Below are 60,948 nucleotides of genomic sequence, written 5' to 3'. Positions count from 1 at the left end.
CTGCCATTCAGCGAGACCTGGACAGGCTGGAGAGCTGGGCAGTAAGAAACCGGATGAGGTTTAACAAAGGCAAGTGTAGAGTCTTGCACCTAGGTAGAAATAATTGCATGCACCAGTACAGGCTGGGGGAAGACCTGCTGGAGAGGAGCTCTGCAGAGAGGGACCTGGGCGTCCTGGTGGACGACAGATTGACCATGAGCCAGCAGTGTGCCCTTGTAGCCAAAAAAGCCAATGGCATACTGGGGTGTATTAAAAAGAGCGTGTCCAGCAGGTCGAAGGAGGTGATCCTCCCCCTCTGCTCTGCCCTGGTGAGGCCTCATCTGGAATGCTGCATCCAGTTCTGGGCTCCCCAGAACAAAAAAGACAGGGATCTCTTGGAAAGAGTCCAGCGGAGGGCGACTAAGATGGTGAAGGGCCTGGAGCATCTCCCCTATGAGGAGAGACTTAGGGAACTGGGTCTGTTTAGCCTTGAGAAAAGGAGTCTGAGAGGGGACCTGATCCAGGTCTATAAATACCTGAGGTGTGGGGGACAAAGTGGCGAGGCCAGACTCTTCTCAGTAGTGCATGGAGACAGGAGAAGGGGAAACGGCCAGAAACTGGAGCATATGAAATTCCGCACAAATATGCCCAAGACCTTCTTTACGGTGAACGTGACGGAGCACTGGAACAGGCTGCCCAGGGGGGTTGTGGAGTCTCCTCTGGAGATATTCATGACCCACCTGGATGCCTACATGTGTGACCTGGTGTAGGGAACCTGCTTTTCAGTTGGACTCGATGATCTCTAGAGGTCCCTTCCAACCCCTACAATTCTGTGATTCTGTGATGTATATTGCTGACAAGAATTGTATGGTGGTCTTACATAAAATCTGAAAACCAAAATTTCTTCCCTCCTAATGGCTGTTAAATGATTCTTGGAATCAAGAAATGGCATGGTTAACAGGAACCTATGTCACTTTCTGGATTACTTCCTTCATGATGCTACAACAGAATGGTGGCACATGTGAAGGACTGTATAGAGAAGGAAGAAAGGAGTGTTACTTTGGCTTACAGATCAACACTTTTTACTTCTCTCTCCAGCTAAAAGCATGGGAACATTTACTGTCTTTGGCCTAGCTGGCGGTTTTTAGTTGCTTTGTATTTGCTTAGTTGCTACAGAATTTTTGATGAATGGGAGGAAAGTCAGCTGCAATGACATGGGTTTACCCTGCCTTAAGTCAGATTAATGTATTTGTGTTACTTTATTTCCTTGCCGATGTCAGTGCCAGCTCTGCAGAAAAGGGGGTCCTGGCCATGCCTTCACCATGAACCCAAGTTACAAAGCCCCAAAATAATGTCTAACGAACACAGTCAAGCTTAAAGCTAGCTTCTGCAATTGTTAGTCTCAGCTTGCCATCCACCGGTGTTCCAAAGCTGATGCATTAGTTTCACCAAAAGAAGGGCACATACACCACTAGTTTTGTTTGTTTTTTAATTTTTTTTAATTTTTATAAATTTTTATAAATTTTTATAATTTTTTTAAAATTTTTAAAAATTTTTATAATTTTTTTAAAAATTTTAAAAAATTTTTATAAATTTTTTATTAAATTTTAATTAAAACATATACATCGATGAAGCATCGATGTATATGTTTTAATAATATGCGTTTTCTGATCTACATTAACTATATTTAACTATATTTTCAGTGTGGACAAAGATGATTCTTCTTCACTCCGTGTGGTCCCATATGTAGAAATGCCGGTGGCTACCAGGATATGGGTCTAGCTGTCTCTGTCTCCTGGCTGCTCGGATAGATGTCTTCATGGTCTTGCTGCACTCCAAACGCTGCCTTAAGTAAGCAGCTTCTTTTGAAATCCATCAGATGTAGCCTGCGGTAGCGGCTGTTTCCCAAAGAAGTCTCTGCTGCATCGCATCTCTGCGGCCTCCTCGTGCTTCTGCTGTCAACAGCCCCTGCCTACTCAAAGGACAGAAATGTGTCCAAGTCCTCTTGCTGTACCCTGAGCCTGAGCTCAATCCAGAGGACTCTGCAAGAGGTGGTTGTCAGCCGGAGCTTGCAGAAGCAGACGGAGGGCCTCAACTCGCGCTGCACTGTTGACAGTTGAGGCATAGCTACCCAGGCTTCTCTCACCAGTTCCTGGAACCAGGTTGCAGTTTTCTCCATATCCTGGAGAGTTTGTACAGGAGGCTGAGCATCTTCTCTCTCCCCAGGTGGTCCTCAGGCTGGTGAGGGAAGGACAGTGTAGTCTCACACCAGCTGCTCCCTTGTGCATATTCAGTTCGGCACTCTGGCTACTGCACTGTTGGTTTGTTGTGGAGAAAACATTTGGGAGCAATTCCGACTGCCTGCTGAGTGGTGTCTTCTCCATGTCCAGAGTGCTCGTCTGTAGGACAAGTGGGCGTCTCTCATTTCCAATAGAACAGCAGGCCTGTGAGCTGATCTTGCAGCTCCCACAACTCCTGCAGTGCCTGCTCATAACTGTCTGGATCTTGCACCAGGTGCTGGAGGAGGTTGAGCGGTCGGGACGCTCGGAATTCCTGCGGCAAGATAATCTCCGCAGGCACATCCTCATTTCCTATGAGGAAATGGTTCAGGCGTTTTTCCTCCACACAGCAGCACAGGTAGCGCAAGATGTCATCCATCCGCTGCAGGAAATAGCTCCCATGCCAGCTTTTCAAAGGGATGTCAGTCAGGAGGTGCATGAGCACTGTCCTCAGTTGGTAGGGAGAAAAAGTCTGTCCCGCCAGGATGTGGGCACCCACTTGCACATATGTGAGGTTGAAAGTGTTCCACTGGTCACGGGTGGCTATGTGCTGGAAAAACTTTGCCTCAGCCACCGCACAACTCTGTGGCCAGGTTGTGCTGGGGGTAAAAGCAGCCTCTGTCTCCTGGCTGCTCAGAAAGATGTCCGTATTTTCTTGCTGGACGCCAAACACAATCTCAACAACGCAGGCTGTTTTGTGGATGTCTGTCAGATGAATCCTGCAGGAGCGCCCGGACGGCATCACATTCATGCTGCACGTCTCTGCCTCAGGCATGTATTTCCAGGCATGTGTGATCAGCACCTGGAACCTTCGGACAGTCTTCTCCACATCTAGGTAGGCGTCCTCGCAGAAGTCACGTAGTAGGCTGGGGTGCTGATTTCCCAGCTCTTCCTTGGAGGTGTGGAGGAAGCACCGCATACCCATCTCCGGCTCCCTCCCGCACGTGCATTCCAGATCTACATGGATGCGGGAGTTCCTTGCTGGCAGCTCCCCTGCGGCACCCAGATCAAGGTGGAAAACGTGCCCACGGGGGGCCGACAGGGGCACAAGCAGGCAGAAGATGGGTTCCTTCTCAGGGGGACACCAGCCTTCATAGGCACTGCCCACCCCGATGGGGCGCTCTGGCACCGGAAAGAAAGTATCTGACACGAGATACTGGCATAAGTTGATGAGGCGACCAAATAGGAGGAGTATCTGCTCACAGTTGTCTCGATGAATTTGGTCTGGCCAGAGCGCATCAACCTGTTGCTCCTCCTGCTGCTCCTGCTTACTGATGGAGCTCTCCTCATCACTGATGTCTTCACTTCTCTGGAACCTTTTATAGATCTTCCACATGAACCAGAGAAAAAGGAAGAGAATGCAAAGAACACTGCAAACCTTCCAGTAAGGCAACACAGAGAAGAGCAAGGCTTGAATATCCACCCTGCTCTTCTTCAGGTTGCTCTCTTCCAATTGCGGAAGCGGAAGCGGAAGCTTTTCCATCCGCTTTCGCAGAAACACCTCACGCATGCGTTCAAGAAGGCTGCAAACCTTCCGGTAAGGCAACACAGAGGACAAGGCTCGAATGCCTATCCAGCTCTGCCCCAGGTTCTCTACGTGCTGCCACTGAAGTGTCATCTGCTCTTGCAGAAACACCTCACGCTCACGCATGCGTTCCAGCGTTTCCACGTCCAACTCATCACCAACGAAAGCCACTCTCTGCGCCAACAAGGCGAAGAAAAACGCCAAAGCCATGATCTGGAAGAGATGAGAGAGGGGAGGTCAGTGGGGCTGGGTGGGAGCTCGAGCACGGCTGGGGGAGCGGGTCCAGGAGCCACAGCCCCTGGGCTCAGGTAGGAGCGGGGCCGAGGGAGCTGGGAGGCAGCGGGGGCTGAGGCCAGCGCCGCTGCTGGCTGCCCAGAGAGCCGCTCACAGGCTCCCCTGAGCGCTCGCTGCCGGCACTGCAGGCTCCCAAACCCCTCGCGGGCCGCAGGTCGCGCCCGGCCCAGCGCAGCCTTCCCCCGGCTGCTGCACTCACCGCTGGCCCAGGCCAAAGTGCAGCAGCGCTGCCCGCTGCTGGCCTCGATGCCAGCCCCGCATTGTGACGCGCTGTGCCGTCACAGACGCCCCATCCCCACCCTTCGGCCCCACCCTTCGGCCCCCCCTCAGCTGCCCTGGGCCTCCATGGCCGCGGCATCGGCCCTGTTCTGAGGCGCGTGGCCGGACTGGATTTCCTTTGTTTCCCTCGGGTTTTACTGCAGAGAAAGCAGTTGGCTTCATATACTGTACTACCCTAAGGGGCGATTACAGATTAAACACGTCTTGTTCTTAACCTGATTTTTTTGGTGGCATTTGCTTCAATTTCTTCAGTTTTTGTTGATGCAATATTCTTTTCATTATCAGGTCCACTTTAAATCTCAATCTTTGTCCACTCTTGACTTCTTGACTCAAGAGAGGGATCTCTGAGACGAGTGTGTTTCTGCCTGTCTGCAGAGCAGTAAATAAAGTGGGCCTGTCCATCTTGAGCCTCGTCTATGTTTTTCTGAGTTCCCAGGGCCTCCCTTAGGTTTGCCTGCAGTTAGACTAGTTTTCACCAATTCTTTTACTCCTTTAAGGGATCACGACAGACTAAATAGCACACATTATGGGCAACTCTTAATGAGTATTACTGGATATTCCAGGATCTGAATCAGAACTGTAGTCTCTTGTTTATGCGAATCTTTATTCAATGTAGTTTTAAAATTTTCTTAAATGGCGTTAATTGGAGTAAACAGTTCTGATCTTAATAAGCAAGTTCCTGAGACCGGGGAATGGGAGATTCCCCTTTAGTCAGGGAAGAGGTGGTCCGTGAGTGCCTAGGAAACATTAAGGTCCATAAATCCATGGGACCTGACGGGGTGCATACGCGGGTGCTGAGAGAGCTGGCGGAGGTTGTTGCTGAGCCTCTCTCTGTAATCTGTCAGAGGTCTTGGAGAACTGGGGAGGTGCCTGAAGGCTGGAGGACGGCCAATGTCACTCCAGTCTTCAGAAAGGGCAAGAAGGAAGACCCGGGTAACTATAGGCCAGTCAGCCTCACCTCTGTCCCAGGGAAGGTGATGGAACAGCTTGTGCTGGATGCCATCTCCAGACAACTGGGTGATAAGGAGGTTATCAGGGGTACTCAGCATGGGTTCACCAAGGGGAGGTCGTGCTCGACCAACCTGGTGGCCTTTTATGAAGATGTCACTAGCTGGGTGGACAGGGGGAGGGCGGTAGATGTAGTCTGCCTTGATTTCAGTAAGGCTTTTGATACTGTCCCCCGTGACATCCTTATAACAAAGCTGAGGAAGCGTGGGATAGATGAGTGAACGGTGAAGTGGGTGGAGAACTGGCTGACTGGCAGAGTGCAGAGGGTTGTCGTTGGCGGTGCGGTGTCTGGCTGGAGGCCTGTAACTAGCGGCGTCCCCCAGGGGTCTGTACTGGGTCCGGTCTTGTTCAACATCTTCATCAACGACCTTGATGAGGGGATAGTGACCACCCTCAGCAAGTTTGCTGATGACGCGAAGTTGGGAGCATTGGCTGACACGCCTGAAGGCTGTGCTGCCATTCAGCGAGACCTGGACAGGCTGGAGAGCTGGGCAGTAAGAAACCGGATGAGGTTTAACAAAGGCAAGTGTAGAGTCTTGCACCTAGGTAGAAATAATTGCATGCACCAGTACAGGCTGGGGGAAGACCTGCTGGAGAGGAGCTCTGCAGAGAGGGACCTGGGCGTCCTGGTGGACGACAGATTGACCATGAGCCAGCAGTGTGCCCTTGTAGCCAAAAAAGCCAATGGCATACTGGGGTGTATTAAAAAGAGCGTGTCCAGCAGGTCGGAGGAGGTGATCCTCCCCCTCTGCTCTGCCCTGGTGAGGCCTCATCTGGAATGCTGCATCCAGTTCTGGGCTCCCCAGAACAAAAAAGACAGGGATCTCTTGGAAAGAGTCCAGCGGAGGGCGACTAAGATGGTGAAGGGCCTGGAGCATCTCCCCTATGAGGAGAGACTTAGGGAACTGGGTCTGTTTAGCCTTGAGAAAAGGAGTCTGAGAGGGGACCTGATCCAGGTCTATAAATACCTGAGGTGTGGGGGACAAAGTGGCGAGGCCAGACTCTTCTCAGTAGTGCATGGAGACAGGAGAAGGGGAAACGGCCAGAAACTGGAGCATATGAAATTCCGCACAAATATGCCCAAGACCTTCTTTACGGTGAACGTGACGGAGCACTGGAACAGGCTGCCCAGGGGGGTTGTGGAGTCTCCTCTGGAGATATTCATGACCCACCTGGATGCCTACATGTGTGACCTGGTGTAGGGAACCTGCTTTTCAGTTGGACTCGATGATCTCTAGAGGTCCCTTCCAACCCCTACAATTCTGTGATTCTGTGATGTATATTGCTGACAAGAATTGTATGGTGGTCTTACATAAAATCTGAAAACCAAAATTTCTTCCCTCCTAATGGCTGTTAAATGATTCTTGGAATCAAGAAATGGCATGGTTAACAGGAACCTATGTCACTTTCTGGATTACTTCCTTCATGATGCTACAACAGAATGGTGGCACATGTGAAGGACTGTATAGAGAAGGAAGAAAGGAGTGTTACTTTGGCTTACAGATCAACACTTTTTACTTCTCTCTCCAGCTAAAAGCATGGGAACATTTACTGTCTTTGGCCTAGCTGGCGGTTTTTAGTTGCTTTGTATTTGCTTAGTTGCTACAGAATTTTTGATGAATGAGAGGAAAGTCAGCTGCAATGACATGGGTTTACCCTGCCTTAAGTCAGATTAATGTATTTGTGTTACTTTATTTCCTTGCCGATGTCAGTGCCAGCTCTGCAGAAAAGGGGGTCCTGGCCATGCCTTCACCATGAACCCAAGTTACAAAGCCCCAAAATAATGTCTAACGAACACAGTCAAGCTTAAAGCTAGCTTCTGCAATTGTTAGTCTCAGCTTGCCATCCACCGGTGTTCCAAAGCTGATGCATTAGTTTCACCAAAAGAAGGGCACATACACCACTAGTTTTGTTTGTTTTTTAATTTTTTTTAATTTTTATAAATTTTTATAAATTTTTATAATTTTTTTAAAATTTTTAAAAATTTTTATAATTTTTTTAAAAATTTTAAAAAATTTTTATAAATTTTTTATTAAATTTTAATTAAAACATATACATCGATGAAGCATCGATGTATATGTTTTAATAATATGCGTTTTCTGATCTACATTAACTATATTTAACTATATTTTCAGTGTGGACAAAGATGATTCTTCTTCACTCCGTGTGGTCCCATATGTAGAAATGCCGGTGGCTACCAGGATATGGGTCTAGCTGTCTCTGTCTCCTGGCTGCTCGGATAGATGTCTTCATGGTCTTGCTGCACTCCAAACGCTGCCTTAAGTAAGCAGCTTCTTTTGAAATCCATCAGATGTAGCCTGCGGTAGCGGCTGTTTCCCAAAGAAGTCTCTGCTGCATCGCATCTCTGCGGCCTCCTCGTGCTTCTGCTGTCAACAGCCCCTGCCTACTCAAAGGACAGAAATGTGTCCAAGTCCTCTTGCTGTACCCTGAGCCTGAGCTCAATCCAGAGGACTCTGCAAGAGGTGGTTGTCAGCCGGAGCTTGCAGAAGCAGACGGAGGGCCTCAACTCGCGCTGCACTGTTGACAGTTGAGGCATAGCTACCCAGGCTTCTCTCACCAGTTCCTGGAACCAGGTTGCAGTTTTCTCCATATCCTGGAGAGTTTGTACAGGAGGCTGAGCATCTTCTCTCTCCCCAGGTGGTCCTCAGGCTGGTGAGGGAAGGACAGTGTAGTCTCACACCAGCTGCTCCCTTGTGCATATTCAGTTCGGCACTCTGGCTACTGCACTGTTGGTTTGTTGTGGAGAAAACATTTGGGAGCAATTCCGACTGCCTGCTGAGTGGTGTCTTCTCCATGTCCAGAGTGCTCGTCTGTAGGACAAGTGGGCGTCTCTCATTTCCAATAGAACAGCAGGCCTGTGAGCTGATCTTGCAGCTCCCACAACTCCTGCAGTGCCTGCTCATAACTGTCTGGATCTTGCACCAGGTGCTGGAGGAGGTTGAGCGGTCGGGACGCTCGGAATTCCTGCGGCAAGATAATCTCCGCAGGCACATCCTCATTTCCTATGAGGAAATGGTTCAGGCGTTTTTCCTCCACACAGCAGCACAGGTAGCGCAAGATGTCATCCATCCGCTGCAGGAAATAGCTCCCATGCCAGCTTTTCAAAGGGATGTCAGTCAGGAGGTGCATGAGCACTGTCCTCAGTTGGTAGGGAGAAAAAGTCTGTCCCGCCAGGATGTGGGCACCCACTTGCACATATGTGAGGTTGAAAGTGTTCCACTTATCACGGGTGGCTATGTGCTGGAAAAACTTTGCCTCAGCCACCGCACAACTCTGTGGCCAGGTTGTGCTGGGGGTAAAAGCAGCCTCTGTCTCCTGGCTGCTCAGAAAGATGTCCGTATTTTCTTGCTGGACGCCAAACACAATCTCAACAACGCAGGCTGTTTTGTGGATGTCTGTCAGATGAATCCTGCAGGAGCGCCCGGACGGCATCACATTCATGCTGCACGTCTCTGCCTCAGGCATGTATTTCCAGGCATGTGTGATCAGCACCTGGAACCTTCGGACAGTCTTCTCCACATCTAGGTAGGCGTCCTCGCAGAAGTCACGTAGTAGGCTGGGGTGCTGATTTCCCAGCTCTTCCTTGGAGGTGTGGAGGAAGCACCGCATACCCATCTCCGGCTCCCTCCCGCACGTGCATTCCAGATCTACATGGATGCGGGAGTTCCTTGCTGGCAGCTCCCCTGCGGCACCCAGATCAAGGTGGAAAACGTGCCCACGGGGGGCCGACAGGGGCACAAGCAGGCAGAAGATGGGTTCCTTCTCAGGGGGACACCAGCCTTCATAGGCACTGCCCACCCCGATGGGGCGCTCTGGCACCGGAAAGAAAGTATCTGACACGAGATACTGGCATAAGTTGATGAGGCGACCAAATAGGAGGAGTATCTGCTCACAGTTGTCTCGATGAATTTGGTCTGGCCAGAGCGCATCAACCTGTTGCTCCTCCTGCTGCTCCTGCTTACTGATGGAGCTCTCCTCATCACTGATGTCTTCACTTCTCTGGAACCTTTTATAGATCTTCCACATGAACCAGAGAAAAAGGAAGAGAATGCAAAGAACACTGCAAACCTTCCAGTAAGGCAACACAGAGAAGAGCAAGGCTTGAATATCCACCCTGCTCTTCTTCAGGTTGCTCTCTTCCAATTGCGGAAGCGGAAGCGGAAGCTTTTCCATCCGCTTTCGCAGAAACACCTCACGCATGCGTTCAAGAAGGCTGCAGACCTTCCGGTAAGGCAACACAGAGGACAAGGCTCGAATGCCTATCCAGCTCTGCCCCAGGTTCTCTACGTGCTGCCACTGAAGTGTCATCTGCTCTTGCAGAAACACCTCACGCTCACGCATGCGTTCCAGCGTTTCCACGTCCAACTCATCACCAACGAAAGCCACTCTCTGCGCCAACAAGGCGAAGAAAAACGCCAAAGCCATGATCTGGAAGAGATGAGAGAGGGGAGGTCAGTGGGGCTGGGTGGGAGCTCGAGTACGGCTGGGGGAGCGGGTCCAGGAGCCACAGCCCCTGGGCTCAGGTAGGAGCGGGGCCGAGGGAGCTGGGAGGCAGCGGGGGCTGAGGCCAGCGCCGCTGCTGGCTGCCCAGAGAGCCGCTCACAGGCTCCCCTGAGCGCTCGCTGCCGGCACTGCAGGCTCCCAAACCCCTCGCGGGCCGCAGGTCGCGCCCGGCCCAGCGCAGCCTTCCCCCGGCTGCTGCACTCACCGCTGGCCCAGGCCAAAGTGCAGCAGCGCTGCCCGCTGCTGGCCTCGATGCCAGCCCCGCATTGTGACGCGCTGTGCCGTCACAGACGCCCCATCCCCACCCTTCGGCCCCACCCTTCGGCCCCCCCTCAGCTGCCCTGGGCCTCCATGGCCGCGGCATCGGCCCTGTTCTGAGGCGCGTGGCCGGACTGGATTTCCTTTGTTTCCCTCGGGTTTTACTGCAGAGAAAGCAGTTGGCTTCATATACTGTACTACCCTAAGGGGCGATTACAGATTAAACACGTCTTGTTCTTAACCTGATTTTTTTGGTGGCATTTGCTTCAATTTCTTCAGTTTTTGTTGATGCAATATTCTTTTCATTATCAGGTCCACTTTAAATCTCAATCTTTGTCCACTCTTGACTTCTTGACTCAAGAGAGGGATCTCTGAGACGAGTGTGTTTCTGCCTGTCTGCAGAGCAGTAAATAAAGTGGGCCTGTCCATCTTGAGCCTCGTCTATGTTTTTCTGAGTTCCCAGGGCCTCCCTTAGGTTTGCCTGCAGTTAGACTAGTTTTCACCAATTCTTTTACTCCTTTAAGGGATCACGACAGACTAAATAGCACACATTATGGGCAACTCTTAATGAGTATTACTGGATATTCCAGGATCTGAATCAGAACTGTAGTCTCTTGTTTATGCGAATCTTTATTCAATGTAGTTTTAAAATTTTCTTAAATGGCGTTAATTGGAGTAAACAGTTCTGATCTTAATAAGCAAGTTCCTGAGACCGGGCAATGGGAGATTCCCCTTTAGTCAGGGAAGAGGTGGTCCGTGAGTGCCTAGGAAACATTAAGGTCCATAAATCCATGGGACCTGACGGGGTGCATACGCGGGTGCTGAGAGAGCTGGCGGAGGTTGTTGCTGAGCCTCTCTCTGTAATCTGTCAGAGGTCTTGGAGAACTGGGGAGGTGCCTGAAGGCTGGAGGATGGCCAATGTCACTCCAGTCTTCAGAAAGGGCAAGAAGGAAGACCTGGGTAACTATAGGCCAGTCAGCCTCACCTCTGTCCCAGGGAAGGTGATGGAACAGCTTGTGCTGGATGCCATCTCCAGACAACTGGGTGATAAGGAGGTTATCAGGGGTACTCAGCATGGGTTCACCAAGGGGAGGTCGTGCTCGACCAACCTGGTGGCCTTTTATGAAGATGTCACTAGCTGGGTGGACAGGGGGAGGGCGGTAGATGTAGTCTGCCTTGATTTCAGTAAGGCTTTTGATACTGTCCCCCGTGACATCCTTATAACAAAGCTGAGGAAGCGTGGGATAGATGAGTGAACGGTGAAGTGGGTGGAGAACTGGCTGACTGGCAGAGTGCAGAGGGTTGTCGTTGGCGGTGCGGTGTCTGGCTGGAGGCCTGTAACTAGCGGCGTCCCCCAGGGGTCTGTACTGGGTCCGGTCTTGTTCAACATCTTCATCAACGACCTTGATGAGGGGATAGTGACCACCCTCAGCAAGTTTGCTGATGACGCGAAGTTGGGAGCATTGGCTGACACGCCTGAAGGCTGTGCTGCCATTCAGCGAGACCTGGACAGGCTGGAGAGCTGGGCAGTAAGAAACCGGATGAGGTTTAACAAAGGCAAGTGTAGAGTCTTGCACCTAGGTAGAAATAATTGCATGCACCAGTACAGGCTGGGGGAAGACCTGCTGGAGAGGAGCTCTGCAGAGAGGGACCTGGGCGTCCTGGTGGACGACAGATTGACCATGAGCCAGCAGTGTGCCCTTGTAGCCAAAAAAGCCAATGGCATACTGGGGTGTATTAAAAAGAGCGTGTCCAGCAGGTCGAAGGAGGTGATCCTCCCCCTCTGCTCTGCCCTGGTGAGGCCTCATCTGGAATGCTGCATCCAGTTCTGGGCTCCCCAGAACAAAAAAGACAGGGATCTCTTGGAAAGAGTCCAGCGGAGGGCGACTAAGATGGTGAAGGGCCTGGAGCATCTCCCCTATGAGGAGAGACTTAGGGAACTGGGTCTGTTTAGCCTTGAGAAAAGGAGTCTGAGAGGGGACCTGATCCAGGTCTATAAATACCTGAGGTGTGGTGGGCAAAGTGGTGAGGCCAGACTCTTCTCAGTAGTGCATGGAGACAGGAGAAGGGGAAACGGCCAGAAACTGGAGCATATGAAATTCCGCACAAATATGCCCAAGACCTTCTTTACGGTGAACGTGACGGAGCACTGGAACAGGCTGCCCAGGGGGGTTGTGGAGTCTCCTCTGGAGATATTCATGACCCACCTGGATGCCTACATGTGTGACCTGGTGTAGGGAACCTGCTTTTCAGTTGGACTCGATGATCTCTAGAGGTCCCTTCCAACCCCTACAATTCTGTGATTCTGTGATGTATATTGCTGACAAGAATTGTATGGTGGTCTTACATAAAATCTGAAAACCAAAATTTCTTCCCTCCTAATGGCTGTTAAATGATTCTTGGAATCAAGAAATGGCATGGTTAACAGGAACCTATGTCACTTTCTGGATTACTTCCTTCATGATGCTACAACAGAATGGTGGCACATGTGAAGGACTGTATAGAGAAGGAAGAAAGGAGTGTTACTTTGGCTTACAGATCAACACTTTTTACTTCTCTCTCCAGCTAAAAGCATGGGAACATTTACTGTCTTTGGCCTAGCTGGCGGTTTTTAGTTGCTTTGTATTTGCTTAGTTGCTACAGAATTTTTGATGAATGGGAGGAAAGTCAGCTGCAATGACATGGGTTTACCCTGCCTTAAGTCAGATTAATGTATTTGTGTTACTTTATTTCCTTGCCGATGTCAGTGCCAGCTCTGCAGAAAAGGGGGTCCTGGCCATGCCTTCACCATGAACCCAAGTTACAAAGCCCCAAAATAATGTCTAACGAACACAGTCAAGCTTAAAGCTAGCTTCTGCAATTGTTAGTCTCAGCTTGCCATCCACCGGTGTTCCAAAGCTGATGCATTAGTTTCACCAAAAGAAGGGCACATACACCACTAGTTTTGTTTGTTTTTTAATTTTTTTTAATTTTTATAAATTTTTATAAATTTTTATAATTTTTTTAAAATTTTTAAAAATTTTTATAATTTTTTTAAAAATTTTAAAAAATTTTTATAAATTTTTTATTAAATTTTAATTAAAACATATACATCGATGAAGCATCGATGTATATGTTTTAATAATATGCGTTTTCTGATCTACATTAACTATATTTAACTATATTTTCAGTGTGGACAAAGATGATTCTTCTTCACTCCGTGTGGTCCCATATGTAGAAATGCTGGTGGCTACCAGGATATGGGTCTAGCTGTCTCTGTCTCCTGGCTGCTCGGATAGATGTCTTCATGGTCTTGCTGCACTCCAAACGCTGCCTTAAGTAAGCAGCTTCTTTTGAAATCCATCAGATGTAGCCTGCGGTAGCGGCTGTTTCCCAAAGAAGTCTCTGCTGCATCGCATCTCTGCGGCCTCCTCGTGCTTCTGCTGTCAACAGCCCCTGCCTACTCAAAGGACAGAAATGTGTCCAAGTCCTCTTGCTGTACCCTGAGCCTGAGCTCAATCCAGAGGACTCTGCAAGAGGTGGTTGTCAGCCGGAGCTTGCAGAAGCAGACGGAGGGCCTCAACTCGCGCTGCACTGTTGACAGTTGAGGCATAGCTACCCAGGCTTCTCTCACCAGTTCCTGGAACCAGGTTGCAGTTTTCTCCATATCCTGGAGAGTTTGTACAGGAGGCTGAGCATCTTCTCTCTCCCCAGGTGGTCCTCAGGCTGGTGAGGGAAGGACAGTGTAGTCTCACACCAGCTGCTCCCTTGTGCATATTCAGTTCGGCACTCTGGCTACTGCACTGTTGGTTTGTTGTGGAGAAAACATTTGGGAGCAATTCCGACTGCCTGCTGAGTGGTGTCTTCTCCATGTCCAGAGTGCTCGTCTGTAGGACAAGTGGGCGTCTCTCATTTCCAATAGAACAGCAGGCCTGTGAGCTGATCTTGCAGCTCCCACAACTCCTGCAGTGCCTGCTCATAACTGTCTGGATCTTGCACCAGGTGCTGGAGGAGGTTGAGCGGTCGGGACGCTCGGAATTCCTGCGGCAAGATAATCTCCGCAGGCACATCCTCATTTCCTATGAGGAAATGGTTCAGGCGTTTTTCCTCCACACAGCAGCACAGGTAGCGCAAGATGTCATCCATCCGCTGCAGGAAATAGCTCCCATGCCAGCTTTTCAAAGGGATGTCAGTCAGGAGGTGCATGAGCACTGTCCTCAGTTGGTAGGGAGAAAAAGTCTGTCCCGCCAGGATGTGGGCACCCACTTGCACATATGTGAGGTTGAAAGTATTCCACTGGTCACGGGTGGCTATGTGCTGGAAAAACTTTGCCTCAGCCACCGCACAACTCTGTGGCCAGGTTGTGCTGGGGGTAAAAGCAGCCTCTGTCTCCTGGCTGCTCAGAAAGATGTCCGTATTTTCTTGCTGGACGCCAAACACAATCTCAACAACGCAGGCTGTTTTGTGGATGTCTGTCAGATGAATCCTGCAGGAGCGCCCGGACGGCATCACATTCATGCTGCACGTCTCTGCCTCAGGCATGTATTTCCAGGCATGTGTGATCAGCACCTGGAACCTTCGGACAGTCTTCTCCACATCTAGGTAGGCGTCCTCGCAGAAGTCACGTAGTAGGCTGGGGTGCTGATTTCCCAGCTCTTCCTTGGAGGTGTGGAGGAAGCACCGCATACCCATCTCCGGCTCCCTCCCGCAAGTGCATTCCAGATCTACATGGATGCGGGAGTTCCTTGCTGGCAGCTCCCCTGCGGCACCCAGATCAAGGTGGAAAACGTGCCCACGGGGGGCCGACAGGGGCACAAGCAGGCAGAAGATGGGTTCCTTCTCAGGGGGACACCAGCCTTCATAGGCACTGCCCACCCCGATGGGGCGCTCTGGCACCGGAAAGAAAGTATCTGACACGAGATACTGGCATAAGTTGATGAGGCGACCAAATAGGAGGAGTATCTGCTCACAGTTGTCTCGATGAATTTGGTCTGGCCAGAGCACATCAACCTGTTGCTCCTCCTGCTGCTCCTGCTTACTGATGGAGCTCTCCTCATCACTGATGTCTTCACTTCTCTGGAACCTTTTATAGATCTTCCACATGAACCAGAGAAAAAGGAAGAGAATGCAAAGAACACTGCAAACCTTCCAGTAAGGCAACACAGAGAAGAGTAAGGCTTGAATATCCACCCTGCTCTTCTTCAGGTTGCTCTCTTCCAATTGCGGAAGCGGAAGCGGAAGCGGAAGCTTTTCCATCCGCTTTCGCAGAAACACCTCACGCATGCGTTCAAGAAGGCTGCAAACCTTCCGGTAAGGCAACACAGAGGACAAGGCTCGAATGCCTATCCAGCTCTGCCCCAGGTTCTCTACGTGCTGCCACTGAAGTGTCATCTGCTCTTGCAGAAACACCTCACGCTCACGCATGCGTTCCAGCGTTTCCACGTCCAACTCATCACCAACGAAAGCCACTCTCTGCGCCAACAAGGCGAAGAAAAACGCCAAAGCCATGATCTGGAAGAGATGAGAGAGGGGAGGTCAGTGGGGCTGGGTGGGAGCTCGAGCACGGCTGGGGGAGCGGGTCCAGGAGCCACAGCCCCTGGGCTCAGGTAGGAGCGGGGCCGAGGGAGCTGGGAGGCAGCGGGGGCTGAGGCCAGCGCCGCTGCTGGCTGCCCAGAGAGCCGCTCACAGGCTCCCCTGAGCGCTCGCTGCCGGCACTGCAGGCTCCCAAACCCCTCGCGGGCCGCAGGTCGCGCCCGGCCCAGCGCAGCCTTCCCCCGGCTGCTGCACTCACCGCTGGCCCAGGCCAAAGTGCAGCAGCGCTGCCCGCTGCTGGCCTCGATGCCAGCCCCGCATTGTGACGCGCTGTGCCGTCACAGACGCCCCATCCCCACCCTTCGGCCCCACCCTTCGGCCCCCCCTCAGCTGCCCTGGGCCTCCATGGCCGCGGCATCGGCCCTGTTCTGAGGCGCGTGGCCGGACTGGATTTCCTTTGTTTCCCTCGGGTTTTACTGCAGAGAAAGCAGTTGGCTTCATATACTGTACTACCCTAAGGGGCGATTACAGATTAAACACGTCTTGTTCTTAACCTGATTTTTTTGGTGGCATTTGCTTCAATTTCTTCAGTTTTTGTTGATGCAATATTCTTTTCATTATCAGGTCCACTTTAAATCTCAATCTTTGTCCACTCTTGACTTCTTGACTCAAGAGAGGGATCTCTGAGACGAGTGTGTTTCTGCCTGTCTGCAGAGCAGTAAATAAAGTGGGCCTGTCCATCTTGAGCCTCGTCTATGTTTTTCTGAGTTCCCAGGGCCTCCCTTAGGTTTGCCTGCAGTTAGACTAGTTTTCACCAATTCTTTTACTCCTTTAAGGGATCACGACAGACTAAATAGCACACATTATGGGCAACTCTTAATGAGTATTACTGGATATTCCAGGATCTGAATCAGAACTGTAGTCTCTTGTTTATGCGAATCTTTATTCAATGTAGTTTTAAAATTTTCTTAAATGGCGTTAATTGGAGTAAACAGTTCTGATCTTAATAAGCAAGTTCCTGAGACCGGGGAATGGGAGATTCCCCTTTAGTCAGGGAAGAGGTGGTCCGTGAGTGCCTAGGAAACATTAAGGTCCATAAATCCATGGGACCTGACGGGGTGCATACGCGGGTGCTGAGAGAGCTGGCGGAGGTTGTTGCTGAGCCTCTCTCTGTAATCTGTCAGAGGTCTTGGAGAACTTGGGAGGTGCCTGAAGGCTGGAGGACGGCCAATGTCACTCCAGTCTTCAGAAAGGGCAAGAAGGAAGACCTGGGTAACTATAGGCCAGTCAGCCTCACCTCTGTCCCAGGGAAGGTGATGGAACAGCTTGTGCTGGATGCCATCTCCAGACAACTGGGTGATAAGGAGGTTATCAGGGGTACTCAGCATGGGTTCACCAAGGGGAGGTCGTGCTCGACCAACCTGGTGGCCTTTTATGAAGATGTCACTAGCTGGGTGGACAGGGGGAGGGCGGTAGATGTAGTCTGCCTTGATTTCAGTAAGGCTTTTGATACTGTCCCCCGTGACATCCTTATAACAAAGCTGAGGAAGCGTGGGATAGATGAGTGAACGGTGAAGTGGGTGGAGAACTGGCTGACTGGCAGAGTGCAGAGGGTTGTCGTTGGCGGTGCGGTGTCTGGCTGGAGGCCTGTAACTAGCGGCGTCCCCCAGGGGTCTGTACTGGGTCCGGTCTTGTTCAACATCTTCATCAACGACCTTGATGAGGGGATAGTGACCACCCTCAGCAAGTTTGCTGATGACGCGAAGTTGGGAGCATTGGCTGACACGCCTGAAGGCTGTGCTGCCATTCAGCGAGACCTGGACAGGCTGGAGAGCTGGGCAGTAAGAAACCGGATGAGGTTTAACAAAGGCAAGTGTAGAGTCTTGCACCTAGGTAGAAATAATTGCATGCACCAGTACAGGCTGGGGGAAGACCTGCTGGAGAGGAGCTCTGCAGAGAGGGACCTGGGCGTCCTGGTGGACGACAGATTGACCATGAGCCAGCAGTGTGCCCTTGTAGCCAAAAAAGCCAATGGCATACTGGGGTGTATTAAAAAGAGCGTGTCCAGCAGGTCGAAGGAGGTGATCCTCCCCCTCTGCTCTGCCCTGGTGAGGCCTCATCTGGAATGCTGCATCCAGTTCTGGGCTCCCCAGAACAAAAAAGACAGGGATCTCTTGGAAAGAGTCCAGCGGAGGGCAACTAAGATGGTGAAGGGCCTGGAGCATCTCCCCTATGAGGAGAGACTTAGGGAACTGGGTCTGTTTAGCCTTGAGAAAAGGAGTCTGAGAGGGGACCTGATCCAGGTCTATAAATACCTGAGGTGTGGTGGGCAAAGTGGTGAGGCCAGACTCTTCTCAGTAGTGCATGGAGACAGGAGAAGGGGAAACGGCCAGAAACTGGAGCATATGAAATTCCGCACAAATATGCCCAAGACCTTCTTTACGGTGAACGTGACGGAGCACTGGAACAGGCTGCCCAGGGGGGTTGTGGAGTCTCCTCTGGAGATATTCATGACCCACCTGGATGCCTACATGTGTGACCTGGTGTAGGGAACCTGCTTTTCAGTTGGACTCGATGATCTCTAGAGGTCCCTTCCAACCCCTACAATTCTGTGATTCTGTGATGTATATTGCTGACAAGAATTGTATGGTGGTCTTACATAAAATCTGAAAACCAAAATTTCTTCCCTCCTAATGGCTGTTAAATGATTCTTGGAATCAAGAAATGGCATGGTTAACAGGAACCTATGTCACTTTCTGGATTACTTCCTTCATGATGCTACAACAGAATGGTGGCACATGTGAAGGACTGTATAGAGAAGGAAGAAAGGAGTGTTACTTTGGCTTACAGATCAACACTTTTTACTTCTCTCTCCAGCTAAAAGCATGGGAACATTTACTGTCTTTGGCCTAGCTGGCGGTTTTTAGTTGCTTTGTATTTGCTTAGTTGCTACAGAATTTTTGATGAATGGGAGGAAAGTCAGCTGCAATGACATGGGTTTACCCTGCCTTAAGTCAGATTAATGTATTTGTGTTACTTTATTTCCTTGCCGATGTCAGTGCCAGCTCTGCAGAAAAGGGGGTCCTGGCCATGCCTTCACCATGAACCCAAGTTACAAAGCCCCAAAATAATGTCTAACGAACACAGTCAAGCTTAAAGCTAGCTTCTGCAATTGTTAGTCTCAGCTTGCCATCCACCGGTGTTCCAAAGCTGATGCATTAGTTTCACCAAAAGAAGGGCACATACACCACTAGTTTTGTTTGTTTTTTAATTTTTTTTAATTTTTATAAATTTTTATAAATTTTTATAATTTTTTTAAAATTTTTAAAAATTTTTATAATTTTTTTAAAAATTTTAAAAAATTTTTATAAATTTTTTATTAAATTTTAATTAAAACATATACATCGATGAAGCATCGATGTATATGTTTTAATAATATGCGTTTTCTGATCTACATTAACTATATTTAACTATATTTTCAGTGTGGACAAAGATGATTCTTCTTCACTCCGTGTGGTCCCATATGTAGAAATGCCGGTGGCTACCAGGATATGGGTCTAGCTGTCTCTGTCTCCTGGCTGCTCGGATAGATGTCTTCATGGTCTTGCTGCACTCCAAACGCTGCCTTAAGTAAGCAGCTTCTTTTGAAATCCATCAGATGTAGCCTGCGGTAGCGGCTGTTTCCCAAAGAAGTCTCTGCTGCATCGCATCTCTGCGGCCTCCTCGTGCTTCTGCTGTCAACAGCCCCTGCCTACTCAAAGGACAGAAATGTGTCCAAGTCCTCTTGCTGTACCCTGAGCCTGAGCTCAATCCAGAGGACTCTGCAAGAGGTGGTTGTCAGCCGGAGCTTGCAGAAGCAGACGGAGGGCCTCAACTCGCGCTGCACTGTTGACAGTTGAGGCATAGCTACCCAGGCTTCTCTCACCAGTTCCTGGAACCAGGTTGCAGTTTTCTCCATATCCTGGAGAGTTTGTACAGGAGGCTGAGCATCTTCTCTCTCCCCAGGTGGTCCTCAGGCTGGTGAGGGAAGGACAGTGTAGTCTCACACCAGCTGCTCCCTTGTGCATATTCAGTTCGGCACTCTGGCTACTGCACTGTTGGTTTGTTGTGGAGAAAACATTTGGGAGCAATTCCGACTGCCTGCTGAGTGGTGTCTTCTCCATGTCCAGAGTGCTCGTCTGTAGGACAAGTGGGCGTCTCTCATTTCCAATAGAACAGCAGGCCTGTGAGCTGATCTTGCAGCTCCCACAACTCCTGCAGTGCCTGCTCATAACTGTCTGGATCTTGCACCAGGTGCTGGAGGAGGTTGAGCGGTCGGGACGCTCGGAATTCCTGCGGCAAGATAATCTCCGCAGGCACATCCTCATTTCCTATGAGGAAATGGTTCAGGCGTTTTTCCTCCACACAGCAGCACAGGTAGCGCAAGATGTCATCCATCCGCTGCAGGAAATAGCTCCCATGCCAGCTTTTCAAAGGGATGTCAGTCAGGAGGTGCATGAGCACTGTCCTCAGTTGGTAGGGAGAAAAAGTCTGTCCCGCCAGGATGTGGGCACCCACTTGCACATATGTGAGGTTGAAAGTGTTCCACTTATCACGGGTGGCTATGTGCTGGAAAAACTTTGCCTCAGCCACCGCACAACTCTGTGGCCAGGTTGTGCTGGGGGTAAAAGCAGCCTCTGTCTCCTGGCTGCTCAGAAAGATGTCCGTATTTTCTTGCTGGACGCCAAACACAATCTCAACAACGCAGGCTGTTTTGTGGATGTCTGTCAGATGAATCCTGCAGGAGCGCCCGGACGGCATCACATTCATGCTGCACGTCTCTGCCTCAGGCATGTATTTCCAGGCATGTGTGATCAGCACCTGGAACCTTCGGACAGTCTTCTCCACATCTAGGTAGGCGTCCTCGCAGAAGTCACGTAGTAGGCTGGGGTGCTGATTTCCCAGCTCTTCCTTGGAGGTGTGGAGGAAGCACCGCATACCCATCTCCGGCTCCCTCCCGCACGTGCATTCCAGATCTACATGGATGCGGGAGTTCCTTGCTGGCAGCTCCCCTGCGGCACCCAGATCAAGGTGGAAAACGTGCCCACGGGGGGCCGACAGGGGCACAAGCAGGCAGAAGATGGGTTCCTTCTCAGGGGGACACCAGCCTTCATAGGCACTGCCCACCCCGATGGGGCGCTCTGGCACCGGAAAGAAAGTATCTGACACGAGATACTGGCATAAGTTGATGAGGCGACCAAATAGGAGGAGTATCTGCTCACAGTTGTCTCGATGAATTTGGTCTGGCCAGAGCGCATCAACCTGTTGCTCCTCCTGCTGCTCCTGCTTACTGATGGAGCTCTCCTCATCACTGATGTCTTCACTTCTCTGGAACCTTTTATAGATCTTCCACATGAACCAGAGAAAAAGGAAGAGAATGCAAAGAACACTGCAAACCTTCCAGTAAGGCAACACAGAGAAGAGCAAGGCTTGAATATCCACCCTGCTCTTCTTCAGGTTGCTCTCTTCCAATTGCGGAAGCGGAAGCGGAAGCTTTTCCATCCGCTTTCGCAGAAACACCTCACGCATGCGTTCAAGAAGGCTGCAGACCTTCCGGTAAGGCAACACAGAGGACAAGGCTCGAATGCCTATCCAGCTCTGCCCCAGGTTCTCTACGTGCTGCCACTGAAGTGTCATCTGCTCTTGCAGAAACACCTCACGCTCACGCATGCGTTCCAGCGTTTCCACGTCCAACTCATCACCAACGAAAGCCACTCTCTGCGCCAACAAGGCGAAGAAAAACGCCAAAGCCATGATCTGGAAGAGATGAGAGAGGGGAGGTCAGTGGGGCTGGGTGGGAGCTCGAGTACGGCTGGGGGAGCGGGTCCAGGAGCCACAGCCCCTGGGCTCAGGTAGGAGCGGGGCCGAGGGAGCTGGGAGGCAGCGGGGGCTGAGGCCAGCGCCGCTGCTGGCTGCCCAGAGAGCCGCTCACAGGCTCCCCTGAGCGCTCGCTGCCGGCACTGCAGGCTCCCAAACCCCTCGCGGGCCGCAGGTCGCGCCCGGCCCAGCGCAGCCTTCCCCCGGCTGCTGCACTCACCGCTGGCCCAGGCCAAAGTGCAGCAGCGCTGCCCGCTGCTGGCCTCGATGCCAGCCCCGCATTGTGACGCGCTGTGCCGTCACAGACGCCCCATCCCCACCCTTCGGCCCCACCCTTCGGCCCCCCCTCAGCTGCCCTGGGCCTCCATGGCCGCGGCATCGGCCCTGTTCTGAGGCGCGTGGCCGGACTGGATTTCCTTTGTTTCCCTCGGGTTTTACTGCAGAGAAAGCAGTTGGCTTCATATACTGTACTACCCTAAGGGGCGATTACAGATTAAACACGTCTTGTTCTTAACCTGATTTTTTTGGTGGCATTTGCTTCAATTTCAGTTTTTGTTGATGCAATATTCTTTTCATTATCAGGTCCACTTTAAATCTCAATCTTTGTCCACTCTTGACTTCTTGACTCAAGAGAGGGATCTCTGAGACGAGTGTGTTTCTGCCTGTCTGCAGAGCAGTAAATAAAGTGGGCCTGTCCATCTTGAGCCTCGTCTATGTTTTTCTGAGTTCCCAGGGCCTCCCTTAGGTTTGCCTGCAGTTAGACTAGTTTTCACCAATTCTTTTACTCCTTTAAGGGATCACGACAGACTAAATAGCACACATTATGGGCAACTCTTAATGAGTATTACTGGATATTCCAGGATCTGAATCAGAACTGTAGTCTCTTGTTTATGCGAATCTTTATTCAATGTAGTTTTAAAATTTTCTTAAATGGCGTTAATTGGAGTAAACAGTTCTGATCTTAATAAGCAAGTTCCTGAGACCGGGGAATGGGAGATTCCCCTTTAGTCAGGGAAGAGGTGGTCCGTGAGTGCCTAGGAAACATTAAGGTCCATAAATCCATGGGACCTGACGGGGTGCATACGCGGGTGCTGAGAGAGCTGGCGGAGGTTGTTGCTGAGCCTCTCTCTGTAATCTGTCAGAGGTCTTGGAGAACTGGGGAGGTGCCTGAAGGCTGGAGGACGGCCAATGTCACTCCAGTCTTCAGAAAGGGCAAGAAGGAAGACCCGGGTAACTATAGGCCAGTCAGCCTCACCTCTGTCCCAGGGAAGGTGATGGAACAGCTTGTGCTGGATGCCATCTCCAGACAACTGGGTGATAAGGAGGTTATCAGGGGTACTCAGCATGGGTTCACCAAGGGGAGGTCGTGCTCGACCAACCTGGTGGCCTTTTATGAAGATGTCACTAGCTGGGTGGACAGGGGGAGGGCGGTAGATGTAGTCTGCCTTGATTTCAGTAAGGCTTTTGATACTGTCCCCCGTGACATCCTTATAACAAAGCTGAGGAAGCGTGGGATAGATGAGTGAACGGTGAAGTGGGTGGAGAACTGGCTGACTGGCAGAGTGCAGAGGGTTGTCGTTGGCGGTGCGGTGTCTGGCTGGAGGCCTGTAACTAGCGGCGTCCCCCAGGGGTCTGTACTGGGTCCGGTCTTGTTCAACATCTTCATCAACGACCTTGATGAGGGGATAGTGACCACCCTCAGCAAGTTTGCTGATGACGCGAAGTTGGGAGCATTGGCTGACACGCCTGAAGGCTGTGCTGCCATTCAGCGAGACCTGGACAGGCTGGAGAGCTGGGCAGTGAGAAACCGGATGAGGTTTAACAAAGGCAAGTGTAGAGTCTTGCACCTAGGTAGAAATAATTGCATGCACCAGTACAGGCTGGGGGAAGACCTGCTGGAGAGGAGCTCTGCAGAGAGGGACCTGGGCGTCCTGGTGGACGACAGATTGACCATGAGCCAGCAGTGTGCCCTTGTAGCCAAAAAAGCCAATGGCATACTGGGGTGTATTAAAAAGAGCGTGTCCAGCAGGTCGGAGGAGGTGATCCTCCCCCTCTGCTCTGCCCTGGTGAGGCCTCATCTGGAATGCTGCATCCAGTTCTGGGCTCCCCAGAACAAAAAAGACAGGGATCTCTTGGAAAGAGTCCAGCGGAGGGCGACTAAGATGGTGAAGGGCCTGGAGCATCTCCCCTATGAGGAGAGACTTAGGGAACTGGGTCTGTTTAGCCTTGAGAAAAGGAGTCTGAGAGGGGACCTGATCCAGGTCTATAAATACCTGAGGTGTGGGGGACAAAGTGGCGAGGCCAGACTCTTCTCAGTAGTGCATGGAGACAGGAGAAGGGGAAACGGCCAGAAACTGGAGCATATGAAATTCCGCACAAATATGCCCAAGACCTTCTTTACGGTGAACGTGACGGAGCACTGGAACAGGCTGCCCAGGGGGGTTGTGGAGTCTCCTCTGGAGATATTCATGACCCACCTGGATGCCTACATGTGTGACCTGGTGTAGGGAACCTGCTTTTCAGTTGGACTCGATGATCTCTAGAGGTCCCTTCCAACCCCTACAATTCTGTGATTCTGTGATGTATATTGCTGACAAGAATTGTATGGTGGTCTTACATAAAATCTGAAAACCAAAATTTCTTCCCTCCTAATGGCTGTTAAATGATTCTTGGAATCAAGAAATGGCATGGTTAACAGGAACCTATGTCACTTTCTGGATTACTTCCTTCATGATGCTACAACAGAATGGTGGCACATGTGAAGGACTGTATAGAGAAGGAAGAAAGGAGTGTTACTTTGGCTTACAGATCAACACTTTTTACTTCTCTCTCCAGCTAAAAGCATGGGAACATTTACTGTCTTTGGCCTAGCTGGCGGTTTTTAGTTGCTTTGTATTTGCTTAGTTGCTACAGAATTTTTGATGAATGGGAGGAAAGTCAGCTGCAATGACATGGGTTTACCCTGCCTTAAGTCAGATTAATGTATTTGTGTTACTTTATTTCCTTGCCGATGTCAGTGCCAGCTCTGCAGAAAAGGGGGTCCTGGCCATGCCTTCACCATGAACCCAAGTTACAAAGCCCCAAAATAATGTCTAACGAACACAGTCAAGCTTAAAGCTAGCTTCTGCAATTGTTAGTCTCAGCTTGCCATCCACCGGTGTTCCAAAGCTGATGCATTAGTTTCACCAAAAGAAGGGCACATACACCACTAGTTTTGTTTGTTTTTTAATTTTTTTTAATTTTTATAAATTTTTATAAATTTTTATAATTTTTTTAAAATTTTTAAAAATTTTTATAATTTTTTTAAAAATTTTAAAAAATTTTTATAAATTTTTTATTAAATTTTAATTAAAACATATACATCGATGAAGCATCGATGTATATGTTTTAATAATATGCGTTTTCTGATCTACATTAACTATATTTAACTATATTTTCAGTGTGGACAAAGATGATTCTTCTTCACTCCGTGTGGTCCCATATGTAGAAATGCCGGTGGCTACCAGGATATGGGTCTAGCTGTCTCTGTCTCCTGGCTGCTCGGATAGATGTCTTCATGGTCTTGCTGCACTCCAAACGCTGCCTTAAGTAAGCAGCTTCTTTTGAAATCCATCAGATGTAGCCTGCGGTAGCGGCTGTTTCCCAAAGAAGTCTCTGCTGCATCGCATCTCTGCGGCCTCCTCGTGCTTCTGCTGTCAACAGCCCCTGCCTACTCAAAGGACAGAAATGTGTCCAAGTCCTCTTGCTGTACCCTGAGCCTGAGCTCAATCCAGAGGACTCTGCAAGAGGTGGTTGTCAGCCGGAGCTTGCAGAAGCAGACGGAGGGCCTCAACTCGCGCTGCACTGTTGACAGTTGAGGCATAGCTACCCAGGCTTCTCTCACCAGTTCCTGGAACCAGGTTGCAGTTTTCTCCATATCCTGGAGAGTTTGTACAGGAGGCTGAGCATCTTCTCTCTCCCCAGGTGGTCCTCAGGCTGGTGAGGGAAGGACAGTGTAGTCTCACACCAGCTGCTCCCTTGTGCATATTCAGTTCGGCACTCTGGCTACTGCACTGTTGGTTTGTTGTGGAGAAAACATTTGGGAGCAATTCCGACTGCCTGCTGAGTGGTGTCTTCTCCATGTCCAGAGTGCTCGTCTGTAGGACAAGTGGGCGTCTCTCATTTCCAATAGAACAGCAGGCCTGTGAGCTGATCTTGCAGCTCCCACAACTCCTGCAGTGCCTGCTCATAACTGTCTGGATCTTGCACCAGGTGCTGGAGGAGGTTGAGCGGTCGGGACGCTCGGAATTCCTGCGGCAAGATAATCTCCGCAGGCACATCCTCATTTCCTATGAGGAAATGGTTCAGGCGTTTTTCCTCCACACAGCAGCACAGGTAGCGCAAGATGTCATCCATCCGCTGCAGGAAATAGCTCCCATGCCAGCTTTTCAAAGGGATGTCAGTCAGGAGGTGCATGAGCACTGTCCTCAGTTGGTAGGGAGAAAAAGTCTGTCCCGCCAGGATGTGGGCACCCACTTGCACATATGTGAGGTTGAAAGTGTTCCACTGGTCACGGGTGGCTATGTGCTGGAAAAACTTTGCCTCAGCCACCGCACAACTCTGTGGCCAGGTTGTGCTGGGGGTAAAAGCAGCCTCTGTCTCCTGGCTGCTCAGAAAGATGTCCGTATTTTCTTGCTGGACGCCAAACACAATCTCAACAACGCAGGCTGTTTTGTGGATGTCTGTCAGATGAATCCTGCAGGAGCGCCCGGACGGCATCACATTCATGCTGCACGTCTCTGCCTCAGGCATGTATTTCCAGGCATGTGTGATCAGCACCTGGAACCTTCGGACAGTCTTCTCCACATCTAGGTAGGCGTCCTCGCAGAAGTCACGTAGTAGGCTGGGGTGCTGATTTCCCAGCTCTTCCTTGGAGGTGTGGAGGAAGCACCGCATACCCATCTCCGGCTCCCTCCCGCACGTGCATTCCAGATCTACATGGATGCGGGAGTTCCTTGCTGGCAGCTCCCCTGCGGCACCCAGATCAAGGTGGAAAACGTGCCCACGGGGGGCCGACAGGGGCACAAGCAGGCAGAAGATGGGTTCCTTCTCAGGGGGACACCAGCCTTCATAGGCACTGCCCACCCCGATGGGGCGCTCTGGCACCGGAAAGAAAGTATCTGACACGAGATACTGGCATAAGTTGATGAGGCGACCAAATAGGAGGAGTATCTGCTCACAGTTGTCTCGATGAATTTGGTCTGGCCAGAGCGCATCAACCTGTTGCTCCTCCTGCTGCTCCTGCTTACTGATGGAGCTCTCCTCATCACTGATGTCTTCACTTCTCTGGAACCTTTTATAGATCTTCCACATGAACCAGAGAAAAAGGAAGAGAATGCAAAGAACACTGCAAACCTTCCAGTAAGGCAACACAGAGAAGAGCAAGGCTTGAATATCCACCCTGCTCTTCTTCAGGTTGCTCTCTTCCAATTGCGGAAGCGGAAGCGGAAGCTTTTCCATCCGCTTTCGCAGAAACACCTCACGCATGCGTTCAAGAAGGCTGCAAACCTTCCGGTAAGGCAACACAGAGGACAAGGCTCGAATGCCTATCCAGCTCTGCCCCAGGTTCTCTACGTGCTGCCACTGAAGTGTCATCTGCTCTTGCAGAAACACCTCACGCTCACGCATGCGTTCCAGCGTTTCCACGTCCAACTCATCACCAACGAAAGCCACTCTCTGCGCCAACAAGGCGAAGAAAAACGCCAAAGCCATGATCTGGAAGAGATGAGAGAGGGGAGGTCAGTGGGGCTGGGTGGGAGCTCGAGCACGGCTGGGGGAGCGGGTCCAGGAGCCACAGCCCCTGGGCTCAGGTAGGAGCGGGGCCGAGGGAGCTGGGAGGCAGCGGGGGCTGAGGCCAGCGCCGCTGCTGGCTGCCCAGAGAGCCGCTCACAGGCTCCCCTGAGCGCTCGCTGCCGGCACTGCAGGCTCCCAAACCCCTCGCGGGCCGCAGGTCGCGCCCGGCCCAGCGCAGCCTTCCCCCGGCTGCTGCACTCACCGCTGGCCCAGGCCAAAGTGCAGCAGCGCTGCCCGCTGCTGGCCTCGATGCCAGCCCCGCATTGTGACGCGCTGTGCCGTCACAGACGCCCCATCCCCACCCTTCGGCCCCACCCTTCGGCCCCCCCTCAGCTGCCCTGGGCCTCCATGGCCGCGGCATCGGCCCTGTTCTGAGGCGCGTGGCCGGACTGGATTTCCTTTGTTTCCCTCGGGTTTTACTGCAGAGAAAGCAGTTGGCTTCATATACTGTACTACCCTAAGGGGCGATTACAGATTAAACACGTCTTGTTCTTAACCTGATTTTTTTGGTGGCATTTGCTTCAATTTCTTCAGTTTTTGTTGATGCAATATTCTTTTCATTATCAGGTCCACTTTAAATCTCAATCTTTGTCCACTCTTGACTTCTTGACTCAAGAGAGGGATCTCTGAGACGAGTGTGTTTCTGCCTGTCTGCAGAGCAGTAAATAAAGTGGGCCTGTCCATCTTGAGCCTCGTCTATGTTTTTCTGAGTTCCCAGGGCCTCCCTTAGGTTTGCCTGCAGTTAGACTAGTTTTCACCAATTCTTTTACTCCTTTAAGGGATCACGACAGACTAAATAGCACACATTATGGGCAACTCTTAATGAGTATTACTGGATATTCCAGGATCTGAATCAGAACTGTAGTCTCTTGTTTATGCGAATCTTTATTCAATGTAGTTTTAAAATTTTCTTAAATGGCGTTAATTGGAGTAAACAGTTCTGATCTTAATAAGCAAGTTCCTGAGACCGGGCAATGGGAGATTCCCCTTTAGTCAGGGAAGAGGTGGTCCGTGAGTGCCTAGGAAACATTAAGGTCCATAAATCCATGGGACCTGACGGGGTGCATACGCGGGTGCTGAGAGAGCTGGCGGAGGTTGTTGCTGAGCCTCTCTCTGTAATCTGTCAGAGGTCTTGGAGAACTGGGGAGGTGCCTGAAGGCTGGAGGACGGCCAATGTCACTCCAGTCTTCAGAAAGGGCAAGAAGGAAGACCCGGGTAACTATAGGCCAGTCAGCCTCACCTCTGTCCCAGGGAAGGTGATGGAACAGCTTGTGCTGGATGCCATCTCCAGACAACTGGGTGATAAGGAGGTTATCAGGGGTACTCAGCATGGGTTCACCAAGGGGAGGTCGTGCTCGACCAACCTGGTGGCCTTTTATGAAGATGTCACTAGCTGGGTGGACAGGGGGAGGGCGGTAGATGTAGTCTGCCTTGATTTCAGTAAGGCTTTTGATACTGTCCCCCGTGACATCCTTATAACAAAGCTGAGGAAGCGTGGGATAGATGAGTGAACGGTGAAGTGGGTGGAGAACTGGCTGACTGGCAGAGTGCAGAGGGTTGTCGTTGGCGGTGCGGTGTCTGGCTGGAGGCCTGTAACTAGCGGCGTCCCCCAGGGGTCTGTACTGGGTCCGGTCTTGTTCAACATCTTCATCAACGACCTTGATGAGGGGATAGTGACCACCCTCAGCAAGTTTGCTGATGACGCGAAGTTGGGAGCATTGGCTGACACGCCTGAAGGCTGTGCTGCCATTCAGCGAGACCTGGACAGGCTGGAGAGCTGGGCAGTAAGAAACCGGATGAGGTTTAACAAAGGCAAGTGTAGAGTCTTGCACCTAGGTAGAAATAATTGCATGCACCAGTACAGGCTGGGGGAAGACCTGCTGGAGAGGAGCTCTGCAGAGAGGGACCTGGGCGTCCTGGTGGACGACAGATTGACCATGAGCCAGCAGTGTGCCCTTGTAGCCAAAAAAGCCAATGGCATACTGGGGTGTATTAAAAAGAGCGTGTCCAGCAGGTTGGAGGAGGTGATCCTCCCCCTCTGCTCTGCCCTGGTGAGGCCTCATCTGGAATGCTGCATCCAGTTCTGGGCTCCCCAGAACAAAAAAGACAGGGATCTCTTGGAAAGAGTCCAGCGGAGGGCGACTAAGATGGTGAAGGGCCTGGAGCATCTCCCCTATGAGGAGAGACTTAGGGAACTGGGTCTGTTTAGCCTTGAGAAAAGGAGTCTGAGAGGGGACCTGATCCAGGTCTATAAATACCTGAGGTGTGGGGGACAAAGTGGCGAGGCCAGACTCTTCTCAGTAGTGCATGGAGACAGGAGAAGGGGAAACGGCCAGAAACTGGAGCATATGAAATTCCGCACAAATATGCCCAAGACCTTCTTTACGGTGAACGTGACGGAGCACTGGAACAGGCTGCCCAGGGGGGTTGTGGAGTCTCCTCTGGAGATATTCATGACCCACCTGGATGCCTACATGTGTGACCTGGTGTAGGGAACCTGCTTTTCAGTTGGACTCGATGATCTCTAGAGGTCCCTTCCAACCCCTACAATTCTGTGATTCTGTGATGTATATTGCTGACAAGAATTGTATGGTGGTCTTACATAAAATCTGAAAACCAAAATTTCTTCCCTCCTAATGGCTGTTAAATGATTCTTGGAATCAAGAAATGGCATGGTTAACAGGAACCTATGTCACTTTCTGGATTACTTCCTTCATGATGCTACAACAGAATGGTGGCACATGTGAAGGACTGTATAGAGAAGGAAGAAAGGAGTGTTACTTTGGCTTACAGATCAACACTTTTTACTTCTCTCTCCAGCTAAAAGCATGGGAACATTTACTGTCTTTGGCCTAGCTGGCGGTTTTTAGTTGCTTTGTATTTGCTTAGTTGCTACAGAATTTTTGATGAATGGGAGGAAAGTCAGCTGCAATGACATGGGTTTACCCTGCCTTAAGTCAGATTAATGTATTTGTGTTACTTTATTTCCTTGCCGATGTCAGTGCCAGCTCTGCAGAAAAGGGGGTCCTGGCCATGCCTTCACCATGAACCCAAGTTACAAAGCCCCAAAATAATGTCTAACGAACACAGTCAAGCTTAAAGCTAGCTTCTGCAATTGTTAGTCTCAGCTTGCCATCCACCGGTGTTCCAAAGCTGATGCATTAGTTTCACCAAAAGAAGGGCACATACACCACTAGTTTTGTTTGTTTTTTAATTTTTTTTAATTTTTATAAATTTTTATAAATTTTTATAATTTTTTTAAAATTTTTAAAAATTTTTATAATTTTTTTAAAAATTTTAAAAAATTTTTATAAATTTTTTATTAAATTTTAATTAAAACATATACATCGATGAAGCATCGATGTATATGTTTTAATAATATGCGTTTTCTGATCTACATTAACTATATTTAACTATATTTTCAGTGTGGACAAAGATGATTCTTCTTCACTCCGTGTGGTCCCATATGTAGAAATGCCGGTGGCTACCAGGATATGGGTCTAGCTGTCTCTGTCTCCTGGCTGCTCGGATAGATGTCTTCATGGTCTTGCTGCACTCCAAACGCTGCCTTAAGTAAGCAGCTTCTTTTGAAATCCATCAGATGTAGCCTGCGGTAGCGGCTGTTTCCCAAAGAAGTCTCTGCTGCATCGCATCTCTGCGGCCTCCTCGTGCTTCTGCTGTCAACAGCCCCTGCCTACTCAAAGGACAGAAATGTGTCCAAGTCCTCTTGCTGTACCCTGAGCCTGAGCTCAATCCAGAGGACTCTGCAAGAGGTGGTTGTCAGCCGGAGCTTGCAGAAGCAGACGGAGGGCCTCAACTCGCGCTGCACTGTTGACAGTTGAGGCATAGCTACCCAGGCTTCTCTCACCAGTTCCTGGAACCAGGTTGCAGTTTTCTCCATATCCTGGAGAGTTTGTACAGGAGGCTGAGCATCTTCTCTCTCCCCAGGTGGTCCTCAGGCTGGTGAGGGAAGGACAGTGTAGTCTCACACCAGCTGCTCCCTTGTGCATATTCAGTTCGGCACTCTGGCTACTGCACTGTTGGTTTGTTGTGGAGAAAACATTTGGGAGCAATTCCGACTGCCTGCTGAGTGGTGTCTTCTCCATGTCCAGAGTGCTCGTCTGTAGGACAAGTGGGCGTCTCTCATTTCCAATAGAACAGCAGGCCTGTGAGCTGATCTTGCAGCTCCCACAACTCCTGCAGTGCCTGCTCATAACTGTCTGGATCTTGCACCAGGTGCTGGAGGAGGTTGAGCGGTCGGGACGCTCGGAATTCCTGCGGCAAGATAATCTCCGCAGGCACATCCTCATTTCCTATGAGGAAATGGTTCAGGCGTTTTTCCTCCACACAGCAGCACAGGTAGCGCAAGATGTCATCCATCCGCTGCAGGAAATAGCTCCCATGCCAGCTTTTCAAAGGGATGTCAGTCAGGAGGTGCATGAGCACTGTCCTCAGTTGGTAGGGAGAAAAAGTCTGTCCCGCCAGGATGTGGGCACCCACTTGCACATATGTGAGGTTGAAAGTGTTCCACTGGTCACGGGTGGCTATGTGCTGGAAAAACTTTGCCTCAGCCACCGCACAACTCTGTGGCCAGGTTGTGCTGGGGGTAAAAGCAGCCTCTGTCTCCTGGCTGCTCAGAAAGATGTCCGTATTTTCTTGCTGGACGCCAAACACAATCTCAACAACGCAGGCTGTTTTGTGGATGTCTGTCAGATGAATCCTGCAGGAGCGCCCGGACGGCATCACATTCATGCTGCACGTCTCTGCCTCAGGCATGTATTTCCAGGCATGTGTGATCAGCACCTGGAACCTTCGGACAGTCTTCTCCACATCTAGGTAGGCGTCCTCGCAGAAGTCACGTAGTAGGCTGGGGTGCTGATTTCCCAGCTCTTCCTTGGAGGTGTGGAGGAAGCACCGCATACCCATCTCCGGCTCCCTCCCGCACGTGCATTCCAGATCTACATGGATGCGGGAGTTCCTTGCTGGCAGCTCCCCTGCGGCACCCAGATCAAGGTGGAAAACGTGCCCACGGGGGGCCGACAGGGGCACAAGCAGGCAGAAGATGGGTTCCTTCTCAGGGGGACACCAGCCTTCATAGGCACTGCCCACCCCGATGGGGCGCTCTGGCACCGGAAAGAAAGTATCTGACACGAGATACTGGCATAAGTTGATGAGGCGACCAAATAGGAGGAGTATCTGCTCACAGTTGTCTCGATGAATTTGGTCTGGCCAGAGCGCATCAACCTGTTGCTCCTCCTGCTGCTCCTGCTTACTGATGGAGCTCTCCTCATCACTGATGTCTTCACTTCTCTGGAACCTTTTATAGATCTTCCACATGAACCAGAGAAAAAGGAAGAGAATGCAAAGAACACTGCAAACCTTCCAGTAAGGCAACACAGAGAAGAGCAAGGCTTGAATATCCACCCTGCTCTTCTTCAGGTTGCTCTCTTCCAATTGCGGAAGCGGAAGCGGAAGCGGAAGCTTTTCCATCCGCTTTCGCAGAAACACCTCACGCATGCGTTCAAGAAGGCTGCAGACCTTCCGGTAAGGCAACACAGAGGACAAGGCTCGAATGCCTATCCAGCTCTGCCCCAGGTTCTCTACGTGCTGCCACTGAAGTGTCATCTGCTCTTGCAGAAACACCTCACGCTCACGCATGCGTTCCAGCGTTTCCACGTCCAACTCATCACCAACGAAAGCCACTCTCTGCGCCAACAAGGCGAAGAAAAACGCCAAAGCCATGATCTGGAAGAGATGAGAGAGGGGAGGTCAGTGGGGCTGGGTGGGAGCTCGAGCACGGCTGGGGGAGCGGGTCCAGGAGCCACAGCCCCTGGGCTCAGGTAGGAGCGGGGCCGAGGGAGCTGGGAGGCAGCGGGGGCTGAGGCCAGCGCCGCTGCTGGCTGCCCAGAGAGCCGCTCACAGGCTCCCCTGAGCGCTCGCTGCCGGCACTGCAGGCTCCCAAACCCCTCGCGGGCCGCAGGTCGCGCCCGGCCCAGCGCAGCCTTCCCCCGGCTGCTGCACTCACCGCTGGCCCAGGCCAAAGTGCAGCAGCGCTGCCCGCTGCTGGCCTCGATGCCAGCCCCGCATTGTGACGCGCTGTGCCGTCACAGACGCCCCATCCCCACCCTTCGGCCCCACCCTTCGGCCCCCCCTCAGCTGCCCTGGGCCTCCATGGCCGCGGCATCGGCCCTGTTCTGAGGCGCGTGGCCGGACTGGATTTCCTTTGTTTCCCTCGGGTTTTACTGCAGAGAAAGCAGTTGGCTTCATATACTGTACTACCCTAAGGGGCGATTACAGATTAAACACGTCTTGTTCTTAACCTGATTTTTTTGGTGGCATTTGCTTCAATTTCTTCAGTTTTTGTTGATGCAATATTCTTTTCATTATCAGGTCCACTTTAAATCTCAATCTTTGTCCACTCTTGACTTCTTGACTCAAGAGAGGGATCTCTGAGACGAGTGTGTTTCTGCCTGTCTGCAGAGCAGTAAATAAAGTGGGCCTGTCCATCTTGAGCCTCGTCTATGTTTTTCTGAGTTCCCAGGGCCTCCCTTAGGTTTGCCTGCAGTTAGACTAGTTTTCACCAATTCTTTTACTCCTTTAAGGGATCACGACAGACTAAATAGCACACATTATGGGCAACTCTTAATGAGTATTACTGGATATTCCAGGATCTGAATCAGAACTGTAGTCTCTTGTTTATGCGAATCTTTATTCAATGTAGTTTTAAAATTTTCTTAAATGGCGTTAATTGGAGTAAACAGTTCTGATCTTAATAAGCAAGTTCCTGAGACCGGGCAATGGGAGATTCCCCTTTAGTCAGGGAAGAGGTGGTCCGTGAGTGCCTAGGAAACATTAAGGTCCATAAATCCATGGGACCTGACGGGGTGCATACGCGGGTGCTGAGAGAGCTGGCGGAGGTTGTTGCTGAGCCTCTCTCTGTAATCTGTCAGAGGTCTTGGAGAACTGGGGAGGTGCCTGAAGGCTGGAGGACGGCCAATGTCACTCCAGTCTTCAGAAAGGGCAAGAAGGAAGACCCGGGTAACTATAGGCCAGTCAGCCTCACCTCTGTCCCAGGGAAGGTGATGGAACAGCTTGTGCTGGATGCCATCTCCAGACAACTGGGTGATAAGGAGGTTATCAGGGGTACTCAGCATGGGTTCACCAAGGGGAGGTCGTGCTCGACCAACCTGGTGGCCTTTTATGAAGATGTCACTAGCTGGGTGGACAGGGGGAGGGCGGTAGATGTAGTCTGCCTTGATTTCAGTAAGGCTTTTGATACTGTCCCCCGTGACATCCTTATAACAAAGCTGAGGAAGCGTGGGATAGATGAGTGAACGGTGAAGTGGGTGGAGAACTGGCTGACTGGCAGAGTGCAGAGGGTTGTCGTTGGCGGTGCGGTGTCTGGCTGGAGGCCTGTAACTAGCGGCGTCCCCCAGGGGTCTGTACTGGGTCCGGTCTTGTTCAACATCTTCATCAACGACCTTGATGAGGGGATAGTGACCACCCTCAGCAAGTTTGCTGATGACGCGAAGTTGGGAGCATTGGCTGACACGCCTGAAGGCTGTGCTGCCATTCAGCGAGACCTGGACAGGCTGGAGAGCTGGGCAGTAAGAAACCGGATGAGGTTTAACAAAAGCAAGTGTAGAGTCTTGCACCTAGGTAGAAATAATTGCATGCACCAGTACAGGCTGGGGGAAGACCTGCTGGAGAGGAGCTCTGCAGAGAGGGACCTGGGCGTCCTGGTGGACGACAGATTGACCATGAGCCAGCAGTGTGCCCTTGTAGCCAAAAAAGCCAATGGCATACTGGGGTGTATTAAAAAGAGCGTGTCCAGCAGGTCGAAGGAGGTGATCCTCCCCCTCTGCTCTGCCCTGGTGAGGCCTCATCTGGAATGCTGCATCCAGTTCTGGGCTCCCCAGAACAAAAAAGACAGGGATCTCTTGGAAAGAGTCCAGCGGAGGGCAACTAAGATGGTGAAGGGCCTGGAGCATCTCCCCTATGAGGAGAGACTTAGGGAACTGGGTCTGTTTAGCCTTGAGAAAAGGAGTCTGAGAGGGGACCTGATCCAGGTTTATAAATACCTGAGGTGTGGGAGACATAGTGGTGAGGCTGGTCTCTTTTCAGTAGTGCGTGGGGATAGGACTAGGCGTAATGGGATGAAAGTACATCATAGGAAGTTCCACATGAATGTGTGGAAGAACTTCTTTACAGTGAGGGTGACGGAGCACTGGAATAGGCTGCCCAGGGAGGTGGTGGAGTCTCCTTCTCTGTGGATATTTAAGACCCGCCTGGACGCCTACCTGTGTGACATGGTGTAGGGAACCGGTTGGACTCGATGATTTCTAGAGGTCCCTTCCAACCCTTACAATTCTGTGATTCTGAGTGTAAAAGGAGGAAAGGTTAACAATAGGTTAAATTATGTACACCTATGTTGTTCCAAGTAAAATCACTCAAAAGAGTGAAATAATCTTCGTTATTTAATTACACATATTAAAATTAAGAAGAACCAGATTTCTCTGTCACAAAAGGCAGGAGGCTAGATGGTACCGAGGCCCTTATTTCTTCTATCAGTTTTTTGTTCTTCTTCCCATTTATGTCCGGATTCTGCTCTCACTGATGACTTCAGTTCATGTGCCATGTGTTTGCTTCTAGTAGTTCTAACAAAAAAAAAAAAAAAAGGTTTCTTTTGTATAAATTGAACGCTAAATTGGGTTTGTCAGGTATGTCATCACTTTTCATTTATCACGCATGAGGAAGGCTGTGTTGTTTGCTCAGATGATCTGATAGTAGATTTAGGACTCTAATGATTTGTGGACTGCCGACAAGTTGACAAGTTGGCAAAACAATACAATCACAGAGAAAAACTATCTATGCCAGTTCTTCTTCAAACAAACAGTGGATGTTACTTCTGGGTCTGTTTTATATTCTTAAAAATTAAACAGGAATGAAAAGTCAGGAAAACTGAGTTATTAAAATTGACACCAGAACATGTTTAGCATGACTCGCTTGTAAAATAAAATAAATATAGTAACAAGGTAGTTCCATGATTCAACCTGTAATTTTAAAAGACATTTACAAATAGAAATGGAAAATAAATACTTTTTAATAATAGCCAGCTTCTTGTGATATAATATCCCTGTGATGGAGGTATTTGATTCTGGGAGCAAGTACTCTGTGGAGAGACAAAATTAAATTTAAATATTTTGAGTGGAAAGTAAGAAATGAGATTTGAGAATAGGAAAAAAAGGACTTTAGATTTAACGCTACATTTTATGTACTTCGATACACAGAAAAACAGACACTTTTTGTCTTGTTCTGTCCCCAAATCAAACAGCAATGTTAACACTCAATTCCCATTAACAGAACTGTGAAAAAAGCACTTTTATACTGTGAGATAGTTATATTATGAATATATTGACCTCAATTTTTTTGTGGATTTCTCCACTTTTTGTAACAATTTTATTTATTTTTGTGTAATCAATGTAATGGTGTCAGGAAAACATGAAATATTTTAATGTCCCTGTTAAATATCTTCATAATCCTTCAGACAGAATTCTTCACAAAAATTAAAGGGAGGTAAGCTTTTGAAGAACTTCCTAAGTTAAAAGCAAAGATGTATGGGAAGAACACAAGTCAGAACAATGAAGAACACAAGTCAGAACAACGAAGAGATGCAACAAAACCCATCCTACATTGAACTCCCTGTGGAACTAAATTCTGACAAATTTGCACCAGTGGTTTGAACACAGCAGTTTATGGAACAACAACAAAAAAAGCCCAGAACAATAAGATTCCAGCCTAATGGAGCCAGGCAATGAAAAAAAAAGTGGGGAGAGTAGGCAAGGAAGGGAGAGAGAGTGAGAGACTAAGAGAGTACATTGTCAGGGAGGAAAATTTATAGATCAGTCTTCCAGGTTGGATCAGTTTTGCCATGTCTGTGGTACACATTTTCAGTTCAGACTGAATTACTTTTGCAGAATTGCCCTGGACAATCCATTTGTTTTAAAGTACAAAGTCTTAAGTGTTCTTTAGAAGAATGAACAGACAGTGCAATTTGGAGGAATGTTATTTATAAATGCACTTGGCTGAGTCCAGTCTTTAGTCACAGTGAATTGTTCTTAAGTGTTGCACTGACGTTATGCTTGGAAAACTGTGGTGAAGAGGCAGCTACCTTACTTAGGAAGAAACCCTGGAGAAAACTGGACTTATGATCATCATATTGTCAGTTGGTCTTTCTTGCCCATGGAGAGGAATGGCAGTTTTCAAAACCCAGGGCTGACTCACCAACCTTCTATTCCCTTTTACCTTCTCCCTGACCTGTGGCCCTGGCAGAAGCTTCATTTTTAAACTTCCTTGATGATATATAATGAGTATCATAAATCCACAAATGCTGAACTTTTTTAAAATAGGGAAATTCAGAATCAAAAAGGCACAAATCCGAGCAAAATGTAAAAAGTCTCCTTCCTTGGTCTTGTGCTCCCTACTTGCAATTTCATTCTCCATCCACAACTCTTACCATCTTCTTGAACTGCAGTGAACTCTTAACCAGTCTCTGTGGTTCTTTCAGACATTTCTTGCAGCTCTTCTGAAGCCTGACTGCATGTCAGCTTGCTGCCCAGACTCTGTTTGTGTTGATGATTTCAACTTGGTGAGTTCTTCCATCACTAACTCACTCTGCCTTCTGGAGAGGCCTCCCTGGACATGATTGTTGGCTCCCAGGGAAAGGCTAACCCCAGTTTCTCCATAGAAGGCTCTACCTCACCCTGCCAGCAGTGACATTTTAAAGTGATATAAACACTATAAAAGAATAAGCCTATACATGTAGCAAATAACATTAATATTTCTACTTTAATCTCCCATGACTTTCCCAAGTCTCATTTAAAATCACCTAATATGAAATGAAAACATATTAAGCAAAATAGATGACAGATGACTGCTGTATGAGGTTATAACAATGCTATCACTAGCCCCCCGCCCCCCCCCCCAAAAAAAAACACACCAAAAAACACACAAAAACCTACCCCAAAATAAAAAAAAAAAAAAAAGAAAAAAAAAAAGAAAAAAAAAAAAGAAAAAGGATTTGTTAGAGGTCAGTGGAAAATGTCTTATAATCAAAATCAAAATGAGAAAAATCTCCCTGTGGCCCTCTTGGTTAGATCCCAGCTTCACCGTGTTTTAAACAAAAGTGCTCCCAACCTGGATAAAAATGAGCAAGTCTCTAGAGAAGAGAAGAGCAGGGATCCACTTTGTCACTCTATCCTATATATAAACACACAGAGTTCAGAAAATAGGCATTTCAGTATAGTGTTGCAGGAATGGGGCTGAGCAGTGACCATATGGCATGTAAGGATAACTTTGTTAAATCCAATTTATATTTCTAATTCCTTGAGAAACTAGCCACGTTCTCACCAATTCATCTATAGCTGCCATCCTGAGATGGATAAAACATGATTAATAGTGGAAAATTCTGGTGCTTTATGTTTTCATACTTAGAAAGCTTCTCATAATGTAATGCTGCTTCTTTTCTTTCATGTCCGTTGAAGGGACATGAATCATTAACTTTCTCAACATGATTATCAGAGATTGTTTTTTGTTTTTGTTTATTTTTTAAAATTTCATTACATAAAGCAGCCCTGGTTGACGCAGTCTCATTCTGTACATCTTTTTTCTTTTTCTTTTTTCTTTTCTTTTCTTTTTTTTTTTTCTTTCCTATTTTGCCGATCATTTATCGTTTGTAAAGTTTGTTCTCTGGACTCTTCACAGGCTGTCCAAATTCTTAAAGTCTTTAGAAGTATATTTTAGTAACTCTCAAAAATAGTATACTAGATGATGGCAGTTCATCAGAGAGGCAAAACTCAAAACTGTTGTGTAAGACTGGTCAAAAATGAGATCTGAAAACAAATCTTCCTCTTGTCACTTGTGTTCTGGAAGGACAGGGTTTTTCCTAAAGATTTATTTCCTTCTCTGCAGGCCCACAAATTTCAATGATTCTATTCTTTTCTCTGTAACTGCCCCAGGGGTTAGTGTTATGCCTAACTTGGAGCTGTGGGTCTGCTGATTGATCAGGCCAGCAAGGACATCCATACATCAGGATCTTTTTTCTAAACCAAAATGTTGTTTTTCATTACACATATAGGACTACCTGTATAGAATTCCAGTTTTTTTTTTTTTTTTTTTTTTTTTTTTTTTTTTTTTTTTCTCAAATCTGGCTAATAAGACCCCAGATTAGTAGAAGGGGTGGTAAGACTGATGGTGGAATAGAAATTTGTACAGACACAACTAGTTGCCATGTGCATATTAAACTCATCTGTTCTGTTCTATTTCTGACATTCTTTTAGTGTTGAAGTAAGTCTTTTTAGCTCAAAATCTCAAAGACCAGAAGTTTTATTTTAAACTCTTCCCTCAAAGAGGGCACACTGGGTGCATAGACTAGACTTTTTATTTTTAATCTAGACTAGACAGCAGCATTTTATAATTTTAATGACTGTTAAAACTTGTTATCGATTTTCAGTAAGACTACCAACGTCTAACAAAATGAATATCTATTCTGCTGTCAAACAAACAAAATGTTTTCTTCATATTTTCAGTCTTCCCTAATCTTGCACTGATTTTGAATGTTGTCTAATTGTGTTTTGATTTTTAATATTAGAAATATGCATGTTCTTGCTCTCTGTCTGTCACACAAGACAGAAGTCACAAAACTGAACAGAAATTCCCAATGGCAGAAATCCTCCCCAGTAAGGAAAGGGAAATCCTATGCTCATAAAGCTGCTTGTTAATTAGCAACAAAAAGATACTACTCAAAGAATGTACACATTCTCTTCACCCTTCTATACAGAGTCTGCTTCTCATATTGAAAATTTGGAAATCTATTTTAAAGAAGAATTAAAAGGTTTCTTTATACTAAAAAAAAATGAGAAATACAACAGAAGCTTACTCTAGGCAGACAGGTAATTGTCTCTTAAAGACAGAAAGCAAAAATAGGTGCATTGAAAAGTAACATTCTCAGGACAAACAAGCAAACTTTATTACTTTCTTGTGTAAACATATATGATGGAACACTGCTCAAAGGAAGATTGATAGTGAAAACAAATAGAACACATGTATGTATTACCTTTAAGAAAAAATCCTGGCAGAAATTATTTATAATATATGACCTAGGTAAGAAATAGCTTACATATGATGAATTCCAAAGTGAACGATTGGCTTATGAGAAAGTAAATATTGTTTCAAGCTGAAGATACACCAAGGAAACTTGCAATATTTATACTGCATGTTGGCTTTTATTATGTCTCCATTCTTTTATTATTTGTATATTCTGTTTCTAATGTATGTTACCTAACTGTCTCAAATGTCTTGAGAAATGCTGCCAGTTATTATTTTAAAATCCAAAGAATGAAAATAGCAAAGTGACCATTTATATTCTGGAGATTTACAGATTCATTCTGAAAATATCTCTTCTGGAGGATCAGATGAGAGAAAAGCTGAAGGAAGAAACCTGGTTAATTAGCTTCCTATGAAAACATCTTGCAGAATTGAGGTACACTGTAAATTAAACCCACTGAGTTCTGGGCCAGAACATTTCTTACCTGCAGATTTTTTGAAGGTGTGAAAATATAAGATTTCACTATATTCTACAAAGTGAGAAATGTGAGACATTGTAGGAGAGGCTGAAATGATGTTTGTAACACAGACATTATGAGCTCCATGGGGACAGCATTTGGATTAAAGAGAGAGAGGTTGGTATGATCTTACAAACATTATTCTTGGTAGAAAAAGAATGCAGAATTGTAGGCAACCCTGACCTCCTGGAGCAAAAAGTGGAGGTTCAGTAGAAAAGCTGGATATTTGCTGGATAATAAGCGTGTGTCTCATTGAATCCCAGTTATGGTTCAGGAAAATCTCTAGTCTTGATGGAAGGTACAAAGACCATCCTCTTTCATAGCAAGATATTTTCTCTGATAGTGGTCCAACAGCAGGGGGTTGGCTTCTGCTGGCCATTTTATGACAAAGGATATGTAATACTTACGTTTATATCATGTAATATATTTGTTTATGCATAACCAATATGAAATGTAATGAGTACATATACAAATACATTCTGTCTTCATAAAGGTACACATAGACAAACCTTCAGAATGTATACATTAGTATACACCAAGACTTTGAATTTACACCTAATTATAATCAACACTGAGTATTCATTTATCCAAAGCAGTACAATATGTATACAGAATTCTCCCATAAAATGAAAATGTAAAGATAATTTTTATGACTTAGCAGTCTTAAGATAGCTGACTGAAACATTCAGATTTCATAAGAGCAGAGCATGAGGATTTGGGGTAGGATTCAAGAAGCATGAAATAATCAATTTAAAACAACAAATACTTATTTGTTAATAACAACTGATACTTATTGTGCGAAGATCCATGTGAAGTGTGTCTAATGGAATGGGGATATAAAGTTCAGATGTAAGTATATCTTGTTATGAACTTGAGACTTAGCCCATAATTGTTCATGTGTAAGATTCCAGTTGAATCAACATAAGGCCCTCTGTAGTTAAAATGAGAAAATGTGCAAATTCATCTTGAAATCTGTGCCATGATAGTTTACTACCCAGAATTAAAGTCCTGAGATATAAGATATATAAACCAGATTCAGGAAAATTTGCTTTAGATATTAGTCCAACTTGACAACTTGCATCCCAAATCCTTCTTTGAGAGTTATTCAGCTGTACAGATGTTTAAGTCTTGGTCTGAAATAACAACAACTTTTCCTTTAATATGTGACAGGCTTAAAATCAGAATGGAGCTCATCTTAAATTTAAACACAATCTCTTTCACGTATGATCTCTTGTGATTTAAAAAAAAATTGTTTCTGAGAACAGCTACTTTTATGAGAATTCTGCACATCTGAATTCAAAACTCTCAGTAAGTATGTAAGACTTTGGCATTTATAAACATCCAAATTAAATATCTGCCTTCCTGAAATGACTACTGTGCTCTGTTGTAGTATATGAATCAGAACATTTCCAAGAAATGGTAGTAGTGTTCTTGGAAATAAAAAATTTGGACCAAATACAGATTTGTGAGATGTTGTCGGAAGAAAGCCAAGGGAGTGAAAGGAAAGATGCCAAGAGGCTGTTGTGGGCAGTGGTCCACTCAACCAACAAAAAATTAAAAAGGTTAGTCTTAGAGTATCACAGAATCACAGAATCACAGAATTGTAGGGGTTGGAAGGGACCTCTAGAGATCATTGAGTCCAACCCCCCTGCCAAAGCAGGCTCCCTACACCATGTCACACAGGAAGGCGTCCAGGCGGGTCTTAAATATCTCCAGAGAAGGAGACTCCACCACCTCCGGACTTGTGTATATATTTCAGTTCTTATACCTTTGCCATTCTGTGACCAACAGACAAATACCTTTTCTAAATGTCATAGCAGATCTCAAAGAATCACAGAATTGTAGGAGTTGGCAGGGGCCTCTGAAGGTCATCCAGTTCAAACCCCTGATAAAGTATGTTCTCTACAGTGGGTTGCAGATAAAAGCATACAGGTGGGTTTTGAATCTGAGTGGCCTCTTCCACTGCTCTGTCACCTTCAAAGTAAGGAAATTCATGTTCAGATGGAACTTCCAGTGTTTCAGTTTGTGCCCTTGTCCTGCCTCTGGGCACCACTGACAAAAGCCTGGTCCCATGCACTTCCCTCCCACCCTTTAGATATTTATAACCACTGTTAAGATTCCCCCTCTGTCCTCTTTTCCCCAGGCTGAATGCTCCCAGGTCTCTCAGCCTTTCCTCTCAAGGGAGATGCAGCAGGCCCATAATCATCTTTGTAGCCCTGTCATGGTTTTGTAATTTTGTAATTTTGCTATCAGTATTCCACATCATAACATCATGTCAAGTATGGATACTTCTGTTGAACGTGCAGTCCACAGAAGAAGACTACATATCCCAGAGAACAACAGGAGTAACAATAAGTCACGGGACCAGGACTCTATATAATCTCGTTCCCAGGCTGGAGTGCCCTCCTTCTTCTCTCGAACTTCTCGGAGAGTGGGAAGCGTTCCAGCCGTGTCGCCTAGAGTTCACAGTAGGCCTCTCGGTTTTCGGAGACTCTCTCTCTCTGTTTCGTTCGATTTTGTTAGCCTTAATTATATTATATTGTGTTATCTTGTATTTCGATATCATATTTAGTAAAATAAGTTTTTCCTCCTTAGATTGTCGCTGTTTTATCCCACTCCCCTTTTCCCCCTCCTTTCCGGGCCCCGGGGGGGGGCGTGGGGTGGCTTCCCCTGTCACGGGCATAGGTAAATCTAAGTAACCCGTGACAGATTTTTTGGTGGAGAATGCGGGCATAGAGCTTTTTAGCTTTTAGAACAACTCTCTCTTTGCTCTTAAAGAGCTTCGTTACGGGAGTGTTGGGAGTGTTATCTTTCCGTAGCTGCTCACAGAGAACGTGACCTTGAAATACCAGACAAATTGTCAACATTAAGGGCTGCTGCACATTCTCAGCACTGCTATCTAACTTTTGTGTAGAAAACAAAGGGATTTCTTTCTCCCTTAGAGCAAAGCTAGCTAGCTCTGACTTTTACAGAGCCTGCCAGCTATGAATCCACTCTTCATCCCAGTTGCTCTGTTTAAGGGATTGAAAGCAATTATGATCTTCTTAAAGTATTGGTCAACTATTAACACCATAATTTGGTGTTGTGGAATTGTGCAGATATATAGCCTAATAAGGTGGATACTGATGGAGACACCTGCCTGGTACTTTTACGAGATGTGGTATGGTCAGAATTTTGGCATCTACACCCCAGATGGAATTGTGAATCTTACAAACACTTGCATCCCAGATGGAACAGGCAATTTTACAAATACTTGCATCCCAGATGGAACAGGCAATTTTACAAACACCACCATGTTTAATTCATTGTACAGGCTAAAAAAACCCTTTTTATTTAGGTTGTACTCTCAGATTTCCACACGCTTTTCAATAACTGAGATAGGGTTCATACTTGCATTCATGTTATCACTATCAATGCATGCATATATGTTCCTATGCATTCGTTCTATGCGGAAGTCTCCTCCAGAACCAGAGAATGATGACTGGCAGGGAATATGGAAAGGTTTAGGAAAAGTCTTAGAAGCATGGGGACCCGCAGTGTCATGGGATTTCACTCTTGAACACCTAAGGGACCCTAAGAAATTAAGTGAGTATTTGGGTCAGAGATCTAAGGAGGTAAACCTTATGTGGGGTTTGGCTTATGCATACCGTGCTTTGTATCATACTATTCTGGAGAGAGAGAGTTTCCGATCTGAGATTCAAGCCCAAGTTAATTCTGATCAGTCACAGGAGGCATCAGTAGCAATATCAGTTGCCCCTGTGGAAGGCAAGAAATGGAAACGGGTGTCCATGCGTCTAGAACGAAAAGAAGGAGAAGCACAGGGGGGGGCAGCAGAAGACCCAGGTGCCGGGCATGGAGCAGTACCGAAAAAAGCAAAGGCAAAAACCAAGAGGCATGAAGAAGAGACTGATGATGAGGAGGAAATCACCTATTGTCGACCTCTGAAGCTGACTGAAATCCAAGGCTCAAGAAAGGAGTTCACACGGCGTCAAGATGAAGGTATCCTTGCTTGGTTGCTTCGCTGCTGGGACAACGGGGCCAACAGCTTGTCTCTAGATGGTAATGAAGCTCGCCAACTAGGAAGCATTGCCCAAGATGCAGGTATCGACAGAGGGATTAGCAGATGTTCGGATGGAGCTGCTACTCTCTGGTTGCGGCTGTTAGAAGCCGTGAGAGAAAGGTACCCCTATAAGGATGCTTTGAAGCCTAAATTTGATAGTTGGAATACTGTCCAAAAAGGTATTCAGCGCCTGAGGGAATTGGCCATGGCGAAAATGCTGTACAGCCCTGATCCAAGCGAACTTGACCCAGAGAGAGTGAGGGCCGATCCTGACATGTGGCAGAAAATCACAAGTACAGCACCAGAGAGAATTGCACAGTCATTGGTATCAGGATCTAAAGGATTCGTGGACAGATGGCCCCGAGTTGTTGAGCTGATTATAATGCTTCAAACCACCGATCAGCAGCTCCCCCAACTGCATGCCGCAGTTTCTGCCATCTCACGGCTAGAAAACCGAGTAGATGAAATGTGCAAGAAATTGTTTCCATCAACTAATTGTAATGATCCCGTAACAGTATCAGAAACAACTGATGAAGGTCAATCCTCGTACGGGCCACCAGGTCTAATGAAGGATCTGATCAAACTAGTCCAGTCCTACTCCCCACCTGCATCATCAAAAGTCTCAGCTGTTAAACGCACACGCTTCCCAGCTCGAGCAAAGAACAACAGTACGATTGCACCGCGTGTTTCCATGTGGCGCTACCTACGTGACCGTGGAGAAGACATGAGGAAGTGGCATGATCAGCCCACGTCTGCACTACGAGCACGGGTGAAAGAACTACTAGACATACCAACCACCAGTGGAGTTGCTCCAGTCATCACAGGTAACCAATAGAGGGGCCCTGCCCTCAGTCAGGGGAGGGAAAGGGATAATAGAGTTTATTGGACTGTGTGGATTCGATGGCCTGGCACATCAGAACCACAGAAATATAAGGCACTGGTGGATACCGGTGCACAGTGCACCCTAATGCCCTCCAGTCATGAAGGGACAGAATCAATCCATATTTCTGGAGTGACTGGGGGCTCTCAAGAATTGACTGTGCTGGAGGCTGAAATAAGCCTCACTGGCAAAGACTGGCAAAAACATCCTATTGTGACTGGCCCAGGGGCTCCATGTATACTGGGTATTGATTACCTCAGAAGGGGGCATTTCAAGGATCCTAAGGGGTATCGATGGGCCTTTGGGATAGCTGCTGTAGACATGGACAACATTAAGCAGCTGTCTGTTTTGCCTGGCCTGTCAGAGGACCCGTCTGTTGTGGGGCTGCTACGAGTAAAAGAGCAGCAGGTACCGATTGCTACAAAGACAGTGCACAGACGGCAGTATCGCACCAACAGGGATTCCTTGCTCCCCATTCATGATTTGATTCGCCAGTTGGAGAATCAGGGAGTGATCAGTAAAACTCACTCACCTTTTAACAGTCCCATATGGCCAGTGCGTAAAGCCAGTGGAGAATGGAGGCTGACAGTAGACTACCGTGGCCTGAATGAGGTCACACCCCCATTGAGCGCTGCTGTGCCGGACATGTTGGAACTCCAGTACGAGCTGGAGTCAAAAGCAGCCAAATGGTATGCCACCATTGACATTGCCAATGCCTTCTTCTCTATTCCTTTGGCCGCAGAATGCAAGCCACAGTTTGCCTTCACCTGGAGGGGCATTCAGTATACTTGGAACCGTTTGCCCCAGGGGTGGAAACACAGCCCAACCATTTGCCATGGGTTGGTCCAAACTGTACTGGAACAGGGTGGTGCTCCTGAACACCTGCAGTACATTGATGACATTGTTGTGTGGGGCGATACAGCAGAAGAAGTTTTCACAAAAGGAGAGCAGATAATCCGGATTCTTCTACAAGCTGGCTTTGCTATTAAGCGAAGCAAAGTAAAAGGACCTGCCCAGGAAATTCAGTTCTTAGGTATAAAGTGGCAGGATGGACGTCGTCACATCCCAGCAGATGTGATCGACAAAATCACTGCCATGTCTCCACCAACTAGCAAGAAAGAGACACAATCTTTCCTGGGTGCAGTGGGCTTTTGGAGGATGCACATTCCAAACTACAGCCTCATTGTAAGCCCCCTTTATCAGGTAACGCGGAAGAAGAATGATTTTGCATGGGGCCCTGAGCAGCAGCAGGCTTTTGAACAGATTAAACAAGAGATAGCCCGTGCTGTAGCCCTGGGGCCAGTACGGACTGGACAGGATGTAAAGAACATCCTCTATACTGCTGCTGGAGAGAAAGGCCCCACTTGGAGTTTGTGGCAAAGAGCCTCAGGAGAGACCCGAGGCCGACCCCTGGGATTCTGGAGTCGATCATATAAGGGGTCTGAAGAGTGCTACACTCCAACTGAGAAGGAGATCTTAGCCGCGTATGAGGGGGTTCGGGCTGCTTCTGAAGTAGTCGGGACTGAAACACAGCTCCTTTTGGCACCTCGACTGCCAGTGCTGAACTGGATGTTCAAAGGACAGGTTCCCTCCACCCATCATGCTACCGATGTCACCTGGAGCAAGTGGATTACGCTGATTACACAGCGAGCGCGAATGGGAAACCTCAATCGTCCAGGAATCCTAGAGGTAATCATGGACTGGCCTGAAGATAAAAAGTTTGGAACATCACCAGCAGAAGAGGTATCACGTGCTAAAGAGGCCCCACCATACAACGAATTATCAGAAAATGAAAAGAAATATGCCCTATTCACAGACGGATCATGTCGCATTGTAGGGAAGCATCGCAAATGGAAAGCTGCTGTGTGGAGCCCCACACGACAGGTTGCAGAGGCCACTGAAGGTAAGGGAGAATCAAGTCAGTTTGCAGAGGTAAAAGCTGTCCAGCTGGCCTTAGATGTTGCTGAACGGGAGAGGTGGCCAATGCTGTATCTTTATACTGACTCATGGATGGTGGCAAATGCCTTATGGGGGTGGTTACAGCGGTGGGAACAAAATAACTGGCAACGGAGGGGAAAATCTGTTTGGGCCGCTGAACTATGGAAGGACATTGCTTCCCGAACAAAGAATATGGTTGTAAAGGTGCGTCATGTGGATGCACATGTGCCCAAAAGTCGGGCTACTGAAGAACAACAAAACAACCATCAGGTAGATAAAGCTGCCAAAATTGAGGTGGCTCAAATTGACTTGGACTGGCAGAATAAGGGTGAATTATTTCTAGCTCGATGGGCTCATGAGACCTCAGGTCATCAAGGAAGAGACGCGACATATAAGTGGGCCAGAGACCGAGGGGTGGACTTAACCATGGACGCTATTGCGCAGATTATTCATGATTGTGAAACATGTGCCATAATTAAACAAGCCAGAAGGATGAAACCTCTCTGGGAGGAAGGGCGATGGCAAAAGTATAAATATGGGGAGGCGTGGCAGGTTGATTATATCACCTTGCCACGATCTCGCAGTGGTAAGTGTTATGTACTCACTATGGTAGAGGCAACCACTGGGTGGCTTGAAACATACGCAGTACCCCATGCTACTGCTCGAAACACCATATTAGGTCTTGAGAAACAAGTCCTGTGGCGACATGGCACCCCAGAAAGAATTGAATCTGATAATGGGACACATTTCAAAAATTCTCTTATAAATACTTGGGCCAAAGATCATGGCATTGAGTGGATTTATCATATTCCCTACCATGCACCAGCTTCTGGTAAAATTGAACGATATAATGGGTTGTTGAAAACTATGTTGAAAGCAATGGGTGGTGGAACATTTAAGCACTGGGAGAAGAATCTGGCAGAAGCCACTTGGTTGGTCAATACTAGAGGATCTGTCAATCGTGATGGTCCTAGTCAATCTAGCCCCCTACACACTGTAGAAGGAGATAAGGTCCCTGTTATACATGTAAAGAACATGTTGGGAAAAGCTGTTTGGGTCCTTCCAGCTTCTGGAAAGGGCAAACCTATCCGTGGAACTGTCTTTGCCCAGGGACCTGGGTGCACTTGGTGGGTAATGCAGAAGGATGGGGATGTTCAATGTGTGCCACAAGGGAATTTGATGCTGGGGGAATGCAGTCAATAATTTTATGTATCTATATATATATATATATATGTTTGCATGTGTAGTGTATTTTAGTTATTATAGTTGTACATTTAGTTATGTTACATGCAATTCTACTATTTAGCTATCACAATTTTACATACGTGTATATATATGTATATATATGTATATATTAACCATGATGTAATAATGTAGAATAAGGGGTGGAATGTCATGGTTTTGTAATTTTGTAATTTTGCTATCAGTATTCCACATCATAACATCATGTCAAGTATGGATACTTCTGTTGAACGTGCAGTCCACAGAAGAAGACTACATATCCCAGAGAACAACAGGAGTAACAATAAGTCACGGGACCAGGACTCTATATAATCTCGTTCCCAGGCTGGAGTGCCCTCCTTCTTCTCTCGAACTTCTCGGAGAGTGGGAAGCGTTCCAGCCGTGTCGCCTAGAGTTCACAGTAGGCCTCTCGGTTTTCGGAGACTCTCTCTCTCTGTTTCGTTCGATTTTGTTAGCCTTAATTATATTATATTGTGTTATCTTGTATTTCGATATCATATTTAGTAAAATAAGTTTTTCCTCCTTAGATTGTCGCTGTTTTATCCCACTCCCCTTTTCCCCCTCCTTTCCGGGCCCCGGGGGGGGGCGTGGGGTGGCTTCCCCTGTCACGGGCATAGGTAAATCTAAGTAACCCGTGACAAGCCCTCTGCTGAATTTTATCTAGCACGCTCCTGACTTTCTTTAACTGAGGAGTCCAGAACTGGACATAGCGCTCCAGATGTGGTCTCACCAGGGGAGAGTGGAGGGGGAGGATCACCTCCCTCAGCCTCCTGGATATGCTCTTTTTAATGCACCCTAGGGGATACCATTGGCCTTATTGGCCACCTCTGGCAAGCTGCTGGCTCCTGGCCAACCTGTTATCCACCAGGAGACCCAGATCCTTCTCTGCAAAATCTCCTTTTAAGAGGTAAACATGTTTTATGTATCCAATTTTTTGTTTTATGTCAGGTTAACTAGATGACATATTGCTTCAATTTAGTTCCTTAGTTACAAGTAACAAGTTAGGAAAGGACAGGTAGATTTAGAATGTGTCCAGATGGTGCACATCATTCCGGATGGAACAAAGTGTTGTAGGTTAACAAGTCCAGCCCAGCTCTTTTCCTCTAATTGTATTTACATAAAGGAAGAATGTTTTATTTTCCAATTTTGTCTTAAAAATTAAAATAATAATAATAAAGATCCAGACTTTATAACAGATTTCTTCTTTATTTAAAACTAGACAAAAACAATACTAATAGGTGTATTATAATAATTTTAGATTTGGTCCCCAGCACTCTAAAACCTTATTCTATGTGATAGTGATCTAAACCAGACATTAGCAGAAACAGATGTTGGCTTTTTTAAATTTTTTTCCCCCCCTCTGTATGGAAGTTATAGGATTTCTCCAGAATTAAAGATATATAAACCAAGAAGGAACATATGTTCTTGGTGCATGTTTTCTATTCTTGGCTTTCTAATTTGGTATTTTATGACTTCAGCCTCCTTTGAAATAGTAGATATGGAATCTAATAGTAATAGTGAGAAGATACTTGAAGATGACATCAAGTGCAACCTGATTTAAACACCTTTGAAATTGCACACAAATTCAAATGATGAAAACGACTCTGTTGCTTTGTTGTTTAAATAGGCTGCATTTTAATGGTATTCATTTGGAAATGTGTAAGTAAATGCTTAGTATAAAAATATCTAACTACAGGTAAATTAAAAAAAAAATTAAAAAGGAAAATAATGGATCGAGAAATAGGCTAAATAGGAAAGTAAAACTTCACAAATATTTCCATTTCCATTCAAGATCATTACCAAAAAGGAAAAATGACCTGGTGACATAGGGCTTGCAAAGATGTATGTTGGTACTTCTTTAAGACTTCATAGATGGGTAGGATTTCCTTTGGCTCTATTTAAATTTACTAGATAGCTATTAGCCAAAAGAAGACCAACATTTTGACACAGATAATATACTGTATTATGACCAAAAAGTTAAAAATATGAACAGAATATGGTTAATTCTGTTTCGAAATATACAAGCAAGGTATTTTGTTTAAGTAAGGTAAAAGATGCCATGTAACCCAGAGATGCCAAAAAGAAATGGCAATATGACTGGCTATCTGTAAGCATTAGCTCTCAATGAAATGTGGCAGAAAAGGGAATGTGGCAGCAAACAAAGCCAACAATACTTTGGCCTACCACATCTAAAAAATCACGTTATAGTGGAAGGAGTGCTCCTTCTCACTGCTGGAAACAGATGAGCAGACTGTATGCCTTTCAGCAAAGTATCACAAAACTACTATTAGATTCATAAGAAAATTGTAAAATAGCTAGATAAACAAGCAAACAACTGAGACAGACATACTAAATGAAAGTGTTAAAAGATATGTTCTTCAGTTATAACTGTCTATGAACCCCAACAGCAAAGAATAATCCAAAACTGTTTGGAGAAATTTTTTTTTCAAGACAATCTAATTGGTGCATGGAAAATATAATGGGATGGTTTTGTACATTTAAAGCAATATAATTCTCACCAAATGAAGAAAATACCCATCACTGGACATGAGCTTTTTTTTTTTTTTTTTTTTTTTTTGTAGACATTTGTACTTGTCTCTGGATATTCGAGCATATTGTTCATTGTTCCTTTTGTTTTAGGGGAGGGCTAGCTGGCTAGCTATAGAAAATTATAATTAGCTCTTCAGTAAGGCAGATCAGGTATTCTTTTCCAAGCTTTTATATAAGAAGTTATCTTGTTGAGGCCTACGTTAGGAATGCAGAGTAGGCAAGCAGGGAACAAAATCAGTCTCTGTATGAACAGGCTGTTGATGTCACCCCTCATTAAACATATGCAGCAAATACATTGCTTATAGCTACTATTGGATCAGGTGTTCTCATTCTGGTTGTTTCTGAATTTGAAAGATTAGACTTAATTGACTTTGTTTTTCCCCCATGTCTTCACACAGTCTGTTTATGCAACTGTTTCTAGGTCAAAAATTTCCTCTTTCTCCAAGTTCTTTTAAATAATGAGAAATTACAAAGAAATGCTTGTAGAAAGAATTGCTGGTATGTATTTCCTCCTAAATTCCATAATCAAAACATTTTCCCTAGCTTTTTATATTAAAAAAATAAAAACAAAAAGTAGAAGTGAGATTACTTTTCTATTCAACACAATTGTCAACTGACATTCTCCTTCCTCAGTTATTCATTTATAATTATCTCATTTTAATCTACCTATGGAAAAATTCTAGCATTAGCTACAATGCCATGGATATTAACAGTAGGACAAATAAAGGGAGTAGCCTGAAGTAGAGATGTCACTTGTCAAAGCACCACAGTAGTTCTACTGAAATGTTGCTCAAAGGTTTTACATTTTATTTTGTGCAGTATTGCTAACAAATATTTAGTAGAAGAAATCATGATCTAAGAGAAAAGCATATTAAAGGCATATATTTAACCACTTTCTGAGATAAAACTCATGGATGGTTAGCTGCTGCTATAAGACAACAAAAGCTAGACCACAGCACTTGGAGTGTTTTCTGTGCTGTTTTCGATTCTTTTGTTGTTGCTGTTGTTGTTGTATTATCCTTTATTATTTGCTTCATCTTTTGTGCTTTGGTTTGGGTTTGAACCTCTGAGAATTTGTATGTAGTTGGCTCCTAGTGATTTTACAGCCAGATTTACGTGTCACTGGAGTAGAATTAACGTGAAGTTTAATGAATTTGTAAAAAGATGACTAAGCTTAAAAAGAAAGAAGATGCAGAAGAAATGTGCTTTGGTATGTATGAACTAAACTATCTGAATTTCTTTCTCATTTATTCACATATTCTCTGAATTAATCAGTGTCATCATTGCCCTGGAAAACACCTTGAATGAAATCCAGGAGAATGACATTTTAAGGAATTTCTTTCATTTTGGGAATATTATTTTCTTTAGTAAAGATGGAGTCCAAGAGACACAAGAAATATTCTAGGTATGAAAAAAAATCAGTACGAGAAGTTTCAATCTCAATATTGGTGCAATAAGTGCAACATTTACATCTTATTTTGGACCTCTGTTACACCATGTCTCATACAAATTATTTAAATATCAAATAAATTCAGTTTGAGTATATATTTCACAACTGAAATCGCCAATTTTGTGCTTGTAATCCTGAGCTTTCTAAAGAACTGGAGGCTAAAGCAGGCTACAAACAACACTTCAGTTATTTAGCACTTCTGGTCAGGATACTTGCACTTATAAACCAAGCTATCTAATTGATTCACCAGCAGAGGCACTTAAATCAGATTATATGGCTTTGAGCCTGTGGTTTGTTCTTAGTGATACAACAGTGATAAGCTCTCCTGCTTAGTACACAACACTACTAGTTACTACTTCAGCAACTTGCACTCCTATTGGATGTGTCACATCAGTATTTCACAAGATTAGTATGTTATGATAAGAGAATATGCATTCTTCTTTTTGTGTGCATCAGGCCCATATGGGATACAGGACTACCACAGCAGGTTGTACTAACTGAACTGCAGTACACTCAGAGTAAGGGAGTACATGTGGAAGATCTATATTACTGGTTTGTATGTATGCCATAACATTTGTCTTTAGTGGCAAGAGTTTATAGGGGAACTGATCTGTCTGTTAGCTCTATAACAAGACAGTGTAAGACCTGATTTTCTCAGATATCCCACTATTGGCTCCTATCCCAGTTCTTGGTGGTGTGGTGTTCACTATCTATCTTCTTTGATTAGTGTGGTTTTCTCTTGGTACAGTGAGGTTCAGCTTTGCCCTCCTCGTGGCCTCAAGCCCCAGTTTGCAGAAGTAATAATGGATAATGAATGGCAGTTAGACATGAGGTAAGCACCAAAATCTCAGTTAGCTCATAAATTATATGCTGGAAGTTATTGTTTCAATTCAAGCATCTATTTGTATTGTTGAGGAACTTCCTAAGGACTGCCAAAGTACTGATTCATCCTCTGACTATGTAATGCAATATATCTATTCATTCTTTCCATGTCCTTTGGAGACAAGAAGTCATAAAGCATTCCAGTAACCAAATATCCAAGGTAGTAATGCCTTCCTTTTGTGCTGCTTCAGTTTCTAACAGTTTAAGGTGAAAAAAAGACAGGGTCTATCAAATGCAGGGTCATACATGCCAATCTGCAATGCTCTCTCACTTCCCAGGGTATGCAGGCCAGGCTATCTCGCAACTGGGGCAAATTCCTCAAAGGTAACATAGATGGAGTATCAATAAATGGTTGCAGTTGTTCTAAGAACCATAAACTAGTTTTCTGGTTTCCCAGGGGGGGACTGCAGTTCCTGGTGTGGGCACAGCAAGTCCTCTGGCTGAAACAAGAGCTATGCTAACTTCACAAGAAAGATAACCTGCAGTCTCCTATGGCTGCAGGTTTTGCTGCTAGGCACCACCAGCTCTATAATGCACAAAACTGTCTGAACAAAATCTGTTTTGGATTGTAGCTGGCCGGTGTGTTTGAGGAAGTTTCTTCTTCAGCAGATGGTAATGATTTTTTTTTTTTATCCAAACATTGCAAAAAGTCAGACATACTGAAAGGCACATGCTCACTGCATGGTAACCATGTGCATCTCTCTTGCTCGCATAGGGCTGCTAAAACGTTCCACTGGCCTGGTTTGCATTTGTATAACTAACTTAACCTTTGGTCCAGAGAGCAACACAGAATGGGACTTGTGCGGATTTTTCCCCGCACATCCTAGTAAACTTGACACTGAACAGATTTAAAAGCCTGGATACTAAAGTGTTAGGAGCAAGTGCTGTAAAAACTTTCCTCAGATCTGCTCACTGCCTAGTGGTCTGTCAGCCAAAGCTGCTGGTTCTGCAACTGAAAGTTGTCATTGAATAAAATGCAGAAAACCCTATGATTCCCTTTATCAAATTTCAAACCATATGCTTTTATTGTAGTATCTTGAGTCCTTTCCAAGTTCTGATGTCAACTTCTGTGTCGATGTCAGACAAGCACAAGGATATAATGCTGATTGCATTATATTATTTATTAAATAAGAAGATCTGTTTTGAATTCTATAACAACACTGATAGTAAAATATGAGGATAAGTAAACCTTATAGCTTCACATGTTCTTCTACCTCTTCTCTAAATGATTTTTCATTTTACAAAAATGAAGGAAATTTAAGAAATGGGCCAGAAACTGTCAGATGAGGAAAACAACAAGAAACAGCACTTCAGCAGATGGGTTCAGATTTTCAGTTAAAACTTTCATTCCCTTATACCCAGAAATGAACGGAATGTTTCTCTTGCAGAAAGATCTATACAGTATTTAGGTCAGGTTTAATGATAACAATTGTGCTCTGTACTCTCTGTACTTCTTTTGCAGAAAATATGTTAACACTCTTTGTCAGCAATATGATGATGAGTGAGGCTGAGTCTTAAAATACAAAAATTCAAAGCTGGAAATGCAAAATATATAAAAATGATAACCATGTAAATACTTAAAAGCTAATAGCATAGATATTCATGCAGAGCTTTGGCAGCTGCTCATTGAAGAAATGGACAGGGGTAGCATTCCTTTCTGCTCTAGTGTCCATGTGGTGTCCAAACTCAGACTGTATGAGGGACAGGAAGATCTGCCTGGTAGCAGTGTTGGCAGGTCTGGAAGCAGGGAATAATTTACACTCATGCGATTATTCAAGTCTTTTCCATAGACTCCTGCTTCACTCTGCTGAATGAATGTGTACTTGAGTCTGTTCCTCTCTTTCCTTACAAACAAAATTATGTGTGTGAGCTTATGAAAGAAAATGCAACAAGAAGACAGGTCCATTAAGAAAAACAGCTATGGTTTTTCATAAGCATAAGTTTTCACTGGATTCTAACGCAAGATTAACACCTTTGCATTCTCATAAATATTTGGTGCTTTGTGATGAATAAATTGATTATGAGCTTACACACTATTATTTGCAGCACAGTGGTCAAATAGTGCACTGATAGATATCTTATTAACTACAGCAGACACACAAATAAATAGAATTGAATCAGTGCGTGAACAAAGGACCCTACATGTAAGTAAATAACCACAGGAATGAGTGTACTTGAAAATGTGGAAATAGGCTCACTGGTTTTGAAAGGAGGTATTCTGCCTCAATGAGTGAGTCTGGCGCATCCCTCAGGGTGGGAATTCCTCACATGGAGAGCCAGAAGATAGAACACCCCAATCCAGATGGAAAGTTGGGACAGAGAGCAAAGCCTTGCCAATGCGAATGGCCTTGGAGGGAGAATGGGTTGCTCAAGCAGTGCATGCTTAAGACTGAATGCTGAACAAATAGGAAAAAATAATAATCATTCGGACATGTTCTACTTTACTTTTTAATAAAAATAAAGTTCTCCTTTATTTGAAAGGATTTTCTTCATTTGAAGAAATAAGTAAATAAATCTCAGGCAAAATATTAAAATCTTTTGAGGGAAATAGACTTTAACATTTCCACATGTTTTTTTAAGATATTGGTAAAAGATGCTGAATATGCTCAAATATAGTGTAAGATTTTTGTGTTGCATTGGTAAACACTTCAGCTAATTCAGATTATTCTGGCATTGTAGTGTCAAACAGGCTTGATTAAAAGAGAAAATGATGACTTGAAATGTTCTTTTAAAACACGCACACCAACAGGCCAAAAGTAAAACCTTTTCATTCTATTTTAAACTCATATCCCATATTGTGTTGAGAAAGAGGACATCCTGAAAACAATATACAACACTGATATTTATATCACTGGTTTCTCTAAAAATTATAGGAATAACAGATATTTAGTATATTTGAAAACCAAACATTTTTTGTATCTAATTTCAGAAACTGATGTTTGAATATTTTAGCTGTTATTTAATTTGACAGTAAAAATTCAATATAGGATATACCTCCTTATTCTTGCAAATATTTTTCTTACACTCATAATTCCTGCAGATTTCAATACTTAACATCTTAATGCCTTACTGTTTTGTGATAATCCAGTAATGACTAGAATCAACTCCTGTGTATAATCAAGAAAATGATTAAAAGCCATACATGTACATATGTAAATCGATACACTTAATTAGAACATATTTTTCCTGCCTATGTCTATTTTTTTCTCTCAACCATATGAGATTCTTAATTGAATTCTGCATAGACTAATTCATAAGTCTATAAAGATATGCACTTAGAAACAATTCCAGCGTAGGAATAAATAATTTGGGGAAAACAAAGAAAGAAAAGAACAGATATATTTCACATGCTCTCAAAGATCTTAGCAGAGAGGTGCATGCTTTTTTTCTGGAAGATTTGGTACTGTATAGTGCAAGTGATTAAAAAAACCAAAACAAACAATCCATGAAAGGTGTTGCATGGTGAAAGATCTAATTAATGAGGTGCATTTTGATGTGTCTGTTTCTTACTTGGCATCTAAGTGGAACAATTTGGTCTGTGATGAACTGACATCTTAAACTCATGGCTCTTCACAAAGGATGCTCTTCTAATAAAAGATTTTCAGTCTCTACTACCACATCCAAGACAATGAGGCCGCACCTTGAGTACTGTGTTCAGTTTTGGCCTCTCACTACAAGAAAGACATTGTGGCCCTGGAACGTGTTTAGAGAAGGGCAACAAAACTGGTGAGGGGTCTGGAACACAAGTCTTATGAGGAGCAGCTGAGGGAGCTGGGATTGTTTAGTCTGGAGGAGTCTCAGGGGAGACCTCATTGCACTCTACAACTTCCTGAAGGGAGGTTCTGATGAGGAGGGGCTTGGCCTCTATTCCCAGGCAACAAACAGCACCCAAGGAAATGGCCACAAGTTGTACTAGAGGAAGTTTAGATTAGACATAAGGAAAACCCTTTTGTGTCAAAGAGTGGTAAGGCACTGGAATGCCCTGCCCAGGGAAGTGGTGCAGTCGCTGTACCTGGAAGTGTTCAAGAGGTGTCTGGTTGAGGATCTACGAGGTATGGTTTAGTAACTTGTAGTAGCTACAATAGTGGGAAAATGGTTGAACTAGATAACCTTGTAGGTCTTTTCCAACCTTGTGATTCTATGACTCTGTGAATCAGCAGAAATGCTTATCTCAGCCATCAGCAGTCTTATCCTTACAAAAGAAAGAATTTTCTAAATATGAAGTTTTCAGTTTTCAAAGCCTATTTCCAGAAAGTATGTTATCTACAAAGCACTTTAGCTCTAGAGAAGGCAGTAATTACTAGAAAAACCTATTACAGGTTAAATATATATAAATACAAATTATCTTCAAAAATCGAAGTGAAGCCTGTGAAATTTACAGAATTGTTAATCTTTTCAAGAATTTTGAATCCTAGTTCACCAATTAGTGGGACATACGGACCATATAAACTGATTTAAAAAACCTTCTCAGTTTGTCCCAAGTTTTTTGAAACCGAGGTAGGCATTAAAGCCAATTGTAAAGCAGATTTGCAATTTTTGGTGAGACAGTGCCACTTATCATTTCTTCTGGAGAACATAGAGACTTCCTTTTTGGTAGATCAGTGGGTGGAAAGATAATTGTCTGTATATTGGCAGAACTTTATTCACCTTATACTCTAACCATGATTTTGGAAGGATTGAAATATAACTATATAAACACAAAAGTAAAAAGCAATAGCCCTTATCATGGTGAATTCTTGAGTACAGCCAAAAGTATCTGTCTAATCAATTTGTACAGCAGAAATTCAACTGTAGCAGAAGTGCTCACTCAGGGCCTGAACCAGGGGTTGAGCACATGATGGGAAGACAGGTCCAAGCCAGGTGTGCTCAGACCTCGTCATTTAGGGGTGGCAGTGGAGGTGAGAGTTTCCGTTGCTGGAGATCCTTACCTTCCTGAGGCCTCCTAAATGTAAGCACTGATTTTCCTTCATTTCTGTGTCTGTAGCTGCATTTGGGCTTGTTCTCACTTGCTGTAGCCAAAGACTTTGCTACCCTGCTGTTATCTCAATACTTTTCATTGCATTTATATCATTACAGCAACTGAAAAAGCTGGAGTAGAATCTCTATTATTTTGTTTTCTTCTTTGACAGTTTAAAATTGCATTTTCACCCGCTCACAATTTCTATTACAGTGCACCCTGTTGTGTGCAGGGGTTGTCCTTAGATTCATTTTTTTCAGAAAACGCACAATTTTTAGATCATATTTTCCACATTTAAATTATGAATGATAGTATTCTGAAGTGATTCTGCATATTAACAAAGAGATTATTCATCTGAATTATAAGTAGATGAGATATGCAATGTATCTCTTGAAGGAGTTCTGTGCTGAAAAACAATGGGAACAGAGAGCATACATATTTGCATCTGCAAATCAGAGAAGTGGGACCAATGAAGGCAATGAGAAATGCGCTTCTTCTCATTGCACAAATGAGAGCAGAATGTAGCGAGGAAACAACATGCACAAGGAAGAAGGCTTTAAATCCTACTGCACACCCAAAGCCTGTTTGAGACACCCCTCCAGCCCTTTGGAAAGACTCCTTCTGACTTTTGGATAGTCTTTTAGTTAGTTTTTTTGAACACAACTGGAATCTGTGGCTTTCATTAAAACAAACAAATAAACAAAAACACAGTTCAGGTTGTTGAGTTTCCATATGCCTTAATGCTGTAGTTTGAATCATTTAAGCAGTGCATGTGGGACAGTGGGGACTTCTAGGCTGCCAGGGTAACGCTAGCTACCAGGCTAATGCTTATGGCGTTTGTGCACTTAGTGCTCTTCCTTTTGACAGCGTATCAGATGGGATATTAATGTCTGATCAGCTTTTATATTGGAAGAAAATGGTGAATGCTTTTAACTACTGACTAGAAAATGGGATAGAAGTGTGATGTTCAGTCACTGCTTGAAGTGTGACTTCAACTTGGACAAGCTTTTTTCAGATGGCGGAACAGGCACAGTACAAAGGACCACAGGAGGCACACTCTTCCTCACCAAATATAGGCAGCACTGAACTCATAAAGCCTGTGTCAGTGGGCTTAGAAAACAATGTTTAAGTGATTTAAAATGAGAATACTGTATTTGCATGAAAATAGGTCTAAAGACAGTCAAAAACCTTCTTGTCATTAATTCCTGGGAACTGAAAATTAAACCAAACTTTCTCCGGTGCAAAAGCTTTCTGAGCAGTTTGATTTCCATTGGCTTCATAAAGCCCCTAAGAACTGTGACTGTAGACTGTTTTTCTTCCTCTGAACTTTCACTATTGGACTGTGCTGTGCATTAGTAGTTCATAGGAACATACTGACAGAAAGCTCCAGGTAGTGTGTTAGGAAGAAAGCCCAAGCATTTCTTGGAGCTTCCTGTTAGGGATTTATACTTGCTTCAACAGTCTAACAGTGAGTTTAAAGATTGTTCTTTATTAACCACTTGCTTTCTTTTTCCACTAGGGACTTTAACCTTGTTAATTCCTCTTGAAACTTCAGTGGGATTTTGCTTAAAGTGCCATCTGTAGTAATTCCAGTGATAGGCAGGAGGCAGTAAATGTACAAGAGAAGAAGTATCTTGAAATAAAAAAAAATACTGCTAAGTAGGGATCTACTGGAGAGCTCTAATATGACCAGGAAAAGCACTGCTGTAAAAAATCCAGAGAAGTCGGGACTGGTGCCAAGTACTGTAAGTGCAAAGGCTCAGGATAGATGTGAGGCCAGCAAAATGTCAGTGCCATTGGTGTGGAAAGCAGCCACTTAAAGCTGTGATGTGGCAGGGGATCAGAGGCTACTGCTGCTACAGCTCTGTGCTGAGGAGAAGCAACATCACATAACAGTTGGGCTATGTCACACAGGCTGGAAGACTTGCCTGTGTTGTCCATCAGTCTTGTAGGAAAAAATTACTGCGACTCTGGGTGACTCAGTTCTTCTCTCTTTAAAATATACAGGTATTACCGAAAGAG

At 46.0% G+C, this 60,948-nt stretch overlaps 4 protein-coding genes across 4 annotated transcripts; all 4 read right to left on the bottom strand.

Moving 5' to 3' along the window:
* Positions 1–1,643: 1,643 nt before the first annotated feature.
* LOC146761511 (inositol 1,4,5-trisphosphate receptor-interacting protein-like 1) lies at positions 1,644–3,966 on the bottom strand. Its single transcript, XM_085541972.1, has one exon. It carries the CDS (start codon positions 3,907–3,909, stop codon positions 2,401–2,403), a length of 1,509 nt encoding a protein of 502 aa, XP_085398098.1. The 5' UTR covers positions 3,910–3,966; the 3' UTR covers positions 1,644–2,400.
* Positions 3,967–13,286: 9,320 nt separating this feature from the next.
* Positions 13,287–15,286, bottom strand: LOC146761510 (inositol 1,4,5-trisphosphate receptor-interacting protein-like 1). Its single transcript, XM_085541970.1, has one exon. The coding sequence runs from the start codon at positions 15,226–15,228 to the stop codon at positions 14,035–14,037; it is 1,194 nt and encodes a 397-aa protein (XP_085398096.1). The 5' UTR covers positions 15,229–15,286; the 3' UTR covers positions 13,287–14,034.
* A 9,628-nt stretch (positions 15,287–24,914) lies between these two features.
* Positions 24,915–27,237, bottom strand: LOC146761509 (inositol 1,4,5-trisphosphate receptor-interacting protein-like 1). Its single transcript, XM_085541969.1, has one exon. It carries the CDS (start codon positions 27,178–27,180, stop codon positions 25,672–25,674), a length of 1,509 nt encoding a protein of 502 aa, XP_085398095.1. The 5' UTR covers positions 27,181–27,237; the 3' UTR covers positions 24,915–25,671.
* Positions 27,238–30,731: 3,494 nt separating this feature from the next.
* LOC146761508 (inositol 1,4,5-trisphosphate receptor-interacting protein-like 1) lies at positions 30,732–32,872 on the bottom strand. The gene has a single exon (XM_085541968.1). The coding sequence runs from the start codon at positions 32,860–32,862 to the stop codon at positions 31,489–31,491; it is 1,374 nt and encodes a 457-aa protein (XP_085398094.1). The 5' UTR covers positions 32,863–32,872; the 3' UTR covers positions 30,732–31,488.
* Positions 32,873–60,948: the final 28,076 nt, after the last annotated feature.

The sequence above is a fragment of the Coturnix japonica genome, chromosome 3, assembly GCF_054131305.1.
Source record: "Coturnix japonica strain WE chromosome 3, WE-NBRP24, whole genome shotgun sequence".
NCBI lineage: Eukaryota > Metazoa > Chordata > Aves > Galliformes > Phasianidae > Coturnix > Coturnix japonica.
The sequence above is the reverse complement of the archived record's forward strand: the minus strand, read 5'-3'. Positions and strand labels throughout refer to the sequence as shown.

Coding starts and splice junctions, on each gene's coding strand:
- LOC146761511 (XM_085541972.1), bottom strand. CDS start 3,909: ATGCGTGAGCGTGAGGTGTTTCTGCAAGAGCAGATGACACTTCAGTGG.
- LOC146761510 (XM_085541970.1), bottom strand. CDS start 15,228: ATGTGGAAGATCTATAAAAGGTTCCAGAGAAGTGAAGACATCAGTGAT.
- LOC146761509 (XM_085541969.1), bottom strand. CDS start 27,180: ATGCGTGAGCGTGAGGTGTTTCTGCAAGAGCAGATGACACTTCAGTGG.
- LOC146761508 (XM_085541968.1), bottom strand. CDS start 32,862: ATGCGTGAGGTGTTTCTGCGAAAGCGGATGGAAAAGCTTCCGCTTCCG.